The 60,775-nt window shown below is 46.5% G+C and overlaps 1 protein-coding gene across 2 annotated transcripts; it reads left to right on the top strand.

Annotated features, from left to right (window-relative positions):
* The first annotated feature begins 3,465 nt into the window (after window positions 1-3,465).
* BDH2 (3-hydroxybutyrate dehydrogenase 2) lies at window positions 3,466-57,631 on the top strand. Of its 2 annotated transcripts, none has more exons than XM_069743662.1 (10): window positions 3,466-3,576; window positions 6,043-6,119; window positions 18,603-18,681; window positions 21,548-21,644; window positions 35,722-35,830; window positions 37,870-37,930; window positions 49,795-49,908; window positions 55,729-55,787; window positions 55,870-55,962; window positions 56,520-57,631. In XM_069743662.1, the coding sequence occupies exons 2-10, from the start codon at window positions 6,048-6,050 to the stop codon at window positions 56,571-56,573; spliced, it is 738 nt and encodes a 245-aa protein (XP_069599763.1). In that variant the 5' UTR covers window positions 3,466-3,576; window positions 6,043-6,047; the 3' UTR covers window positions 56,574-57,631. The 2 variants fall into 2 exon arrangements, with proteins under 2 accessions (XP_069599763.1, XP_069599764.1); XM_069743663.1 differs by lacking the exon at window positions 3,466-3,576 and adding an exon at window positions 3,653-3,673.
* Window positions 57,632-60,775: the final 3,144 nt, after the last annotated feature.

Raw genomic sequence — 60,775 nt, 5'->3', positions numbered from 1 at the left:
GTCCACACTCTCTAAAAAGGGGGAATGTAGTCAAATTGGACCTATACAGCTCAAACTTTCCTTACCATTCATTTACTCAATCGTGAATCAAGACATACCCACTATATGGGCTGACCTAAAAATTCAAACTCTTGGCGATATTTTCAACGGGTTTAAATTCCTGGACTTTAGCTCACTAAAAAATAAATTTAATGCCCCTTCGTCTTCTTTCCTCGACTATATGATTCTGAGGGAGAATCTAAAACTATTCCTGGACCTCAAATTGAGATTCTCAGAATCTTCTCTAAAAATCCTAAATAACCCAAATCATTCAATTTTTTGGAGCCATAAATTCATATATAATAGCTTTAACAAATATACTTCTCTTGTTAAAAATGCGTTTCTTGTAACCTGGGAGAAATCCCTCAATTACTCTGCCACCACAGATAAATGGGAGGAGGCCTTTTCGGCATCCTACCAATCACAAATTTCCATGTCCCTACTGGAGTCACACTTTAAAGTGTGCTCCAGATGGTACCACACCCCAGCGAGATTGTCCCACATCAGTCCCTCCAATTCCTCCCTCTGTTGAAGAAACTGCGGCCATAGGGGTGACCTATTACACATTTTTTGGAACTGCCCCACTGTGGCCCTCTTTTGGTTGGAAATCTCAATTATTTCCAAATTGATAGGATCTCCCTTCACCCTCCCTCCACAACTAGCCCTTCTTTCCTCGGACACTAACCTCGTTGACAGATCTTTGTTACGCATAATCTTGCACCTTTGTATGGTAGCCAAAAAATCCATTGCCTACCACTGGAAAAAAAAACTACACTACCCAATGCAGCCTTTATTATCAAACTAATGATGCAACACAGAGAACTCGAGCTTAAATTTGCCTTATTCAAAAATGAGTTTGGTAAATTCTACCAAAAATGGCATAAATGGGAGCAATATTTTCCTCCTTGAATACTCAACAACCCAACCTACCCCTTTCCTCCAAGCTCACTCTCAAACCCGATCTGTTTCTGTCCCATCTGAACGACCTTGGTCGTATTGCTTTATTGCCTATTATGACATTTGCCCTCCTATAGGAGACTTGCCATAGAGATTTAGTTCCTAACTATGTTTGAGGTAAAAATGTTTATTCTCTCATCCCTAGATGTAGTCTGCTGGTGACCTAGTTTTCTACATCCACATTACCACTCTGCCTTCCTTCCCATCTAGTCAAGATTCTCTCTCCCTACCTTTCTCACGTTAACCTCTGGTTCTGGTTTTGTAGTTGCTAATTATAAATAAGCTTTCCACAAGGGTCAAATCCCTTGCTTTGTCAAGATACACTGTTGATGATTTGTATTCTGCCTATGTGCCTTTCAAGGGCTGCGTCCCTTGCATAATTTCACTTCGAAATGTTATTATTCTTCTCAATGTTTTATGTGTTATGTGTTGCACTTCCCCTCCCTTATTTCCCACTACTTTTATCCTCCCCCCCCCCCCCCCTACCCTTCCTCCCCCTCTACATACCCTCCCTGGTTGAAATACGAAAACCCAATAAGGCTCTTTGGAAAAAAAAAAACAGATGGTGAAGGGAGGAGTGCGCAGTCAATAAGCTAACATAGAAACGACAGAAAAAAGACTGGCACATCCAAGCTAGTGTGAATAGGTGCATACCAGGAGCAGCTACCTCCATATATAATATACAAAAAATATTTTAATGAGACCACCTTGACGATGGTTGATGGGCTCACACTATTTGGCCAAATTCTGTGCTAAGCGTCTCAAAAATTTTTTTCCTAGTGTTCAAAAACGCAATTTTGCAATTCATAGCCCTACTGAATAGACTGTTAGAATTTGTATTATGGCAAGAAAAAAGCAGCTAAGTAAAGAAAAACGAGTGGCCATCATTACTTTAAGAAATGAAGGTCAGTCATAGTCATGAAAATACAGAAAAATCTTTAAATGAGAAGGTGTGTCCAAACTTTTGGTCTGTACTGTATATACACTGCTCAAAAAAAAAAAAATAAAGGGAACACTTAAACAACAGAATATAACTCCAAGTAAATCAAGCTTCTGTGAAATCAAACGGTCCACTTAGGAAGCAACAGTGTTTGACAATCAATTTCACATGCTGTTGTGCAAATGGAATAGACAACAGATGGAAATTATTGGCAATTATCAAGACACATTCAATAAAGGAGTGGTTCTGCAGGTGGGGACCACAGACCACATCTCAGTACCAATGCTTTCTGGCTGGTGTTTTGGCCACTTTTGAATGTTGGTTGTGTTTTCACACTCGTGGTAGCATGAGACGGACTCTACAATCCACACAAGTGGCTCAGGTAGTGCAGCTCATCGAGGATGGCACATCAATGCGAGCTACTTTATATTATACCCTGATATTAGTGCATTTTACAGCACAATTGGTGATCTTGTATTTCTTTCTATCTTGCTACATTGTGGGCCCCAAGAATGATTTTCTCTGGTGGCGCCAAGGTGCTCCAGTCTGACGCTGATTGTAAGAAGCACCATCATTTTATTACAAAAAAGGGGGGTTTCCTATTTTTCTCCTCAAAATTTGGGGTGTGTGTCTTATAATCCACAAAATACGGTACATTTGTGGGGAAAAAAACAGAAATTTGTTGAAAATTTTCAAGGCAGCGGTGGGACGCCGGAAGGTTAGAGATTTGCGGCCTCCTGCCCAGCTGCCAGGTAGCACTGACCTGAATGAAGGATCGGAGTCCCCTGAACACAGTAGACAGTCCCAGATTTGAGCCTGCTGATTGTCCATCACTGCCAGACCCCCTCTGACAACTCCTCCTGCCAGGGAAGAAAGAACTGGTAAATGGGCATGGATTTGCATCATCGTGATTATTTGTCCCTCTTTTTATTCTTCAAAAATCCGGTGGTGCGTCATTGTAATGTTGCCGTGCTATCTTCTTTTTTTTTTTACTGCACGTCTGTAAAAAATGGCAGATTTTTTTTCTTTTCACCAAACTTGACATTTTTCAGCACCATGTTTGGAAATTTGGTACAGGAAATAAATATATCTTGGTACCGTGTTAGCCAGTGGATAGAAAAATATTTAGAATTGAGAGTCCTCAGTGGTTGATACCTTTTAATGGCTAACTGAACAGATGGTAACAAATTTGTTACCATCTTTTCAGTTAGCCATTAAAAGGTATCAACCATTGAGGACTCTCAATTCTAAATATTTTTGGAAATTTGGTGTCATTCAAAGTAACTAGTACGTGACTATGGTAATACAATAGGCTGAATATGATTATATATATTTTTTATTCATTGTTTTAAAGTTATGACTCCGGGGAGGATCCAATCGTCCTGATCACTAAAGGGTTGAATATAACACTGGTGCCATACTCTGTGCACTGTTGGCAGGGGCAATGATGCACCATCAAGCGGCTTTGGGCTTGAGATTATTTGCAGTAACAAATATTGAACACTAGATGGCGCCCGTCACTGACATGTAAGGAACGCTCTGGACATGCTGATTCAGCGAGGCCTGATCGCTTCGTGTCACGTGATTGCGCGCTGCAGGTTAAAGGTCGGCTGCTGGGTGCTCGTGGGTCGTGTACACAGGTCTGTGCTTCCTCTCTATATATCGCTGCTGTATACCGCTGCGGCTCAGAGCTTTCGGACATACGGAGACCAGTAGTCACACAGGAGTAAAAGCATGGTCTGTACTGGTCCTGTGCATTTTAGGGGGCTGCAGGGGTTTGTACATAGGATTAATAATACTGACCCCTCTAGTCACGTGTTAATTGCATCATATTATTTATTTGTAGCACAGAAGTGATTTATTTCACTCAATCATGTTCCACAGCTGCTGTACAGACTGATCCCTGCTGGCAGGTAGTGAAGGCACTCTGGGGGTCTTTCATGGGAATTTATCCCCCATCAATGATATTACAGGTTGATCGGATTTGTTTAAAGGCCCCTTTACAGAGAAGCCGCGATCTGCCGGTGAACAAGCGCCCCCCGCCTTGTTGGCTGATCTCGGGGCATGTTTGTATAGTCCTGTGACCGCCTTAGAGGGGGCTGGCCGTAGCATGGACACTAAGATCGGTGGGAATCAGCTCCAGTAATAATTGTTTGTCGGTCAGTGTCAGATCCCCACCGGTTTTATATTGCGGGCGTGTACAGTGATAAAGCATAAAGTGTTTGTTTCCAGATGAGACCCCCACGTCAGCCATACCCACTTGGGCCAATTCCATTGGTAAAACCAAAAAATGTGTCCACGCACTCATTTCATAGGTAGCGATTTAAAGTGGTTGCACCCAGTATATAAGCTAACAGTAGTAGAGGGAACGGAGCTCTGCTGAGCCGCATGCACCTCCGCCATATCCATTCTCTATTGGACTGCGGAGTACTGCACCTGGCTGTGTCCATCATCCCATAGAGAACGGTGTGCATGGTCTACCGTTACCAGATCATCACCGAATGTATGGAAGGGCCTCACTACTCGCCCCTGACGGCAGGTGACATAGGAAACCATGATTGGCCTGTTGGATTTCCACAAACCTCTATACAGAGAATCTGTCGCCAGGTTTTTACATCCTAATCTGAGAGCAGCATAATGTAGAGACAGAGAGCCTGATTCTAATCACTTATTGGGCTTCTTGCTGTAATTTTGATAACCTCTGTTTTGTCATCAGGAGATTATCACTAGTTACAGACTAATAAACCTACTGCCATGTAGTCCTCCATGTTCATGAGCTCTGATTGGCAGCTTTCTGCCTATGCACAGTGTACACAGAAAGATGCAAATCAATGATGTGGGTGGGGTTATATAGAGCACAACATTCAGAGATCTGGTAGATCTGCAGCAGATAAAATAGTGATTTAATCAAAACTGTAGCAGGCAGCTCAGTACGTGACACATCACTGGAATCGGGGCCTCTGCCCCAACATCATGCTACTTTCAGATGGGCATCAAAAACCCAATGATCAGTTCCCTTTAGTTGGCTGGGATCTCATGTCAGTGAATCAGGCTGATTATGCTAATGTCACCTTAGTGTGGCCCAATTCTGTCACATGAGAGAATCACAGAACAGGTATGGAGAAATGTTCTCCATCTTCTCCCTTCTGTGTCCACGGTAACCGGACTGCACTCTGGTGCAATCTGAGTGCAGTCAAATGGTTCACACCTGTATACCCCTAAAGTTAAGTCCAATCTTGGTGGATTTGTGTCCCATGCAGATTTTTTGGGGGATTCCACCCTTATACATTGAAGCTGTGAAGATCTGCAGCACGCTAATGTTTTCACACATGGGATTTTCCGAAACTCCATCCGCACGCATCGTGCTGTAATTTGCTGCACATGTGGTGTAGATTCCGCACACCACATCTTCACTCACCCTGCGGCCCCCTGATCAGAAGTCATAGGCATATAAATGGCTGTCGAGTTCGGGTCGGGAGAGCCGCGGAGAGTCTGTGCGCTGCAGTCCGTGCTCCGACCACGTTTTATGGACGTCTGCAGGTGAGCCAAGATGTGGCCATGTAGTTGTGTGGACTGTATACGACTCAGGCCAAGACTCATGAATGTCTGTAGAAGCCCCTGGGCTATGTTCACACAGAGGTTTTTGCCGAGGATTCTCTCCAAAACTTTGTATTCATTTCTAAAGTGAAATCCACTTTGCTGATCACATGAGAACTTGTTCTGAAAACAGAAGGTTCAGGAAAAAAAACTCTTCAAAACCGCTTCAGAAAATGATCTCATCCAAAAATGGCTAAAATCTCACTTAAAGCATGTCCGGTCAGGACATCGCTGTCCGCACTCCGATTGTTCCAAGAAGGTGTCCTAGAACTGTGCTTCTTGTAGGGAACCGGATATTAGATGATGCTGCCCGAACTACCAGCGGCATGACTCGGAGCCCGGCGCTGTGATTGCACCCTGACCTGCTGCGGGGACTGTAGGGAGAGGCCCCACTAGTCCGAAGCCCCCACTCAGACCAGTATATCCCTACTGGAACTACAAGGTTTTTATGTTGTGTCCATGTGGAAGTCTACCTGTAATCATTGACCTGTGCTATTGGTCTGTTTCAGGCAGTATGGGTCGCTTAGATGGAAAAGTCATCTTGCTGTCAGCAGCAGCACAGGGGATTGGACAGGCTGCTGCCATTGTAAGTCCGCCACTTCATAAGTTTCTCACCCTGTGGTTTGATCAGTGTGGTCACCTTTTGGTGAATCTAAGGAACTTCATAAATAATTTTCCCATGTATCCTTACTATAGGAATTCTCATGTTAAATATTTTTTTTTTTTACGTTTTTAGCAATTTTTTTTACATATCACACACTCTATTACAAATAAAAAATAGAAACTTGCAATTTTCACACTGTTTTAAACTCTAAACTTCTTGCTGTTTCAGGAAACAATACATGTACATAGCCTTATTGAACATACCCTGACCACATCTTTTATATTTGAAGTATCTACTGAGCGTGTGTAGAGGTAATTGTGAAAGAAGAGGGGGCAGGGGCAGGAGTAAAATCGCCTGTGTTGATTGGTGGATCCTGTTATTATCTGTGTATAGAGATGTTACCTGTCATTGCGAGCCTGCTGACAACTCTTCCTGAAAGGAAAGGAATTATGAGTCTAAAAACGCCCCAATCGCCAGTCTGAAAATTGGAAGATTACAATTATTTTTAAATGTTGCATACAAAGGTGACTTAAACGGTGGGTCATTTTCTGCTGATCGCTTCCCTCGAAGTCCAGAGTCTTTACAAATGAATACAGACTGCCATTTTCAGTGCAGTAGATTTCTCTATCGCCTTTCATTGGGGGACACAGGAACCATGGGTGTATGCTGCTGCCACTAGGAGGCTGACACTATGCAAATAAAAAAGTTAGCTCCTCCTCTGCAGTGTACACCCTACCGACAGGAAGTAGGATATCCAGTTTAGCTTAGTGTCAGTAGGAGGTGGACACGGGTCTTTCATTAGACCCTTATCTACCTCAATGTGCGTCGTTTCTTTTCAGGTTCCCGGAGGGATACAGGGTGAACAGTCACACCTGTAGTCCCACAATACGGACTATGAGTACGGTGTGTACTGCCACCCCGTATCCTCATAGATCCCTCTCCAGGACCAAGATCCTAGCACACAAGCGTGCTCAGAAGTCCGGTCCTGGCTCCGTCCCCCACCCACTCGCCCAACAGAGCCTGTCGGTTGCGGAGACGAGGACGTCCATCAGCTCCTGGACGTCTCATTCCTCTTCAGGTTAGTAACGGCGTGGGCTGTTTGAGGTGAGTATTTTCCCCATCCCAGCCCAGATCATTCAAGGGTAAGTATACAGATGAAGAAAGGTGAGTATTTTCTCCCCTGTCTAGCAATCTAAGAGTGGGGCTCAGGCATTGTTTTATGGGGAAGTCACTGTGTCCCACAGTTTGGGGTCCAGGGCTCTTACCTCACCCTGGATCTCTCTTCAGCTTCCCTTGTGCGGCATATGGGTCCACCAGAGAAGGGGTTCATCGTGGCGGTAGCGCCGGGGCCATATAAGGTTTCCACGGCGTCTCTCCCCCACAGCGGTCACCAGGCTCTAATCCAGGTCCCGGCTTCGGTCGGGGCCTGGTCCTTTTCTGCCGGCCACCGGGGGCTAATTTAGGCCCCGGCTTCTGTCGGGGCCTAGTGCGGCGTTACGGCTCCGCCCCCATTCTCTTTCCAGCGGGTCTTTCTCCCGCGTTTTCCCCCTTCTCTCCGGCGCTTAGCCCCGGCCACTCCTCCTGGCCTAGGCACAGACCGCGGCGCAGTGCCTCTAACCCCCGCTCTCTCCGTCGGGTGGGCTAGCCTTGCGGGGCCTCCACGCCGCGGCTTCCATTCCCGCCGGCCACCAGGGGCTAATTTAGGCCCCGGCTTCTCTCGGGGCCTAGTGCGGCGTTATGGCTCCGCCCCCGTCCTCTTTCCGGTGGGCTTTTCTCCCACGTCTTCCCCTCTCTTCTCTCCAGCGCTTACCTCCACCCACTCCTCTTGGCCTCAGCACAGACTGCGGCCGGCGCCATCTTTGTACTCTCAATCATGCAGCTTCAGCGCCGGCTGCTTTCGGCGCTTCTTGGCTCATGCTGCGGACTTCAGAGTGCGGGGCCTTACACCTCTCCTGGCGTGTCGACCCAGCTGTGATTTCTTACAGGACCTGCCTTCCCTGCCGACCTCCTCCTACAGCCGAAGCTATCCACAGGACATCTTCCGTGAGTAGCTCTGCACTGCAGACCGATACCCTTCCTCTGCTTTAGTCAGACACCTTTTGTGTTCTCCTGTAAGGGCAGGTTCCCCTTAGGTCAGTCCTCTCCCACCTGTCAGGACTGCAGCGATCCCACATCGTTCAGGGATTCCCCTGCCCCGAGTGAGAGTGAGGCCCCTATCCCAGGGTGGGCTTCCGCTCCGTCTCAATCTGTGGCGGATCTCACCAGGGTATCCCAGACCCCGGTGTCCGTTCTGGATAGGTTGTCCTTGCCGACCTCCGCGGTAGCCAGCGGGGTCACAAGTAGCCCTGTCTGAGCCTACCAGGATAGGCCTTAAAGAGGTCCAGACGGGAGCGCCGTTGCAACTCCTCTTCCCGTTCCATCTTGCCTCTCGGCCCATTTCAGCGGTCACTTTCTTCCCGGTCCTCTCCCCCGAGTCAGGCGAGGCGTTCTCGGACGCACCTTCAGAGGGACGTTTTGGAGCTGCATTCTGACCAAATCGCTAACATGAGGGATATGGTTCAGAGCCTCATTGGAGCAATCAACCAGACCCGTTGCATCAAAGTTTCCTCTACGGAACGCGCGGATCAGGCGGTTTCGTTTAGACGGTCGAAGCCACCTTCCAAGGTCTTCGCTTCTCCTGAATTCGAGGAGGTCCTGACGAGAGAAAAAGAGAATCCGACCAGCCGCTTTCAGAGAGGAAAGCGCCTTGGCGTTTTTATATCCCTTTTCTCTGGAGCTCACCGCTAATTGGTCTCTGTCTTCCAACAGTCCTCCCGCTATCTGGCGGAGCATCTCTGAAAGATTCTAACTATAGAGTCATAGAATCCTTTGCGAGCTCATCCTTCGAAACGGCTGCGTCTATTTTTGCCCGGCCATTGCTTACACTTGGGTTTCGATATCCACATCCAAATAGGTCACACAACTCCGTCGGAGCATTCTGGACGGGGCCCTCCTGGACAGCTGGCGGAGCTTGCCAACCAGTTTTCTCATGCGGGTGAATACTTGGTCTCCGCTTCCCCGGATGCCGCGTCTTTTGCGGCTCAGGTGTCCAGCAATGCCGTTGCCATCCGTCGGTCCGTTTGGCTCAAGCAGAGGCGTATCTAGCCTTTCCTGCACCCGGGGCAAAGTATCAGTTCGCAGCCCCCCCCCCCCCCCCCCCGACCACAGATCTGGACAGTATGGGGGCACAGAACCGGACAGTATGGGCCATAATGTCCAGATTTGTGCCCCCAAATGTCTAGATTTGTGCCCCCCATACTGTCCTGATTTGTGCCACAGTGCCCCCATACTGTCCTGATTTGTTGTGCCCCCTTAATGTCCTGATTCTGAAACCCATCCGCATCCATTCCCCTCGGCCCCCATATCATGATATGTTCCCTCAGTCAAAGCAGCAGTCTTTCATCCAGCTGAGCTGCCAGTGCCTGCCCCTAAAGGTACCTTCACACTGAGCAACTTTACAACGACAACGATCCGTGACGTTGCAGCGTCCTGGATAGCGATCTCGTTGTGTTTGACACGCAGCAGCGATCTGGATCCCGCTGTGCCATCGCTGGTCGGAGCTAGAAGTCCAGAACTTTATTTGGTCGTCAGGTCGGTGTGTATCGTCATGTTTGACATCAAAAGCAACGATGCCAGCAATGTTTTACATGGAGCTAACAACCAGCTACAACGATAAGTGAGTCGCCGATACGTCACTGGATCGCTCCTGCATCGTTCTGGAGCTGCTGTGTTTGACGTCTCTACAGTGACCTAAACAGCGACGCTCCAGCGATCGGCTCGTTGTCTATATCGCTGCAGCGTCGCTGAGTGTGACGGTACCTTTAGGTTTTGCCTTGCTTTGCTAAGCTTCACAGTCGTCAGACTCACATTCTCACAACAGCGAGTATGACAGACACACATACCCATTTTTTCCGTTGTTGCCCCTGCCCTGCAGGCTGCCCTGGCGCCGTCATCCAGACACAGTGGATCCCGAAAATATAAGGATCTGCTCCACCAAAGACTTAGGGCCCCCCTAATACAAGGATCCGCTCTCTCTTCCAGATATACAAGACCCCCATAATGTAGTCATATGCTCCACCAGAGATGCAGGGGACCACATAATACCAGGATCTATTCCTCCAGAGATTGCGGATCCCCTGTAATACAAGAATCTGCTCTCCATAGATCAGGACCCTCATATACGGGTTTGCTCTTCCAGAGACCCCCCATGATGTAAGGATCTTGTCCTCCAGAAAAACAATAATCCCCATAATATAAGGATCTGATCCTCCAGAAACACAGGACCCCCATAATACAGGGATCTACTTCTCTGCATACATAGGACCCCTATAATACAAGGCTCTGCTTTTCCATTGTCACAGGGCCCCATAGTACCAGGATCTGATCCTCCAGAGATATAGGGACCCCCATAATACAAGAGGATCTGCTCCTCCAGTCTGACACAGACACCCCCCTAGTACAAGGATCTGCTCCTCCAGAGATCAGATCACTGTAAATCTGCTCCTCCAGTCCTACACACCCTCCCCCTATGCAGCAGGCAGGGTTCGGTTACTCGGTCGGTGTCTGCAAAGTTACTAACTTAGTTCAGACTCTTCAGAGTCACACTTCAGCTCCACCCGGTCCCCGTGGCCACGGACTGGAGCACTTACCACTGGCATTGACGACGTCACCATCCAACTCTCCAACCACAAACAACACACAGCGAGTGCGAGTGAGTGACCCGAGTCACTGACCGGCACTTCGGCGCAACGACCGTGAGTGACGACGAATGAACTGAAGCAGCAGCGGTGTGGCAGCCTGTCACACGCTAAGTGACGTCAGCCGCTGCTGGCGCTTCCCTGATGCGGAAGTGCCAGCAGCGGTCAGCGCCTCTCAGCGGTTGTCAGGGGCGCACGCAGGGACAGGACTCCTCTTGTCACTGAGTGAGTGAGTCACAAGGCAAGCGAACCGGCGCCCGGCGGGCGGGTAGTAGCGCAGCAGCATGGGGTGGATTATCTCACTGGACTGTCTGTCTGGGGGCGGCAGAATGCCGCCGGCGCCGACGAGGAGCCTGGCTTTGAGACCATGCTGCATCATCAGGCGGCCCCGCTGACGCCCCCTGTCAGCTGCGCCCGGGGCAGATGCCCCGCCTGCCCCCCCCTGGATACGCCACTGGGCTCAAGGCCTGACAGGCGGATTTGTCTTCAAAAAGTCCCTTACCAGCCTGCCTTTTTCAGTGTTCACGTCGCTTTGGTTCTAAGTTGGGCCAAATCATTAAGGACGCTACCGGGGGCACAAGTCTACACCTCGTCGCCCTCCTCCTAGACGGCAATTTCGATCCTTTTGGCCTTTACGTCGCTTCGTGGCGTCAAACTCCTTTTCCCCGCAGCAGCAGAGGCCACAGGCACGTCAAGAGTAGAAGACTGTTTCCTTTAGACCCACGCCTTCCTGGCGCTCTCGCTACTCCCAGGGTAGATCCTCCAGGTCTAGGACTGGAGGATCCACCTCGGCATGACTCACAGCAAGACCCCAGCCCACTTCCCAGGATGGGCGGCTTTCTCTTCTTCAGGGATTTCTGGATCTCCTCAGCAGAGGACGCATGGGTCAGGGAAGTTGTATCCTCGGGATACAAAATAGAATTCGTTTCACAACCCAGGGATCGTTTCTTCGGATCCCGACCCCAAGAGTGCCCGTTCTAGTTCCGGGTTTCTTTGCAGCCACCGCTTCTCTCCTCAAAGCCGGAGTAATAGTTCCCGTCCCAGAAAATGAACGGTTCATTGGTTGCTATTCCAATCTTTTGTGGTACCGAAAGAAAGAGAGAAAAAAAAAAAAAAGCAAGTATCGTTCCATTCTGGATCTCAAATTGCTGAACTGGAGAGTTCGTCTGAGACTCTTAAGGATGGTATCCCGTCGTTCAGTAATTGCTTCCATGGAGGCTCGAGAACTTTTGTGTTCCATAGAAATTCAGGACGCCTACCTTCATGTCCCGATTTTCCCGGGACATCACAGATTCCTGCGCTTTGCGGTGCTCCAGGACCATTTTCAGTTCTTCACCCTGCCGTTCGTTCTCGCAACCACTTCCAGGGTTTGCACGAAGACCATGGCGGCGCTGATAGCCATCTTGATGGTCAGGGGCTTATTATTTTTTTCCGTACCTCGGCGACATCCTCTTCAAGGCTCCGTCCCCTTTTTCTCAGGCTCACCAGAGCCTGTCCATCGTCCTCTACACCCTAGTCCGCTTCGGGTGGCTTGTCAGCAAGAAGAAATCCTGTCTTGTTGTTTCCCAGTGCCTCGTTTTTCTGGGCATGCTCTTCGACACTCGTCAGACCAAAGTCTTCCTTCCCGAGGACAAGAGGTCCATCCTTCGTCGGGATGTACGCTTGCTTTAGGGTCCTCGACTTCCCTTCTGATCGGCCATGAAGGTTCTGGGGAGGATGGTAGTGACGTTCGAAGCAATTCCCTTTGCCAAATTTCGCTCTCGACCTCTTTAGCAGGCCATTCTGTCAGTGGGACAGGGCTGTCTTGTCCCTGGATCGTCCGATCCGACTCTCTCCCAGAGTCAAGGGTCCCTCACCTGGTGGCTGACGTCACCTCTCATGTCCCAGGGCATGTCCTTCCTTCCAGTTCTTTGGCAGGTGGTGACGACGGATGCCAGCCTGCTTGGCTGGGGCGCTGTGTTTCGCCACCTGACTGTTTGGGGTCGTTGGTCGGCGCAGGAGTCTCCTCCGCTGATCAACGTCCTCGAGCTTTGGGCCATCGTTCTCTTCCCTCGTCTCTAGGAAAGGATTCTCAGGGGTCTACAATGCAATGGCGGTGGCATATGTCAACCATAATGGGGGGCTCGGAGCTCCTTGGCCGAGGTAGCCAAGATCCTCCTCTGGGCAGAGGCAACGGTTCCGGTGATATCCACGGTGCATATCCCCGGCATGGACAATTGGGCCGCCGACTTCCGCAGCCGCGAGGGTCTCGCGGCAGGGTAATGGTCCTTGCATCAGGAGGTCTTCCATCAGATTTGTCTTCGATGGGGGACTCCGGACGTGGACCTCTCTGCATCCCAAAGGAACAGGAAGGTTCCTTTGGTTCGTCTCCAGATCCCGCGACCCTCCCGCAGTGGGCGTCTACGCTCTGGCCCCCAGGTTCCGATCTGCCACCCGAATTATCGGTCGCTCAGTTTAACGGCGTGGCTGTGGACTCCACAGTTCTAAGAGCGTCCGGCCTTTCGGCCCGGATGAGTCGCACTATAATCCAGGCTAGTAAGCCTTCGTCGTCTTCCAGGTTCTACTATCGTACCTGGAAGACTTACTTTCGTTGATGCGAGCCCAACCGTTTTTCACCTATGTCCTTTTCCCTGCCTTCCATTTGGTTTTCCTTCAGGCAGGACTGGATTCGGGCTTCGCTCTCAGATCCCTAAAGGGCCAGGTTCCTGCGCTCTTCTTCCCTTTTAAGAAGACGTTATCTTCTCAGCCACAGGTTAAGACCTTCCTTCTAGGAGTAGCCCACGCTGTCCCTCCGTTCAGGGCCTGTGTGGATTCATGGGATTTAAAGGTTGTATTGGTTGTTCTTAGGGGTTCCCCCCTTTGAGCCTCTCAGGGAGTTTTCCCTGCCAGTTCTATCTCGGAAGGTGGCTTTTCTCAGGTGCATCTCTTCGATCCGCCGCGTTTTCGAGTTGGCGGCCATTTCTTGCCGACCCCCTTTCTTGATTTCCGCCAGGACAAGGTGGTCCCAAGCCTCTGCCATCCTTCCTTTCTCGAGATGGTTTTCATCTTTCCACCTCAACGAGGACATCGTTCTACCTTCCTCTTGTCCAGCTCCGACTCATCCTCTGGAGCGATCGTTGAACAGGCTGGACCTCGTCAGGGCAGTGAGGATCTCCCTGGCTAGCACGGCCGCTTTCTGAAAGATGGATTCTCTTTTCGCCATCCCTGATAGCGTGCGTAGAGGCCTGCCGGCTTCCAAGGCGACTATTGCTCGCTCGATCAGAACGGCAATTTTGGAAGCTTACCGGGTCAAGAACAGAGTGCCCCCTCCTGAGATAAAGGCTCACTCTACCCGGGCAGTCGGCGTTTTCAGTGCGGTACGTCACAGGGCTTTCGCCGACGGCTTTGCAAAGCGGCAACCTGGTCTTCCATCCACACGTTTCGCCGAATTATGGCGGACTCCAGCCTGGGCAGAAGGATCCTGCAGGCGGCAGTGGTGAGTCCTCGGACCTGATGGAAGTATGTTTTTCCCACCCCAGGGACTGCTTTGGGACGTCCCATGGTTCCTGTGTCCCCCAATGAAAGGCAATAGAGAAAACAGGATTTTTGGTTGCTTACCGTAAAATCTGTTTCTCGGAGCCTTCATTGGGGGACACAGCTCCCTCCCAAGTTGAACAGCTCTGTTTACTGTATACGTTTGAGTTATTTGAACACTCTTTGAGTGTTTGAGACTGTTAATCTATGGAGCGCCGTGGAATTTGTTGGCGCTATGTAGATAAAGTTTATTATTATTATATTATTATTATTATTCTTTCTCTTTTGCACGTTGCTTCTCCTACTGCTTTCTCACTAACTGAATATCCTACTTCCTGTCGGTAGGGTGTACACTGCAGAGGAGGAGCTAACTTTTTTATTTGCATAGTGTCAGCCTCCTAGTGGCAGCAGCATACACCCCCATGGTTCCTGTGTCCCCCAATGAAGGCTCCGAGAAACAGATTTTACGGTAAGCAACCAAAAATCCTGTTTTTGTCTAAAAAGATCATTCACGAGCGGGCATGTAAGACAAGTAAATCTTGTCATTATGTGATTGTCCAAAAATGTTGTATTACTTCACCATATATCACGGGCTGAAAGTAGTTGATGTACAGTGTGTATTCATTTAGTTGATCATGTGGGAGGGAAACTGTCATCCGCTCGTGGACTTTGAAAGCATTAACCTCTTAATGTCTCATGGGCAGATAAATTCATCAATGAGTGGGTCGGAATTGTGTGAAACCTGCTCACGAAATGAGCTCTCTCCGCACACAGCCGTTTCTAGTTTCGCTATACAGCCGGCATCCGCCTGAGGTGCAGATGACGGTAGCGTTTCTCATCCGAGAGCATCTGGACGATTATGCAAATGACACTCTGATCAGAGTGTGATCTGATTCTTTTTTTTTTATGTTTACTTTCGGTCAGCTGGAAATCTGACTTGCAAGGCTAAAGGTACCGTCACACTAGACGATATCGCTAGCGATCCGTGACGTTGCAGCGTCCTCGCTAGCGATATCGTCCAGTGTGACAGGCAGCAGCGATCAGGCCCCTGCTGTGCTGTCGCTGGTCGGGGAAGAAAGTCCAGAACTTTATTTGGTCGCTGGACTCCCCGCAGACATCGCTGAATCGGCGTGTGTGACACCGATTCAGCGATGTCTTCACTGGTAACCAGGGTAAACATCGGGTAACTAAGCGCAGGGCCGCGCTTAGTAACCCGATGTTTACCCTGGTTACCATCCTAAAAGTAAAAAATACAAACAGTACATACTTACCTACAGCCGTCTGTCCTCCAGCGCTGTGCTCTGCTCTCCTCCTGAACTGGCTGTGAGCACAGCGGCCGGAAAGCAGAGCGGTGACGTCACCGCTCTGCTTTCCGGCCGCTGTGCTCACACAGACAGTACAGGAGGAGTGCAGAGCACAGCGCTGGAGGACAGACGGCTGTAGGTAAGTATGTACTGTTTGTTTTTTTTACTTTTAGGATGGTAACCAGGGTAAACATCGGGTTACTAAGCGCGGCCCTGCGCTTAGTTACCCGATGTTTACCCTGGTTACCGGCATCGTTGGTCGCTGGAGAGCGGTCTGTGTGACAGCTCTCCAGCGACCAAACAGCGACGCTGCAGCGATCCGGATCGTTGTCGGTATCGCTTAGTGTGACGGTACCTTAAGTTGAATCTGAATAACTGAGGCACGATATTAGAGGAAAAAATTGGTCATGTGCACGACCTCATAGACTAACATTGGTCCGAGTGCGAACGGATGTTTGTCGGATCGCACTCGGACAGAAAATATGATCGTCTGCTCAACCCCTACAGCAATCATTAGTGCTGAGCTCCAATTGCTGCTGTTAACCATTTACATGCTGCTGTCAATCACTTGCAGCAACATTTTAATGGAGAGGTCGCCCGTGCTCGTTGTCTCCTGGCGTTAAAGGGAACCTGTCACCCCCAAAATCAAAAATGAGCTAAGCCCACCGGCATCAGGGGCTTATCTACAGCATTCTGGAATGCTGTAGATAAGCCCCAGATGTATCCTGAAAGATGAGAAAAAGAGGTTATATTATACTCACCCAGGGGCCCTCCCATCTTCTTACGATGACGTCCTCTTGTCTTCACGCTCCGGCGCAGGCGTACTTTGTCCTGTTGAGGGCAGAGCAAAGTACTGCAGTGCGCAGGCGCCGGGCCCCTCTGACATTTCCTGGCGCCTGTGCACTGCAGTACTTTGCTTTGCCCTCAACAGGACAGACAAAGTACGCCTGCGCCGGAGCGTGAAGACAAAAAGAGGACGTCATCGTAAGAAGATGGGAGGCCCCGGACCGCAATGCCCATCGGACCGGACCGCAGCGGGAGCGCCCCTGGGTGAGTATAATCTAACCTCTTTTTCTCTCAGGATACATCGGGGGCTTATCTACAGCATTCCAGAATGCTGTAGATAAGCCCCGATGCCTGTGGGCTTGGCTCATCTTAGATTTTGGGGGTGACAGCTTCCCTTTAACATGGCATCTGGGGCCTACTGAAGGCCTACTTCCATGGCTGCCACATTGTTACTCAAGAGAAACCCAGCCTGAGCTGTATAGGCGACTGCGATTTGCACTTTTTCCAGCAATAATGTGTTATTGCAGTATATAATAGAACAATTGATGAAAAAGGATTGCAGTTTTTCACGTCCAGTAAGGGTTAAAAAAAATAGTTTAAAAATTAGTAAGTTATAAAAAATGTTATCACAATATTTCTAATAGAAATATCACATAAAGTGCTGAATAAAGAGAAGCTAAGCAAAATATAAGACATTAACAACAGGTAACATCCCCAGGATTTGGACTGCACCCACTGCTGCCAAACAGGGGTTCAAGAACCACCGAATACATAGAAATATATGAATAAAATAAGCACAAATTGCCTGTATGCACCAATCACGTATGCCACACTCGGCACTTTTCTCTACTAGGCTCGTCTGGAGTACATACTGTGCATTTCCAAAAAATCTATGGCAGAATTTTTTTTTCCCTGTTTTTCAGTACATTATATGGGAAAATGAATGGTGTCATTCCAAACTACAATTCGTTCTGCAGAAAAGCCCTTGTATCTCTACTATGTTTAAAATACCGTAATCTAAACATCTGTTTCTCACGCTCTCCTGCCCCAGCAATGCTTCTTGGCCGCTGCTCCGGTCTTTGATTACAAGCTGCAGCGGTATCATTATGGTTACAGTATATATCACCACTACAGTGGCTCTGCCGAGCTCAGTGATTGGCTGCAGCGGAGATGTAGCCTGTAAACAAAGACTGTAGCAGCAGTAGAGAGGGGTTGCTGGAGCAGCGACGGAGGAGTATGAGCTCTTTTTATTATTTAAACTTAACACGAGCCAATAAACTAAAGAAATGTAGTCCCAGAAGTCGCCTTTATAAGCACAATGCTCTTTTTTTTTTTTTTTCTTTAAACCCCAATGACATGATCTTGGCATTCATTTAGCTTTTGTTAATATCCGACAAAAAATATGTAAAAAAAAAATAAATAAATTTAAAAAAAAAATTCTAATGTATGTGCACCACAAAGAAAACAAAAACTGTAAATAGTGTATGTCTAAAATCCTATCAAATAAACATTGAAAAACTTACATTTACTACAAGTTGATGGAATGTGGGGAAGCAAAAAGCTGCTAATCACTGGCAGTCCGGCTGGGATTCTCACCAGTCACTGGAGTGAAGGAGCTGGGACAATGTGTGGAGCACTGTGGACTATTCTGGAATGTTCCCTGCAGAGCAGCAATTTCCAACCAGCGCCATTCAGATGGACAGTGCTTCTGTGTAACTGCGGGAACAAATCAAAGCTGAAGGGCATTGTCACTCATAATGGCATGAACTAATAAGAACTCTTCCCCGGCCTGGGGAAAACCTTCTAAGAGCTAAAAGTAGCTAGGCCCTAAAAGGGTAAGACTAAGATGCTTACATTGTTTGGATGCCTTCATACCTATAAGGCCATGTTCACATTAGGAGATTCTGCTGCCTTTTTTGTTATGATTTTGAAAATTTCAAAAAAATCCTAGCAACAAAATGCAATGCGATCACATCATGTGAACATGGATAAATAGGCATCAAGTTGATCATGTCCAACTACTGAGAATCTGAATTGCACAAGATGGAGATATGTCTTCTGGTCATTGTTGGTAATTGATACTATGGAAATGACAGTACTACAATATTTCTTTTTGTTGTTTTTAGGCTTTTGCTAAAGAAGGAGCAAAGGTGATTGCAACAGATGTCAATGAAGAGAAGCTGAAGGCTCTAGAATCCTACAAAGGTTGTTACCGCCACTTCATTGTGAATTACACCCCCAAATTGATATCATAGGGTTTCCCAAATGAAGGGGATGCCAAATGATCATTTATCTGTTGCTGGGGTCGGCTTTGCAATTCATTGTATTTGGTCCTGTAGATGTGACCTCAGACATTGGGGCATATTTATCAAGCTAAATGTGCCAGGATCCTGAATATGCAAATTGTCGTTTCAGAGAGGAAGAGGACTTGAACTCTAGTGCCACCTGTTGGCGTTTAAGCCTCCTCATACTGGGATGCCAGTCTCCACAAGGAGACACCTTACCCCTTAGATCCCAGAATCCTGGAGTAATTTGTGCCAAAAAACTGTCTTATGTGACTTGAAACCCATATTTGTGTTTTAGACACTTTTTCGACTTTTCTGACCTCACTGAAAGGGGCTTAGCTTAGTATGCACCAGCAGCTATGCCAAGATTGGGGCACTCATTTCTGGCACAAAATAAGCCAACTAATAGGTGGTGTAAACCTACACTAGACACATTTATCAAACCGTATGAACCACTGTGATAGATCTGGGGCATTTTAAGATTGGCTCATCTGTTTGCACTGGCTAAGAATTAAGGTCCATTTTTACCTAAACTGACCGACAGCACCAAATGCCGGTTGATTGGTAACACGATTGTCTTAATAGCCTGTGTACACAGGCAGACCGCGTTAATCAATGTGCACCGAACAACCTGTAATAGATGATTGTTCTCGGTAGCATGAGTCCTGATTACACAGAATGAGCTCTGTGAAAACCACAAGATCATTTCAGCTGATGAACAAGCGGTTTCCTCCTTCATCGGGTGATCAACTGCCTGTTTATACTGAAAGATTACTATAAAACAGCATCCCTAGGAACTGTTGTTCATGATAACCTTGCAGTGTAAATGCATATTTAGACAGTCTGGCTAATTATGTCCCATTGTTTACAAGTACTGCGCAGTAAAACATGGGCTACAGGGGGAACTGTGCTTATTTTTCCATTTGCAGTGTACAGGGTGGGCTATTTATATGGATACACCTACATAAATGGGAATGGTTGGTGATATCAGCTTCCTGTTTATGGCACATTAGTATATGGGAGTGGGGAAACTTTTCAAGACGGGTGGTGACCGTGGCGGCCATTTTGAAGTCGGCCATTTTGGATCCAACTTTATTTTTTACAATGGGAAGAGGGTCATGTGACACATCAAACTTATTGAGAATTTCACAAGAAAAACAATGGTGTGCTTGGTTTTAACGTAACTTTATTCTTTCATGACTTATTTACAAGTTTATGACCACTTATACAATGTGTTCAAAGTGCTGCCCATTGTGTTGGATTGTCAATGCAACCCTCTTGTCCCACTCTTGACACACTGATAGCAACACCACAGAGGAAATTCTAGCACAGGCTTCCAGTATCCATTGTTTCAAATGCTGCACATCTCGTATTGTAAGGCAATTGTCTATGCTGTGAAGACCCGGCAGTGAGCTTGACCATACATCACATCATTAAAGGGGTTGTCTGGTCTTAAACTACAAGTCTGCAGTGACTGTGAGAGTTCTCCAGTGCTGGCGTCGCAAGAGGGGGCTTGACCGTAAGTATGCGATTTGCATACATACAGTCACATGCCAACTAGACTGTATCTGGCCTCACTCAATGAAAGTATATTGAGTGAGGCCAGATACAGTCTAGTCTGAATGTCTAGTGAAGTATGCAAATATCTTAAATGCAGTCAAATTATAGCTCGGTGCCAGCATTGGAGAATCCTCACAGTGCGCAGTGGGTACGATATGAAGATTTACAAATCTGCAGTCGCATAGTGACTGCAGACTTGTAGTTTAAGACCGGACAACCCCTCTAGCACATGGAGCAGCAGTTATGTACAGGGATAGTAAATGTCTTCTATGGCTCACTGGGTCGACATTTTAAGTTAATGATGGACTACCACAACCAGTCTGGTTCCAATGATGGCACTTATCATCTTCATCCTACACCTCCTCCCCATCATCCTCAATGTATATGGCCGCATCCCCAAGAACAACAGGGCAGATAGTTGCATCCACTTTTCTCCCTTTACTTTTTTTCTTTCTTATAAGCTGAAGCACTGCTAAGCTGTTTTACAGTATAAGAGCATGGGCAACAAAAGCCATGCAGCGGATGAGTTACTCCTCTTTATCAAGGAGCAAATCTCGTCCTCGATGGCTCCTCTTCAGTTGTAACTGGGCATTTTTGTAAGCAACAATGTGATGGAATTCAACACTGCGTACGATGGAGCATCTGTACGAACAGCGTAAAGCTGTGACTGATTATAACATGCAGCAGCAAACTGGAGCATGAATTACTTTGAAATCGGCCATTGGCAGCTGATCAGGGACCCTTGTCGCCTACTGAGGCTCTTCAAAGAGGCAACTAAATTTGTCAGTAGAGAGAACTGTATGGAGAAAAATATTTAAAGAGACACATCAAAGAACAGCTATGTGCACACCGAAATACATAAAATAATGCATCAGCTTTCTTGTACTTTTTATCTTAGGACAAATATTACAAACACTTAAGCTGATAAACAACAACAAGCAAATAAATAATGCATTCCTGTATTCACACTTCTGAAAGATATTGGGGTATACTGATGCCCATCTCCATATGCCTATTTTATTTCGTAGGGAGAACTATAGCATTGACTATGCCACAACCCTCATATTTTGGAAAAAACGAATACTTTTACTTTATGTTCACTGCTGTCCTGGGGCTGTTATGGACCCTCAGGGACAATGTTATATGCAGCAGTATGACGAAGAGCAGCAGCTGATGATTGGAGACTACTAAATCACTAAAAAGAATTTGTATACAATTTCCTCTAGGTATTCAGACAAGAGTGTTAGATGTCACCAAGAAGGAGGAGATTGAAAAACTGTGCCGGGAAATGGACAGAATTGATGTTCTGTTCAATGTAGCTGGGTAAGTACATTGAACCCTCTATATGTTCAGCATCCTTTATCTCCCTGTGTACTGTATATGTCCTGGGAAGCATTGACCCATATATAATTCCGTCACAATGTAGGCCTTTTATGTGTGAAGTTGACAAATATTCCAATCTACAATTCCTATATGTCAACCTGTAGGCTTTCAAAATGTCACACGAGTTTTAAAGGGATATATCTGCCAATAATCATTTGTCCACTGGATGGGTGGTAATAATTATGTCACCCCTATTTTTTCCATCTGGCCTGGAGTAGTTAATTGGAGCGCAACTCAAGCCTTCAGCTATCTTTGAAATGTCTGGGAACGTACTCAACTGGATCTTCATACAACTTTTTCGGACCATATTCTGGCAGCTCGGGACAGCCCAGGGCCGCGTGTTCTGAGAATCCGTTGAAGTCTGACTGTTGGGAGCTAGCATTTATCCAGAGGATAAATCATAATTGGGTGTAGCCAGAATATGCCTTTAAAAGGAGTGTTCTAAACGTATCTCCTCTGCCTCCCGCTCTTAGTTGCGCTCCTCAGTTCGGACTAGTGGCATTTTTCACCCCTGGACAGAATTGAGCTCTCTTCCATGATGCTTGCAAAGGCAGCTTTGCCATAAGAATCACTTTAAAGTTCTTACACATTGGCATGTTATGCCTGTAAGTGCTGCGAAGTTGCAAAAAACAGAGTGCAATTCCACAATTGTTTTTGCTTTTTTATTATGTTCACTAAATGTTAAAACTGACCTGCATTTTTTTATATATACATTTTTAATTGTTTTATTTTGAATGGGGGGGTGGTTTGAACATTTTTTTTTTTACTTTACACTTGCTTCAATAGTCTCCATGGGAGTAATTAGGAAAACACGGCACTTCAGGAAATCTGGTGGTGCACAAGTAGGAGAACCAAATCCGTCAGCTGCGATGTAGAAATATTTGGTTCTCATATAGGTGTATTCAAGAACTTATTAATTGAATGAAGAAATTCCAGAAAATTAAGAGACGTTTCAGTCAGTACCCGACCTTCATCAGTCGTCTGGATAGAGGAGATCTGTGTGGAAGCATTCTGTGTGAGAATCTACAGTGTCAGGAAGCGCTCAAAGGGGTTAAAAAAAATTGTCAGAAAACAATGCAGGAAGCCTCCAGCACAATCCTAATTTTCTCTATCGCTTCATTGGGGGACACAGGAATCATGGGGTGTATGCTGCGGCCACTAGGAGGCTGACACTATGCACAAAAAAAGTTAGCGCCGCCTCAGCAGTATACACTGAAGGTATAAACAATTACAGAAAGAGGTGCAACAGAAGCCAATGGCACCGTATGCAAAGTATGCACCAGAAGGGTAAAGGAAATCTGTTTTTTGACCCGAAAATAATACAATCTATGTAAAGCATCTAAAATGTTGATGATGATACTTTTGTATAATATGTCCGTTATTTCCATTTTCTAGTTATTCATTGCTGAATGTTTATGCAAATGAGCGTGCAAAGTGCAGGGAGCATGGCCAGCACTTCTGTCCATCTGCATCCCGCACGTGTAATAACATGGCCTCAACTTATTCTAGCCAGAAAGGGGAAACCACATCTGTAGTATTTGCAGAAAATAATGCAAAAGCACAAAGAAATGCATATAGGTGTGAGTCGCCCGTCAGTGCCTTGGGGTACTCGGTACCGGGTCCGTTACTTAAAGGGACGTGTCACGGCGGCAGCGGCGACCCGGTCCGTTGCCTTGGGTGCCCATGTTAAAGGAAAGGTCTTTAAAGGTGTTGTGGAAATAAGGAAAGTTCATGACACCACCTGTGGTTCTCTGTCAGAGGTGACCTACGCTGCTTTAAGGGGTTCTCTGGGGCAATGGTGCTGCACCAAAGATGGTGTCGCTTCCCACAGGTGAAGCGGTGTCCCCAGGGTTCCCGGTGTATTTGGCAGGGATGGTGAATGCCGCAAATAATTGGAGGACACAGGGTTGCAGTTTTTACCTTGTTTACTGAGATGGTATTCAGCCTCAGTCCAGGGTACCGGTAACAGGTGTAGCTGGAGTCCAGGCAGCCTGAAGACAGGTGGAAATCCCCTTGACAGGTCAGTTTGGGAGCCTTCCACTATGCGCTCATCTGTGGTCCCTTGCTGCCTGTAGCTCTCTAACAAGGCCCTCTTTCTTCCCTGTCCAGGAACAGTACCTGCACGGTAGGCAACTCGAGCCGTCTCTTTTGGATCTCTGTTTACGGTGACTCTGATTGCTGCTGTACCTCAGGTATTATGTGGGCAAGTCCCTTTTAGTTTCCTGCCCTCCAGTTCTGCCGTGGGGCTTACAGTCCCCCTTGGCCTCGGGCTCTCGGCACCCGGTTTCTGCGCTCAGCTTAGAGAGGCCCAGTAGCAGTCTTTCTCTAGCTCCTAAGTACCTCTGTGCTCCTTCACTGTCTGCTACCAACTGTCAACTCTCTGCTTGTCTGCTTAGCAACTACGTAGCAACTGACTCATCCTGACCAGAGAGAGCAGCTCCCCTCAAGTCGGGTGTAGAGCTCCCCCCTCTGGCCTGGAGTCAAAATGTGTTGCATGTAAGGTTACCTGCCAAAGGGATTCCCCCTGTCTCCAGCATGGCTTTACCCTCCCCGAGAGGAAGGCAATACCACTGTGGTACCTGAACTCCTGGGGTGCCACATTCCCCCCTGTTAAATCCAGTACTCCCGGACTGGGAAAAGGAAACATTAACTACAGGTTACAAAGGTGTAAAACATTTTGAAATACATAAAAAAGGTTTCAACTTGTTCTTCCCTTACGGGAGGCATTTTTGGCTTAAACGTTGCAAACATATTTACAAAAGTACAACTGGTCTTATACCAGGGTGTCCTTGTTCATTAACAACAGTACCGATGCGGGGGATCCGTCATAAACCCCAAATGTAGGACTTGGGCGGGCTACATGGCGTATCCAGACCCGATGTTCGCCACACCCAAACGGTTTTAGCTTCAGGTCAGTGAAGTAACAAGGCTCTACTCACGCCGGCAATGTGGGCAGAACCAGGGTGCCAACTATGTACAATAACAGTTTTTGGGCAATTCACTGTCCATTACCGTATTGTCCATTTTAAACTTGCAACAAGCATAAGCAAACATTTTTAAAACAGATAACAATTATTGACAGCAGTCCCTGTAACAGGCTGGGATCTGACCTCTGGTACTACGGGTGGATCTGCGTAGTTCCTGGTCTAACGTGTCTGCTGTTGTGAACCCACTAGTGTCTGTGCTACTTGTAGGCCAGCATCGTATTGGTAAAGTGGGCAAACGTCTGCGACTTCTTAGATTCACCATGGGTCTGACACATTCACCGATAGCAGAGGGTGGATTCTCTTGTTCCACTGCTGGGGTGACGTTTGCTGCTTGAGCCCGCTGGTGCAAAGTCTCTTCTGTCTCAGGATGGTCTTGAATCACATTTTGTTCTGGTATTTCTAGCTGGGGAAAAGTCAAGACCGGTATCACTATGGCCTGATGTACTTGAGTCCAAGACTGGGGAAAATCTCCAAGAACGGTATGGATCCTGTTTTCTTCTTCTACCATTGGTTGAGTAGTACTTGGATCTTTTTCTTTGTCTCTAAATTTGTCAGGGCATACTTTGAGATGATCTCTAGATACTGTAGTGATGTTTCTCCTCCATCTTTGCTGATTAGATAGACTTTAGTATTGTCAAAGTTGGATGGTAAGATAGTATATGCTTCTGCTTCCCACTGATCGAGTTTGTGCATTCTCCTTTTTCGCTTTAACACTTGTTCACCTGGTGACAAGGGAATTGCAGGGACACGTTGGTTATAGTCTCTCTGGTTTTTGTCTTGCCCGAGACAAGCTTCTTTCTACACACTCTTGTACTTGGCGGTATTTCTCTTGTCACTCGGTATCCCAATCTGTATCTGGTGAGGTTGTTTCTGGGGTTAGGACTCCCATGTCTAGATCAACAGGTAATTTGCTTGATCTTCCTCTCATCAGGTATGCTGGAGTATAGTTGGTTGAATTCACTGGGATGTGATTGTACAAATCTACCAAATCAGGCAACTTCTCTGGCCACAAGTTTCTTTCGTGTAAAGGCAAGGTCTTCAGTAAGTCAATCACTACTTGGTTCATCTTTTCACACATTCCGTTGCTTTGTTGGTGGTACGGTGGTGTTCTGATCTTTTTGCATCCATACAGGTTGCAGAATTCTTGAAACACTACTTCTTCAAAGGCTGGACCTTGATCAGTGAGTACCTTCTCTGGGTATCCATGTGGTTGGCAAAAGTGTTGCTGGAAGGCTTTGGCTGCTGTCTGGTCCTTGACAGGTACGACTACCAGGAATCTGGAGTAATGGTCCATAATGGTCAGAGCATAGACATAGCCTGACCGGCTTGGAGTTAGCTTCACGTGGTCTAAAGCTACCAGTTCAAGTGGCTGTTTGGTGACTATGGGCTGTGGGGAGCCCTCTGGCTGACACGGTCCTTTCTGCGCAGGTTGCATGGGCCACACTCTCGGCACCACTTTTCAATGGCTTTTCTCATGCTAATCCAGTAAAACCTTGCACGAAGTAGGATCTCTAACTTCTTCCATCCGAAGTGTCCTGCTTCATTGTGGTACGCTTCCAGAACCATTGGCGCTTCTTGTCTTGGGACCACTATCTGCCAGACCAGGTCATGAGTGCGTGGGTCAATATTCCTCAGACACAGCTTACCGTCGTACATAAATAGTTTGCCTTTCTCTTTCCACAGCTGTTGCGTCTCTTGTGGAGCATCTGGACTAGGGTGCGAATCGGCTTGCGTCAGCAGCTCCTTGACCAGACGGACTGCTGGGTCACTGTCCTGTGTCTTGGCCCATCCATGATGAGGCAATGGGTTCAGCGTAGCTTCTTGCTTGTTCCTCACATAAAGGGAATACTGAGTCACCCTGGGGCGATGGAAAGCTGGTAACTCTATTTTTTCGAGTTCTTCTGAATCTTCTCCCATCTCTGGTAAGTTAGGCATTCTGGACAGCGCATCGGCATTGGCATTCTTATGCCTTGCCCGGTACTTGATGATGAATTCATAATTGGACAATCGGACCATCCATCGCTGCTCAAAGCACCTAGTTTTGCCATCTCCAGGTGTGTCAGCGGATTGTTGTCCGTGAAAACTGAATCTTGCGGAGGCCAGGTAGTGTTTGAACCGCTCTGTTACCTCACAGACTATGGCGAGGAACTCCAGCTTGAAGGAACTGTAGTTCTCGGGGTTCCTTTCGGTGGGACTAAGTTTCCTGCTGGCATAGGCAATTACCCTTTCTTTGCCTTTCTGTACCTGGGACAACACGGCTCCCAGTCCCACATTGCTGGTGTCCGTGTACAGCACGAACGGTTGGTCATATTCTGGGTAGGCCAGTACCTCCTCTCATGTGAGAGCCAACTTCAACCGAGCGCAGGATCCCTCCAGTCTGTCGTTCCAGTCAAATGGGGTGTTCTTTCCCCTGGTTTTCTTAGATTGGCCCACTAACAGGTCTTGTAGTGGTGCGGCTATCTTGGTGAAGTCTGTAATAAATCTTCTGTAGTAGCCTACCAACCCTGAGGAACTGTCGGACTTCATGGATGTTGCTGGGCTTCGGCCAGTCTCTGATCACGGCGACCTTCTCAGGGTCTGGTGCCACTCCTTCGGCGCTTACCACATGGCCCAGGTACTGCACTTTGGGCTTTAACAGATGACATTTGGATGGTTTTACCTTTAGGCCAAAGTTGGACAGAGCATCGAACACCTCGGCCAGGTGCTTCAGGTGGTCCTCATATGTCTTGGAGAAGACAATGACATCGTCCAGGTACAGCAAGACGGTTTCGAAATTCTCCATCATCCTCTGGAATGTTCCTGGTGCGTTGCACAGTCCGAATGACATGTAGTTAAATTGAGAGACCCATCGGTGTTGTGAAGGCCGTCTTTTCCTTATCCGCCTCTGCTACGGGAACCTGCCAATACCCACTAGTGAGATCCAAGGTAGAGAAATAGTTAGCAGATTTTAAAGCAGCTAATGACTCTTCAATTCTGGGTAATGGGTAGGCATCCTTATGTGTAATGCGGTTTATCTGCCTGTAATCAACACACATCCTCATTGTACCATCCTTCTTCCTGACGAGGACTAATGGAGCTGCCCAGGGGCTACAACTATCTCTGATTACCCCAGCCTCCTTCATCTCTCGTGACATACTTTTGGCACATTGGTAGTGAGCTGGAGGTACAGGCCAGTACCTCTCTTTTATGGGCGGATGATTTCCCGTGGGGATATGATTTTGAACCCCTTTTACCTGCCCAAAATCTAGTGGGTATTTGCTGAATACCCGCTCATACTTATGGACCACCCGGTAAGCCCCTTGTTTTTGGTGTGATGGGGTAGAGTCAGTGCCCACGTGTCATTTCTGACACCAATCTTCCAATTGTCCTGCAGAGCCATTGTCCTCCGCCTGGTTATTATTTACAGTAAACAGTGTAGCAAGTGTAGCATATCTGGTTAGGTGGACTTCTTCCTCTCCGCAGTTAAGGACACGTACTGGTACCCTCCCCTTGCGGACATCAACCACCCCTCTGGCTGTCAGGATTGTGGGCCTACTGTCTGAATACACAGGTTCTACCAGGGCCTGGTAGTCTTTACCTCTGAGGCCTAGTGATGCCCGACACCATATTAACATTTCACTCCTGGGGGGTATTGTAATGGGGATCAGGTCACTCACTGTGACACGGCCAATCTCTCCACCAGATAATTCTACCTGTTGTCTCTGCACCAGAGCTCTGATTTCTTTCTGCAGGATACGTTGTTCACTGGAACCAGCAGTTTCGACCACCTGTTGTAACAAGACAATAACCTCGGCAAGACCATTTTCAATAATATTAGTAGCAATGGTCAACATAGGGTTACATTCACGTCGATCAATATCAACAATCACCATTCCTTGGGCCTTCAATTCTACCCACCCCACCTTATTGGTGACCTCTTTGTACCCCACCTGTGGCAAATGCTGGCCATTACTGGCAACTATTGTTAAATCACTATCTGGGCCACAGGTAATGTCTGTGTCAGCCCAATAATGTTTATAGAGAATGTAAGGCATAGTTGTAACCTGGGAGCCGGTGTCCAATAAAGCATTTATCGGGATGCCGTCGATCACAACGGGGAGGACTGGTCGTCCTCCAATGTATTTGGCTCGCCAACTTTGTGGGCCTGGTCGTCTTATTCCTTGGGGTTGGCCCTCTGCCCCAGGGGTCGCTCGTTTAAATGACAGTACCTTGCAATGTCCTGCCTGGTTGCAGCGGCGGCAGATGGGTCGTCCGTCCTGATGATAGTTGTCATTATCTCTTCCTCTGGTCGGCGGAATCCTCTTCAGTCTTCGCCAAGGGACGTTCTCTGTGCTGGCAGCCAGCTTGATCTTTTCTTTCGGAGATTCCTGCGGGGACTGCACAGTCCTGGCTAGTGCAGCTACGCTTTTCGTCAGTTCCTTGACCTGGAGGCGTAGTCCTGTGGAAGGATCATCATCCAGGGTCTGTGCATCGGCCTCAACGGGAACCTGAGGATATGATGCCACCTCCTGGTGGTACGTGAGGGCTGAATACCTAGGGGGCACTGTGCGGCTGGGCTGAGGTTCGTGCAGCACCCGGATGGCCCTGTCTTTAAATTGCGCAAAGTCCAGGTCAGGGATTTGCAAGGCCAGGATGTGTCGCTGGGTCCTGTGGGTGCTGGACAGTACAGTCATGGCCAAAATTTTTGAGAATGACACCAAAATTATATTTTCACATGATCTGCTGCCCTCTGGTTTTTATTAGTGTTTGTCTGATGTTTATATCACATACAGAAATATAATTGCAATCATATAATGAGTACCAATAGGTTATATTGACAGTTAGATTGAGTTAATGCAGCAAGTCAATATTTGCAGTGTTGACCCTTCTTCTTCAAGACCTCTGCAATTTTCCCTGGCATGCTCTCAATCAACTTCTGGGCCAAATCCTGGCTGATAGCAGTCCATTCTTGCATAATCAATGCTTGCATTTTGCCAGAATTTGTTGGTTTTTGTTTGTCCACCTGTTTTTTGATGATTGACCACAAGTTCTCAATGGGATTAAGATCTGGGGAGTTTCCAGGCCATGGACCCAAAATCTCTGTTTTGTTCCATGAGCCATTTAGTTATCTCCTTTGCTTTATGGCAAGGTGCTCCATCATGCTGGAAAAGGCATTGTTGGGTGCCAAACTGCTCTTCCACGGTTGGGAGAAGTTGCTCTTGGAGGACATTCTGGTACTATTCTTTATTCATGGCTGTGTTTTTAGGCAAGACTGTGAGTGAGCCGATTCCCTTGGCTGAGAAGCAACCCCACACATGAATGGTTTCAGGATGCTTTACAGTTGGCATGAGACAAGACTGGTGGTAGCGCTCACCTCTTCTTCTCCGAATAAGCTGTTTTCCAGATGTCCCAAACAATCGAAAAGGGGATTCATCAGAGAAAATGACTTTGCCCCAGTCCTCAGCAGTCCACTCCCTGTACCTTTTGCAGAATATCAGTCGGTCCCTGATGTTTTTTCTGGAGAGAAGTGGCTTCTTTGCTGCCCTCCTTGAAACCAGGCCTTGCTCAAAGAGTCTCCGCCTCACAGTGCGTCCAGAAGCACTCACACCAGCCTGCTGCCATTCCTGAGCAAGCTCGGCACTGCTGGTAGTCCGATCCCACAGCTGAAACAGTTTTAAGATACGGTCCTGGCGCTTGCTGGTCTTTCTTGGGCGCCCTGGAGCCTTTTTGACAACAATGGAAGCTCTCTCCTTGAAGTTCTTGATGATGCGATAGATTGTTGACTGAGGTGCAATCTTTGTAGCTGCGATACTCTTCCCTGTTAGGCCATTTTTGTGCAGTGCAATGATGGCTGCACGTGTTTCTTTAGAGATAACCATGGTTAACTGAATAGAAACAATGATACCAAGCACCAGCCTCCTTTTAAAGTGTCCAGTGATGTCATTCTTACTTAATCATGACTGAATGATCGCCAGCCCTGTCCTCATCCACACCCACACCTGTGTTAATGGATCAATCACTAAAACAATGTTAGCTGCTCCTTTTAAGGCAGGACTGCAATGATGTTGAAATGTGTTTTGGAGGTTAAAGTTCATTTTCTGGGCAAATATTGACTTTGCAAGTACAGTAATTGCTGTTAAGCTGATCACTCTGACATTCAGGAGTATATGCAAACTGCCATTAGAAAAAATGAAGCAGTAGACTTTGGAAAAATTAATATTTGTCTCATTCTCAAAATTTTTGTCCATGACTGTAGTCCCTCAATGAACTGCTCCTTTAAGAGCTTGTCTCCATCCTGTACGCTGTTAGGGTCAACTTGTTTGATGGCCCGCACTGCCTCTTGTAGATTAAGGGCATAGTCCCGTATGCTATCCTGTGTTCTCTGCTTGCACCCAAAAAACTTCATTTTGATTTCTGCAAAGGTGCGGGTGTCAAAGGTGATTTTAAGTTTGGCAAAGATTTGCTGCACAGTCCCTTTTTCTATATCTGGCTAGGATTTTACCTCGCTTGGGGCTGCGCCAATTAGTTGGCCAATTAGAATGCTGACCTTTTGATGCTCTGTCAGAGGATATACTTCAAATAGGCTGCAGAGCCTTTCCTTAAAGTCACTGAGTGTATGGGACTCCCCAGAATATTGTGGAAGCCAGGCCGCTCCTGGTATATAGGGCATGGATAGCGGCATTATGGGAGCAGTTACTGCTGTGGGGGCCGGCCGGCTGGCAGGAGCTGCGGGCACTGCGGGGCCTGGTGGCATTATGGGACCTGCGGCTGCGTCCACCGTAAGGTCTGGGGGCATCATGGGGCCTGCGGCTGCGATCGCCGCCAATTTTTCTCCCGGGTCAGACATGTCCCCTTGCTAACTTTATAGAGGCCCGATGTGTTCTTTTCCGGAGACTGTAGTGGTTCCTCCAGTGCGCGGTCTGCAGCGGTTCCTCTTGTCAGCGGTCGGGCTCTTCTCCCGACCCTCCGTCCAGGGCTGTGCAGCACCTTCACTTGCTGTGTTGCTGCACGGCAACCTCACTTGTGGCTCTCACTTCAGGCTCCACCCACTATGGCACACCCCTCTTTTTCTGCGCTCCTCACGTCGCTCCTTCTGGTAGCTGTTGGCGGTTATTTTTAAAACAAAGTGCGCGCACCATGTGACGCAGTGATGGTGTCAGTTATGGCATGACGCAGTTATGGCGATGTTTTGATGGCGATGTTTTAGAAACCCTTTAAAGTCTCTGGCATACAACTTATTAAAGTCTCTCTTTTAAGTACAGTCGCACAAGACCCACTTCAAAGGGTCAGTCCATCCTGTTCGTGACGCCAAAATGAAGCGCCCGTCAGGGCCGTGGGGTACTCTGTACAGGGTCCGTTACTTAAAGGGATGTGTCACGGCGGCGGCGGCCTGGTCCGTACCCTGGGTGCCCATGTTAAAGGAAAGGTCTTTAAAGGGGTTGTGGAAATAAGGAAAGTTCGTGACGCCACCTGTGGTTCTTGGTCAGAGGTGACCGACACTGCTTAAAGGGATTCTCTGGGGGCGATGGTGCTAGAGCAAAGATGGTGTCGCTTCCTATAGGTGAAGCGGTGTCCCCAGGGTTCCCGGTGTATTTGGCAGGGATGGTGAATGCTGCAAATAATTGGAGGACACAGGGTTGCAGTTTTTACCTTGTTTACTGAGATGGTATTCAGCCTCAGCCCAGGGTACCGGTAACAGGTGTAGCTGAGTCCAGGCAGCCTGAAGACAGGTGGAAATCCCCTTGACAGGTCAGTTTGGGAGCCTTCCAGTATGCGATCATCTGTGGTCCCTTGCTGCCTGTAGCTCTCTAACAAGGCCCTCTTTCTTCCCTGTCCAGGGACAGTACCTGCACGGTAGGCAGCTTGAGCCGTCTCTTTTGGGTCTCTGTTTACATGACTCTGGATTCTGATTGCTGCTGTACCTCAGGTATTATGTGGGCAAGTCCCTTTTAGTTTCCTGCCCTCCGGTTCTGCTGTGGGGCTTGCAGTCCCCCTCGGCCTCTTGGTACCCGGTTTCTGCGCTCTGCTTAGAGAGGCCCAGTAGCAGTCTTTCTCTAGCTCCTAAGTACCTCTGTGCTCCTTCACTGTCTGCTACCAACTGTCAACTCTCTGCTTGTCTGCTTAGCAACTACGTAGCAACTGACTCATCCTCCCGATCAGAGAGAGCAGCTCCCCTCAAGTCGGGTGTAGAGCTCCCCCCTCTGGCCTGGAGTCAAAATGTGTTGCATGTAAGGTTACCTGCCATATGGATTCCCTCTGTCTCCAGGCATGGCTTTACCCTCCCCGAGAGGAAGGCAATATCACTGGTACCTGAACTCCTGGGGTGCCACAGGTGCATAATCAGACAGGTTATAAACTAGTAGTGGACATTTAGTGGGGTACAAAATTGCCGACAGGCTGCAGTCATTGGAAGAATCATCCTTATTTATTAATGAACTGTACAATGTCACAAGCTCCTTAGGCAGAGATATTAAACCCTTTATGACGGAGCCTTTTTGCGTTTTCGTTTTTCGCTCCCCTCCTTCCCAGAGTCATAACTTTTTTATTTTTCCACCAATATGGCTATGTGAGGGCTTTGTTTTTTGTGGGGCGAGTTGTACTTTTGAACGACACCATTGGTTTTACCATGTCTTGTACTAGAAAACGGGGAAAAAAATTCCAAGTGTGGTGAAATTGCAAAAAAAAGTGCAACCCCACACTTCTTTTTGGTTTGGCTTTTTTGCTAGGTTCACTAACTGCTAAAAGTGACCTACCATTATGATTCTCCAGGTCATTACAAGTTCATAGACACCAAACATGTCTAGGTTCTTTTTTATCTAAGTGGTGAAAAAAAAATTCCAAACTTTGCTAAAAAACATTGCGCAGTTTTCCGATACCCGTAGCGTCTCCATTTTTCGGGATCTCGGGTCGGGTGAGGGCTTATTTTTTGCGTTCTGAGCTGATGCTTTTAATATTACCACTTTTGTGCAGATACGTTCTTTTAATTGCTCGTTATTGCATTTTAATGCAATGTCGCAGCGACCACAAAAACGTAATTCTGGCGTTTTGATTTTTTTTTCTCGCTACGCCGTTTAGCGATCAGGTTAATCCTTTTTTTTATTGAAAGATCGGGCGATTCTGAACATGTCGATACCAAATATGTGTATGTTTGATTTTTTTTATTATTGTTTTTTAATATTGTTTTATTTTGAATGGGGCAATAGGGGGGTGATTTAAACTTTTATTTTTTTTATTTTTTTTCATATTTTTTAAACCATTTTTTTTTTAACTTTTGCCATGCTTCAATAGCCTCCATGGGAGGCAAGAAGCTGGCACAACTTGATCGACTCCGTTATTAGCGCTGACCACAGGGTGGCGCTCACAGCAATCTGGCACCAGCAACCATAGAGGTCTCAAGGAGACCTCTGGTTGTCATGCCGACACATCGCTGACCCCCGATCACGTGACGGGGGTCAGCGATGCACTCATTTCCTGCCTGATGCGCTAGTTAAATGCCGCTGTCAGCGTTTGACACCGGCATTTAACTAGTTAATAGCGGCGGGTGGATCGCGATTCCACTCGCCACTATTGCGGGCACATGTCAGCTGTTCAAAACGGCTGACATGTCGCGGATTTGATGTGGGCTCACCACCGGATCTCACATCAAAGGGGGAGACACGAAATGTGCAGTACTAGTTGTGACGGGGTTAAAATGCTTACACAAAGCTTAAAAACAAGAAAAAACCAAACACAAGTAACAAACCCCCCCAACCTTTTAATAGGAGATCATTCAAAAACCAATACTTGCCATTTGTACATTCTCTCCAAGGTCTTCCTTCAGTTGGTCCCTTTCTGACTGCAGACTCTGAATTGTGACCCTCAGCTCATTGCTTTCATTTGTCATCATTTCCATGTGTTGCTGAAGATGGAGAAGCTTTTCTTCAATCTTTGATTTCTCATTACTCAAGGATGCAAACTGCGCTTCCATGTCTTGCAAGTTGCCATCTTCAGTGTTCTGCAACATTTTTTTTTTTAATAAAACGGTATAAAAAGGGAAATGGACATCTTGGGGATATCCTTGATGTATTGCTCCGCTTATTTAAACATTTTGTTTTCAGAGTCTTCGCTCTTGGATTCTGATGATTTTTTACCCCCAGTTCTATAATATAGCTTCTTCCTCTTTCTCCTCCTGCCGCCGGCCTCCTGTCATGACTTACAGGTCACTTATCTCTGTGACCGGCTCCCCTGTCCGAGATCTCGCGTAGATGCCATAGTTTCCAGAGGTGGCACAAATCGATAATCCGCCTCTTGCCCCTGGGAATGATAGCACTTTGGTGAGATCTTGGGCGAGGGAACAGGTCACAGAACAGCGTGAACGGTCAGTTACAGACAGGAGGCCGGCAGCGGAAGGAGAAAGAGGAGAGGGGCCAAAGAGCTGCGAGCCAAGCTTCATGCACTTGCAAGCTCATTTGTACAAACATTCACTGATTGCTTTCTAGAAAACAGAAAAACAGACTTCTAATAAAAAGGTATGGATGTCATTAACATTTCAGATGCATTACATAGATGACGTTAGTCTAGGGTGATTAAACCTGCTAACAGGTAATAGAATGTTTCATAAGTTGCACTTAACTCTAAATTGGTTACCTACCAGAGCAGGGCAAACCACACAAGCACCTCTACGCCCGTTTCGCCACTTCGTCAGGAGCCATGCTTGTGAAGATGGGATTTCTTGTATATGTATTAAGTGCATAATTTGTTATATTGAGGTTAATCCTGCTGTAGCTTCTTCCCAGTTTTATGTGTAGTGCAGGGTCTATGGGGTTAGTGTATGGCACAAGGCTTTACTCTTTGATATTTCTGAATAACTGTGCCATACACTCTCCGCCCTGGCATTGAATGTGGCATAACGCTATATTATGGCTGGAGTGTTTCTCTAATAGCCATGCCCTTTAGTATGTGCCCATTGTGGGATCCTGCTATACTGGTTTCTTTTTGTTTTAAAGTGGTGTACTGTTATTAATCCTAAATCTTGTTTCTTTACACTGTAATCTGTTGTATATGTGTTACAGTTTTGTTCACCATGGATCCATATTGGATTGTGAGGAGGCAGATTGGGATTTCACTATGAATCTCAACGTGCGAAGCATGTATCTCATGATCAAAGCATTCCTGCCCAAAGTAAGGGCACAATGTTCTCATTCATCAATGACGTGTATTGTTTAGTGCTGCGATCTGTAGTAGTTACTATATATAATATGTCCTGTGCATTGTCAACAAAAATGTAGAAAAAATGTATTTTTCAGCTTTGTAAAAAAAAAAAAAAATGCAGTGAATGAATGGTGCACTACTACAACCATTTTTCACCTCTGTTTTACTATTTCATACTGCTTACAACTCAGATCCCAGGGCAGGCCACGGCCTTTTTTATAATGGCTACATCTGTCTGGTTTGCACTTCTGGAGAAGTTTGTTCTACTGCTAATCTATGTTAAAATGAACCTGACAATGGATTCATGCTGCTCGATCCACGGGTAGCATGCATCAGACATTGGCTATACGATTTCCGTCAGGCATGTTTGACTCTTTCTCTTGACACTACAGCGTTTCAGAGTAAAACTTACTTTAAAAGCCACCAGGGACCGAACCACACAGGAGACTTGTCAGACAGATTCTCCCCACCAGCTGCTAGTGACTGACAGGTCTCTATACACGCACACATGGAGAGATCTGTCAGTCAATGGCAGCCGGCGAGGAGAAGCCACCAGGTGCCTACCTGTCCGACCAGTCACCCGCGCATCTTGATGCCTGAAGGCTTTGAAAGACTGTTTTTCTCTGAAATGGAGTCAGACAAACCTGGCTGAAATCATACAGCCAGTGCCTGTGGATTGGGAAGCATTTATCAGTTGTCAGATTCCCTTTAGTTTGGTCTTATTGTATTCTTGACCTTTTTTTTCAAATTATTAAAAATTGCCTACAGCTCCTATGCCAACCTATGTGATCCCATGGTAACAGACTACAAATAATTCTTCTGTAGTCTGATTTAGTAGTCATACTCCCCGGTTTCTGTCCCCACTTTTGGTACCCAACAGGACGGTAGTAGGGGACATAAAGAAATTAGTTTGATTACAAGATCATGCCACAAATGGTTTTTGTAGTCTGTTTCTATGGAGACACGCAGATTTGAAGAGTAGTCTCACAATGGTACTAAATCTGTAGTAATATTTTTTTACAAATAAAAGAAACCATATATATATAAATCAGAGGAGATGGCAGCTTTCTTCCAGACTTAGGGTAGCATCTGTCTGCAGATGCGTGATACGGCACCTTTGCTCTGTTCACTTTAGGGAAGCGGAGCTGCAATATTAGCGCCACTCTTGTACAGGTATTGGGCTGTTTCTGGAAGAAAGCCGCCATGTGTCTTACCAACTCAATTTATACTTACAGCTCGCTCACTAACATGCAAGTTAGGCCCAACTGAGAACAGTTCTTGTGGTAAAACAAAGTATTTTATACAAATAGCAATTTTAAGCATGAATTAAAGGATATATAGTGACTATCAGAGTCATGTCATAAACATACAACAAATTACATAGGAGTGAATAAGCATCAATACATCACCGGATATTGTAGCATCACTCCTCAATCGGAGGGACCTCGGTTTAGTGAGGAGGAAAATTGCAGGAAAGCATCAAGGCGGCCAGCACGTCTGCTTCACCTGTCTGAAGAAAGTCCCTACCTCACTGAATCAGCCCCATTCTTTTATATTCTTTTCTTGTCTTACTATATCCACTTCTGTGCAGTACATTCTACAAAATCATCTTTATATAATTCATCACGCAGTCATGTGCAATGAAGACTTCCAGAACATTCTAGCGCGTGATTACCTTTTAAGATCATGCGCAGTTAGTTGTTTTTCCAAGGGTCTAATGAGCTAATTTTGTTCTTTTCAATGTTTTTATACTCCTGTTTTGTGAGTGATAAGAGCTAGTGTTAACTAGACTAGTCTCCTTCTGCAGCCATATTTTGTCCTATAATAACCTTGTACGCATACTCTAAAGCAAGAAACCATATTGATCACTATATATGTCTGGATACAGATTACATCCATACAATCAATCTTGTCCCATTTGTATCACACCATGTTTTACTAAACCTGTATAATCTCTATTCATAAGAGCATTGGACATTGGTGTCACTTTAATTCCTAATGTTTTCCAGATGCTTGCTCAAAAATCAGGCAACATTATCAACATGTCTTCAGTAGCTTCCAGTATTAAAGGTATGCATTACTAACCGCGCTGTACTCATCTGCTCCGGGTTCACTGATTAGTCTCTGCCGCTACTCCTGATGTCTAGCGTTGGATGCGACGCTGACGTTAGGACAAGGTGCGGCAGCCAATCAGCGACTGTGAATGGGGTGGTTTGTCTAATTTGGCACAGCCGCTCAGCTCAGTGATTGGGTGTCACGCTCTTGATGTGATGTCAGCACTTTAACCAATATCTGACGCCGGTAGCAGCAGTGGAGACTCATTGTTCGAGCCAGGGCAGGTAAGGGCAGCATTGTTTGTGTTCTAACTACCTGCACCCGGGACCGAACATTATCTGAAAGGGAATAACCCCTTTAATTATATAAATGTTTTAGTGTTTTACATTTTTGTTGCTTTCTCTTGAGTGTGCATTTTACTACATTGGTCACGTTATCTTGATTGGTTAGGCAGGAGTAGAAATAACAACTTATAATTTTTTTTTTCCTGAACACTCTGGTGTTTTGTAGAAAACCTAGTTTGAATAGCTGGCCAGTGATTATAGGATGAAGCCTGATTAGTCTACCACCGTTCCCCAGCTAGCTTCTCACCACCCCCCACAGTTGACTGTCAGGACTCTCCCTATTTACTTACATGAGTGAGACCTGTCACTCAACTGGAGTGGTGCAAAGATAAGCCACTGAGAGCCATACCGGATTAGTGAAGCCTCTCCATATATTCCCATCTGGATAAGCCACTGAGAGCCATACCGGATTAGTGAAGCCTCTCCATATATTCCCCATCTGGATAAGCCACTGAGAGCCATACCGGATTAGTGAAGCCTCTCCATATATTCCCCATCTGGATAAGCCACTGAGAACCATACCGGATTAGTGAAGCCTCTCCATATATTCCCCATCTGGATAAGCCACTGAGAGTTATACCGGATTAGTGAAGCCTCTCCATATATTCCCCATCTGGATAAGCCACTGAGAGCCATACCGGATTAGTGAAGCCTCTCCATATATTCCCCATCTGGATAAGCCACTGAGAGCCATACCGGATTAGTGAAGCCTCTCCATATATTCCCCATCTGGATAAGCCACTGAGAACCATACCGGATTAGTGAAGCCTCTCCATATATTCCCCATCTGGATAAGCCACTGAGAACCATACCGGATTAGTGAAGCCTCTCCATATATTCCCCATCTGGATAAGCCACTGAGAGTTATACCGGATTAGTGAAGCCTCTCCATATATTCCCCATCTGGATAAGCCACTGAGAGCCATACCGGATTAGTGAAGCCTCTCCATACATTCCCCATCTGGATAAGCCACTGAGAGTTATACCGGATTAGTGAAGCCTCTCCATATATTCCCCATCTGGATAAGCCACTGAGAGCCATACCGGATTAGTGAAGCCTCTCCATATATTCCCCATCTGGATAAGCCCCTGAGAGTTATACCGGATTAGTGAAGCCTCTCCATACATTCCCCATCTGGATAAGCCACTGAGAGCCATACCGGATTAGTGAAGCCTCTCCATACATTCCCCATCTGGATAAGCCACTGAGAGTTATACCGGATTAGTGAAGCCTCTCCATATATTCCCCATCTGGATAAGCCACTGAGAGCCATACCGGATTAGTGAAGCCTCTCCATACATTCCCCATCTGGATAAGCCACTGAGAGTTATACCGGATTAGTGAAGCCTCTCCATATATTCCCCATCTGGATAAGCCACTGAGAGCCATACCGGATTAGTGAAGCCTCTCCATATATTCCCCATCTGGATAAGCCACTGAGAGTTATACCGGATTAGTGAAGCCTCTCCATATATTCCCCATCTGGATAAGCCACTGAGAGCCATACCGGATTAGTGAAGCCTCTCCATATATTCCCCATCTGGATAAGCCACTGAGAGTTATACCGGATTAGTGAAGCCTCTCCATATATTCCCCATCTGGATAAGCCACTGAGAGCCATACCGGATTAGTGAAGCCTCTCCATATATTCCCCATCTGGATAAGCCACTGAGAGCCATACCGGATTAGTGAAGCCTCTCCATATATTCCCCATCTGGATAAGCCACTGAGAGCCATACCGGATTAGTGAAGCCTCTCCATACATTCCCCATCTGGATAAGCCACTGAGAGTTATACCGGATTAGTGAAGCCTCTCCATATATTCCCCATCTAGATAAGCCGCTGAGAGTTATACCGGATTAGTGAAGCCTCTCCATATATTCCCCATCTGGATAAGCCGCTGAGAGCCATACCGGATTAGTGAAGCCTCTCCATACATTCCCCATCTGGATAAGCCACTGAGAGTTATACCGGATTAGTGAAGCCTCTCCATATATTCCCCATCTGGATAAGCCACTGAGAGCCATACCGGATTAGTGAAGCCTCTCCATACATTCCCCATCTGGATAAGCCACTGAGAGTTATACCGGATTAGTGAAGCCTCTCCATATATTCCCCATCTGGATAAGCCCCTGAGAGTTATACCGGATTAGTGAAGCCTCTCCATATATTCCCCATCTGGATAAGCCCCTGAGAGTTATACCGGATTAGTGAAGCCTCTCCATATATTCCCCATCTGGATAAGCCACTGAGAGCCATACCGAATTAGTGAAGCCTCTCCATATATTCCCATCTGGATAAGCCACTGAGAGCCATACCGGATTAGTGAAGCCTCTCCATATATTCCCCATCTGGATAAGCCACTGAGAGTTATACCGGATTAGTGAAGCCTCTCCATATATTCCCATCTGGATAAGCCACTGAGAGTTATACCGGATTAGTGAAGCCTCTCCATATATTCCCATCTGGATAAGCCACTGAGAGCCATACCGGATTAGTGAAGTCTCTCCATACATTCCCCATCTGGATAAGCCACTGAGAACCATACCGGATTAGTGAAGCCTCTCCATATATTCCCCATCTGGATAAGCCACTGAGAACCATACCAGATTAGTGAAGCCTCTCCATATATTCCCCATCTGGATAAGCCACTGAGAGCCATACCGGATTAGTGAAGCCTCTCCATATATTCCCATCTGGATAAGCCACTGAGAACCATACCGGATTAGTGAAGCCTCTCCATATATTCCCCATCTGGATAAGCCACTGAGAGTTATGCCGGATTAGTGAAGCCTCTCCATATATTCCCATCTGGATAAGCCACTGAGAGTTATACCGGATTAGTGAAGTCTCTCCATACATTCCCCATCTGGATAAGCCACTGAGAGTTATACCGGATTAGTGAAGTCTCTCCATATATTCCCATCTGGATAAGCCACTGAGAGTTATACCGGATTAGTGAAGTCTCTCCATACATTCCCCATCTGGATAAGCCACTGAGAGTTATACCGGATTAGTGAAGTCTCTCCATACATTCCCCATCTGGATAAGCCACTGAGAGTTATACCGGATTAGTGAAGCCTCTCCATATATTCCCATCTGGATAAGCCACTGAGAGTTATGCCGGATTAGTGAAGCCTCTCCATATATTCCCATCTGGATAAGCCACTGAGAGCCATACCGGATTAGTGAAGCCTCTCCATATATTCCCCATCTGGATAAGCCACTGAGAGTTATACCGGATTAGTGAAGCCTCTCCATATATTCCCATCTGGATAAGCCACTGAGAGTTATACCGGATTAGTGAAGCCTCTCCATATATTCCCCATCTGGATAAGCCACTGAGAGCCATACCGGATTAGTGAAGTCTCTCCATACATTCCCCATCTGGATAAGCCACTGAGAACCATACCGGATTAGTGAAGCCTCTCCATATATTCCCCATCTGGATAAGCCACTGAGAGTTATACCGGATTAGTGAAGCCTCTCCATATATTCCCCATCTGGATAAGCCACTGAGAACCATACCAGATTAGTGAAGCCTCTCCATATATTCCCCATCTGGATAAGCCACTGAGAGCCATACCGGATTAGTGAAGCCTCTCCATATATTCCCATCTGGATAAGCCACTGAGAACCATACCGGATTAGTGAAGCCTCTCCATATATTCCCCATCTGGATAAGCCACTGAGAGTTATGCCGGATTAGTGAAGCCTCTCCATATATTCCCATCTGGATAAGCCACTGAGAGTTATACCGGATTAGTGAAGTCTCTCCATACATTCCCCATCTGGATAAGCCACTGAGAGTTATACCGGATTAGTGAAGTCTCTCCATACATTCCCCATCTGGATAAGCCACTGAGAGTTATACCGGATTAGTGAAGCCTCTCCATATATTCCCATCTGGATAAGCCACTGAGAGTTATGCCGGATTAGTGAAGCCTCTCCATATATTCCCATCTGGATAAACCACTGAGAGCCATACCGGATTAGTGAAGTCTCTCCATACATTCCCCATCTGGCTTCTTAAACTGTTTTCTTGAATCATCGCAACATTTTGAGAAACACATACTTGTCTTGTGCAGCCCGGCTCTGGTGTGGACAGCATGAATTGAGTGACAGGTTCCCTTCAGTGTATATTCTGTATAGATACAGTGGCATGTAAAGCCATTGCTTAACGGGGTTGTCCCCTACTTCCTCATGTTTGGCCTCATTAAAATAAAAACACTTATACTCCCCTCCGGTGCCAGTGCCATTCCAGCGGTGTCGACACTTGCATTCCCGGGGTTCATTTGAGGTTTTTACGTCATGTGAGCTCTACGCCCTATTAGCGCCGGCGTCAGTCCCAGCCTTTAACCCCTTCATGACCCAGCCTATTTTGACCTTAATGACCTGGCCGTTTTTTGCAATTCTGACCAGTGTCCCTTTATGAGGTAATAACTCAGGAACGCTTCAACGGATCCTAGCGATTCTGAGATTGTTTTTTCGTGACATATTGGGCTTCATGTTAGTGGTAAATTTAGGTCAATAAATTATGCGTTTATTTGTGATAAAAATGGAAACTTGGCGAAAATTTTGAAAATTTCGCAATTTTCACAATTTGTATTTTTATTCTGTTAAACCAGAGAGTTATGTGACACAAAATAGTTAATAAATAACATTTCCCACATGTCTACTTTACATCAGCACAATTTTGGAAACAAAATTTTTTTTGCTAGGAAGTTATAAGGGTTAAAATTTGACCAGCGATTTCTCATTTTTACAACGAAATTTACAAAACCATTTTTTTTAGGGACCACCTCACATTTGAAGTCAGTTTACGGGGTCTATATGGCTGAAAATACCCAAAAGTGACACCATTCTAAAAACTGCACCCCTCAAGGTGCACAAAACCACATTCAAGAAGTTTATTAACCCTTCAGGTGCTTCACAGCAGCAGAAGCAACATGGAAGGAAAAAATGAACATTTAACTTTTTAGTCACAAAAATTATCTTTTAGCAACAATTTTTTTTATTTCACAATGGTAAAAAAAGAAACTGAACCACGAAAGTTGTTGTACAATTTGTCCTGAGTACGCTGATACCTCATATGTAGGGGTAAACCACTGTTTGGGCGCACGGCAGGGCTTGGAAGGGAAGGAGCTCCATTTGACTTTTTGAATGAAAAATTGGCTCCACTCTTTAGCGGACACCATGTCACGTTTGGAGAGCCCCCGTGTGCCTAAAAATTGGAGCTCCCCCACAAGTGACCCCATTTTGGAAACTAGACCCCCAAGGAACTTATCTAGATGCATAGTGAGCACTTTGAACCCCCAGGTGCTTCACAAATTGATCCGCAAAAATGAAAAAGTACTTTTTTTTCACAAAAAAATTCTTTTAGCCTCATTTTTTTTATTTTCACATGGGCAATAGGATAAAATCGATCCTAAAATTTGTTGAGCAATTTCTCCCGAGTACGCCGATACCTCATATGTGGGGGTAAACCACTGTTTGGGCACATGGCAGGGCTCGGAAGGGAAGGCGCGCCATTTGACTTTTTGAATGGAAAATTAGCTCCAATTGTTAGCGGACACCATGTCGCGTTTGGAGAGCCCCTGTGTGCCTAAACATTGGAGCTCCCCCACAAGTGACCCCATTTTGGAAACTAGACCCCCAAGGAACTTATCTAGATGCATATTGAGCACTTTAAACCCCCAGGTGCTTCACAGAAGTTTATAGCGCAGAGCCATGAAAATAAAAAATAACTTTTCTTTCCTCAAAAATGATTTTTTAGCCTGGAATTTCCTATTTTGCCAAGGGTAATAGGAGAAATTGGACCCCAAATTTTGTTGTCCAGTTTGTCCTGAGTACGCTGATACCCCATATGTGGGGGTAAACCACTGTTTGGGTGCACGGCAGGGCTCGGAAGGGAAGGCACGCCATTTGGCTTTTTTAATGGAAAATTAGCTCCAATCATTAGCGGACACCATGTCACGTTTGGAGAGCCCCTGTGTGCCTAAACATTGGAGATCCCCCACAAGTGACCCCATTTTGGAAACTAGACCCCCAAGGAACTTATCTAGATGCATATTGAGCACTTTAAACCCCCAGGTGCTTCACAGAAGTTTATAGCGCAGAGCCATGAAAATAAAAAATAACTTTTCTTTCCTCAAAAATGATTTTTTAGCCTGGAATTTCCTATTTTGCCAAGGGTAATAGGAGAAATTGGACCCCAAATTTTGTTGTCCAGTTTGTCCTGAGTACGCTGATACCCCATATGTGGGGGTAAACCACTGTTTGGGTGCACGGCAGGGCTCGGAAGGGAAGGCACGCCATTTGGCTTTTTTAATGGAAAATTAGCTCCAATCATTAGCGGACACCATGTCACGTTTGGAGAGCCCCTGTGTGCCTAAACATTGGAGATCCCCCAACAAATGACCCCATTTTGGAAACTAGACCCCCAAAGAAACTAATCTAGATGTGTGGTGAGGACTTTGAACCCCCAAGTGCTTCACAGAAGTTTATAACGCAGAGCCATGAAAATAAAAAAAATAATTATTTTCTCAAAAATGATCTTTTAGCCTGCAATTTTTTATTTTCCCAAGGGTAACAGGAGAAATTTTACCCCGAAAGATGTTGTCCAGTTTCTCCTGAGTACGGTGATACCCCATATGTGGGGGTAAACTACTGTTTGGGCACATGCCGGGGCTCGGAAGTGAAGTAGTGACGTTTTGAAATGCAGACTTTGATGGAATGCTCTGCGGGCGTCACGTTGCGTTTGCAGAGCCCTTGATGTGGCTAAACAGTAGAAACCCCCCACAAGTGATCCCATTTTGGAAACTAGACCCCGAAAGAAACTTATCTAGATGTGTGGTGAGCACTTTGAACCCCCAAGTGCTTCACAGAAGTTTATAATGCAGAGCCGTGAAAATAATAAATATGTTTTCTTTCCTCAAAAATAATTATTTAGCCCAGAATTTTTTATTTTCCCAAGGGTTACAGGAGAAATTGGACCCCAAAAGTTGTTGTCCAGTTTCTCCTGAGTACGCTGATACCCCATGTGTGGGGGTAAACCACTGTTTGGGCACACGTCGGGGCTCAGAAGGGAAGTAGTGACTTTTGAAATGTAGACTTTGATGGAATGGTCTGCGGGTGTCACGTTGCGTTTGCAGAGCCCCTGGTGTGCCTAAACAGTAGAAACCCCCCACAAGTGACCATTTTAGAAACTAGACCCCGAAAGGAACTTATCTAGATATGTGGTGAGCACTTTGAACCCCCAAGTGCTTCACAGACGTTTAGAACGCAGAGCCGTGAAAATAAAAAATCATCTTATTTTCCTCAAAAATGATGTTTTAGCAAGCATTTTTTTTATTTTCACAAGGGTAACAGGAGAAATTGGACCCCAGTAATTGTTGCGCAGTTTGTGCTGAGTATGCTGCTACCACATATGTGGGGGTAAACCACTGTTTGGGCGCACGTCGGGGCTCGGAAGTGAGGGAGCACCATTTGACTTTTTGAATACAAGATTGGCTGGAATCAATGGTGGTGCCATGTTACGTTTGGAGACCCCTGATGTGCCTAAACAGTGGAAACCCCTCAATTCTACCTCCAACACTAACCGCAACACACCCCTAACCCTAATCCCAACTGTAGCCATAACCCTAATCACAACCCTAATTCCAACCCAAACCCTAAGGCTATGTGCCCACGTTGCGGATTCGTGTGAGATTTTTCAGCATCATTTTTGAAAAATCCTTGGGTAAAAGGCACTGCGTTTTACCTGCAGATTTACTGCGGATTTCCAGTGTTTTTTGTGCGGATTTCACCTGCGGATTCCTATTGAGAAACAGGTGTAAAACGCTGCGGAATCCGCACAAAAAATTGACATGCTGCGGAAAATACAACGCAGCGTTTCCGCGTGGTATTTTCCGCACCATGGGCACAGCGGATTTGGTTTTCCATACGTTTACATGGTACTGTAAACCTGATGGAACACTGCAGCGAATCCGCAGCGGCCAATCCGCTGCGGATCCGCAGCCAAATCCTCACAGTGTGCACATAGCCTAATTCTAAAGGTATGTGCACACACTGCGGAAAACACTGCGGATCCGCAGCAGTTTCCCATGAGTTTACAGTTCAATGTAAACCTATGGAAAACAAAAATCACTGTACACATGCTGCAGAAAAACTGCACGGAAACGCAGCGGTTTACATTCTGCAGCATGTCTCTTCTTTCTGCGGATTCCGCAGCGGTTTTACAACTGCTCCAATAGAAAATCGCAGTTGTAAAACCGCAGCGAAATGCGCAGAAAAACCGCGGTAAATCTGCCATAAATCCGCAGCGGTTTAGCACTGTGGATTTATCAAATCCGCAGCGGAAAAATCCGCAGAGGACCAGAATATGTGTGCACATACCGAAACCCTAACCCTAACCCTAGTTCTTACCCCAACCTTAGTGGAAGAAAAAAAAAACAAATCTTTATTTTTTTTTTTAAATTGTCCCTACCTATGGGGGTGGCAAAGGGGGGGGGGGGGTCATTCAGTATTTTTTTTATTTTGATCACTGTGATAGGTTTTATCGCAGTGATCAAAATGCACTTGAAACAAATCTGCCGGCCGGCAGATTCGGCGGGCGCACTGCGCATGCGCCCGCCATTTTGGAAGATGGCGGCGCCCAGGAAAGAAGACGGATGGACCACGGGAGGCTCGGTAAGTATGATGGGGGGGGGGTAAATCGGAGCACGGGGGGGGGTGGATCGGAGCACGGGGGGGTGGATTGGAGCACTGGGGGGTGGATCGGACTGCAGGGGGGGTGGATCGGACTGCAGGGGGTGTGGTTGGAGCACGGGGGTGGGATTGGAGTACGGGGGTGAGCGGACAAGAGCACGGGGGGGAGCGGACAGGAGGACGGAGGGGAGCGGAGCAGTGTAAAGGACAGATCGGAGGGCTGGGGCGGCGATCGGTGGGGTGGGGGCACATCAGTGTTTCCAGCCATGGCCGATGATATTGCAGCATCGGCCATGGCTGGATTGTAATATTTCACCAGTTATAATAGGTGAAATATTACAAATCGCTCTGATTGGCAGTTTCACTTTCAACAGCCAATCAGAGCTATCGTAGCCACGGGGGGGTGAAGTCACCCCCCCTGGGCTAAACTACCACTCCCCCTGTCCCTGCAGATCGGGTGAAATGGGAGTTAACCCTTTCACCCGATCTGCAGGGAAGCGATCATTCTGTGACACAGCATATGCGTCACAGGTCGGATTGGCACCGACTTTCATGACGCATACGCTGTGTCACAGGTCGGGAAGGGGTTAAACGTATTAAACATCAATAGGAAGTCAGACATGCAGGTCCACTGACTTCCTTTTGATGTCTGATTTTCCCAACTGCAGGGACAGTGATGTCAGCCCTGATTTTGGGCTCATGGCTCATTTGACATTTCACCCTTATAAGAGCCCAGGAAATGCGAGTGCTGTCACTGCTGAACAGCATCGGCACCGGGGCCAAACATGTGGAATGTCAAGGGGCTGTCCGAGTAATGGACAACCGCTTTACGTAGAGGGCCCAAGAATACATATTCGCACCAGAGCCCAGACATCCAATATGTTCTATTGCTTACAGTGATTATCCACCTGTTTTTGGCAGCACTACACGACTTGCTCTAGCTACGTAATTCATTTGCCCATTTTTTTTCTTTGTGATCAGGTATGTTTAGTCTACCCATGATAATAACCACTTTCTGATCCATCTGGAGATATTGTACAAGAATTCTATTTTTACAGATTGGCACCATTGACGTCTTACAAAACTTTTTTAATATATATGTGTGTTTGATAAATTTTTTGACTCAATATGCAACCCTAGAAATATCCATTTGCAGACACTTTATTTGACACGGTCTTACCATGTGATGTGGCTAAATTGTTTTATTATCCAGTTCAGTACAAAGTGACATTTGTCTGGTGCAGTAAATTGATTTAATGACCAAAATGCCACAAGACTACCTTTGATTCCAGTCTTTAAACAGTACGAGCCAGCATGGGCGTGTATGAGCCAGCATGGGCGTGTATGAGCCAGCAGGAGCGTGTATGAGCCAGCAGGGGCGTGTATGAGCCAGCAGGGGCGTGTATGAGCCAGCAGGGGCGTGTATGAGCCAGCAGGGGCGTGTATGAGCCAGCAGGGGCGTGTATGAGCCAGCATGGGCGTGTATGAGCCAGCATGGGCGTGTATGAGCCAGCATGGGCGTGTATGAGCCAGCATGGGCGTGTATGAGCCAGCATGGGCGTGTATGAGCCAGCATGGGCGTGTATGAGCCAGCATGGGCGTGTATGAGCCAGCATGGGCGTGTATGAGCCAGCATGGGCGTGTATGAGCCAGCATGGGCGTGTATGAGCCAGCATGGGCGTGTATGAGCCAGCATGGGCGTGTATGAGCCAGCAGGGGCGTGTATGAACCAGCAGGGGCGTGTATGAGCCAGCAGGGGCGTGTATGAGCCAGCAGGGGCGTGTATGAGCCAGCAGGGGCGTGTATGAGCCAGCAGGGGCGTGTATGAGCCAGCAGGGGCGTGTATGAGCCAGCAGGGGCGTGGTCGAGCCAGCAGGGGCGTGGTCGAGCCAGCAGGGGCGTGGTCGAGCCAGCAGGGGCGTGGTCGAGCCAGCAGGGGCGTGGTCGAGCCAGCAGGGGCGTGGTCGAGCCAGCAGGGGCGTGGTCGAGCCAGCAGGGGCGTGGTCGAGCCAGCAGGGGCGTGGTCGAGCCAGCAGGGGCGTGGTCGAGCCAGCAGGGGCGTGGTCGAGCCAGCAGGGGCGTGTACGGGCCAGCAGGGGCGTATACGATCCCGCCTGCAAACTACTCTCACAAGCTTCACACATCTTCTTACAACTGATCGGAGAAGGTGCCCATGGTTTTGACTCTCACTTAACCTGTAGAACAGCCATTAGTTTCAAGAGACTGGATATTCCCTTTAGCAGCCACAGTGTTGTCTCATTTTATGCTCAATACAATGATGAGGTGCAATAACACAATGTAACATTTCTTATACTTGTGACTAATCTGATTCTCTACTCTCTTTGTGTTTCATTGTCTCATGTCACCAGGCTCATTCGTCTCTTGGTCTTGTGATCTCAGAGATCCACCACTAGACATCTCTGGTGGTGTGGTCTCTGTAGAGTACTCAAGGATCCGGAGTCTGAAATCAGACCTGCCGGATCCTTATATTCCCCGACAATCTTCTGTCGGGAGCCCCCATACACATTGGACTGTCGGGGGAACCAATTGATATCTGCTAGTTCAGCCGTTAGTCTAATGTGAAATTCTTGTATCCTTTGCTTTGTGAAATGTCTGAATGTTTGGCTGAAATTATTGATCACTCCCTTTTATATTTCTGCTGTGGATTCATACAATGCTGAACATTGCGCAGCTGCAGGCTGACATCAGGAATACTGATCAGCTGGGTAACCCATAGACAGTTCATTCACTAGCACTGTACTCTCTGTATACTGGAGGTTATGCTGTGCCTAAGGTTCTTATATTTCTGTTTTTTTCCCTTCCAGGAGTTGTAAACAGATGTGTATATAGCACATCAAAGGCTGCAGTCATTGGTCTAACCAAGTCTGTCGCTGCAGATTTTATTGAGCAAGGGATCCGGTGTAACTGCGTATGTCCAGGTAAGTGACTTTCTGTGAAACGTAAAGGGTTAACAATAGCATCTCTTCCAATTCATCCCTCTGCATTATTTCCCTTTCACATGTGGTATACTGAAGCCTGAGTTGTAGGATCAGCTGTAATGTCTTGCATCCCAAATGCGTTGTAGTGTCTGGATTGTTTGCACAGCCATTGTAGGTCATGACAGCAGGAAAGCAAAGATCCAGGGTTAATGACATTTCTGCAACTTTCTAATATGCTTTGTGAATGAATTCTTCACCTTTTTCAAGATCTCTGCTTGTTGTCTGTAAGTGTAAATCTTGAAGCTCGATTTTATGATCCAGTCTAATATATGTACAGAATAAACTTAAACTAGACAGTCTGAAAATATGCAAAATTGTTCACAGTGGCTCCTACTAGGTGATTGCCCTGGCACTGGCTCATACTGGGTGATTGCCCTGGCACTGGCTCATACTGGGTGATTGCCCTGGCACTGGCTCATACTGGGTGATTGCCCTGGCACTGGCTCATACTGGGTGACTGCCCTGGCACTGGCTCATACTGGGTGATTGCCCTGGCACTGGCTCATACTGGGTGATAGCCCTGGTTCATACTGGGTGACTGCCCTGGCACTGGCTCATACTGGGTGACTGCCCTGGCACTGGCTCATACTCGGTGATTGCCCTGGCACTGGCTCATACTAAGTGATTGCCCTGGCACTGGCTCATACTGGGTGATTTCCCTGGCACTGGCTCATACTGGGTGACTGCCCTGACACTGGCTCATACTGGGTGATTGCCCTGGTTCATACTGGATGACTGCCCTGGCACTGGCTCATACTGGGTGATTGCACTGACTCATACTGGGTGATTGCCCTGGCACTGGCTCATACTGGGTGACTGCCCTGACACTGGCTCATACTGGGTGACTGCCCTGGAACTGGCTCATACTGGATGACTGCCTTGACACTGACTCATACTGGGTGATTGCCCTGGCACTGGCTCATACTGGGTGACTGCCCTGGCAGTGGCTCATACTGGGTGATTGCCTTGGCAGTGGCTCATACTGGGTGATTTCCCTGGTACTGGCTCATACTGGGTGATTGCCCTGGCACTGGCTCATACTGGGTGACTGCCCTGGCCCTGGCTCATACTAGGTGATTGCCCTGGTTTATACTGGATGACTGCCCTGGCTCATATTGGGTGATTGCACTGGCTCATACTGGGTGATTGCACCGACTCATACTGGGTGATTGCCCTGGCACTGGCTCATACTGGGTGACTGCCCTGACACTGGCTCATACTGGGTGATTGCCCTGGCACTGGCTCATACTGGGTGACTGCCCTGACACTGGCTCATACTGGGTGACTGCCCTGGCAGTGGCTCATACTGGGTGATTGCCTTGGCAGTGGCTCATACTGGGTGATTTCCCTGGCACTGGCTCATACTGGGTGATTGCCCTGGCACTGGCTCATACTGGGTGACTGCCCTGGCACTGGCTCATACTAGGTGATTGCCCTGGTTTATACTGGATGACTGCCCTGGCTCATATTGGGTGATTGCACTGGCTCATACTGGGTGATTGCACCGACTCATACTGGGTGATTGCCCTGGCACTGGCTCATACTGGGTGATTGCACCGACTCATACTGGGTGATTGCCCTGGCACTGGCTCATACTGGGTGACTGCCCTGACACTGGCTCATACTGGATGACTGCCTTGACACTGACTCATACTGGGTGATTGCCCTGGCACTGGCTCATACTGGGTGACTGCCCTGGCAGTGGCTCATACTGGGTGATTGCCTTGGCAGTGGCTCATACTGGGTGATTTCCCTGGTACTGGCTCATACTGGGTGATTGCCCTGGCACTGGCTCATACTGGGTGACTGCCCTGGCCCTGGCTCATACTAGGTGATTGCCCTGGTTTATACTGGATGACTGCCCTGGCTCATATTGGGTGATTGCACTGGCTCATACTGGGTGATTGCACCGACTCATACTGGGTGATTGCCCTGGCACTGGCTCATACTGGGTGACTGCCCTGACACTGGCTCATACTGGGTGATTGCCCTGGCACTGGCTCATACTGGGTGACTGCCCTGACACTGGCTCATACTGGGTGACTGCCCTGGCAGTGGCTCATACTGGGTGATTGCCTTGGCAGTGGCTCATACTGGGTGATTTCCCTGGCACTGGCTCATACTGGGTGATTGCCCTGGCACTGGCTCATACTGGGTGACTGCCCTGGCACTGGCTCATACTAGGTGATTGCCCTGGTTTATACTGGATGACTGCCCTGGCTCATATTGGGTGATTGCACTGGCTCATACTGGGTGATTGCACCGACTCATACTGGGTGATTGCCCTGGCACTGGCTCATACTGGGTGATTGCACCGACTCATACTGGGTGATTGCCCTGGCACTGGCTCATACTGGGTGATTGCCCTGGCACTGGCTCATACTGGATGACTGCCTTGACACTGACTCATACTGGGTGATTGCCCTGGCACTGGCTCATACTGGGTGACTGCCCTGACAGTGGCTCATACTGGGTGATTGCCCTGGCACTGGCTCATACTGGGTGACTGCCCTGACACTGGCTCATACTGGGTGATTGCCTTGGCAGTGGCTCATACTGGGTGATTTCCCTGGCACTGGCTCATACTGGGTGACTGCCCTGGCACTGGCTCATACTAGGTGATTGCCCTGGTTTATACTGGATGACTGCCCTGGCTCATATTGGGTGATTGCACTGGCTCATACTGGGTGATTGCACCGACTCATACTGGGTGATTGCCCTGGCACTGGCTCATACTGGGTGACTGCCCTGGCACTGGCTCATACTGGGTGACTGCCCTGACACTGGCTCATACTGGGTGACTGCCCTGGAACTGGCTCATACTGGATGACTGCCTTGACACTGACTCATACTGGGTGACTGCCTTGGCAGTGGCTCATACTGGGTGATTGCCTTGGCAGTGGCTCATACTGGGTGATTGCCCTGGCACTGGCTCATACTGGGTGATTGCCCTGGCACTGGCTCATACTGGGTGACTGCCCTGGCACTGGCTCATACTGGGTGATTGCCCTGGTTAATACTGGATGACTGCCCTGGCTCATATTGGGTGATTGCACTAGCTCATACTGGGTGATTGCCCTGACACTGGCTCATACTGGGAGACTGCCCTGACACTGGCTCATACTAGGTGATTGCCCTGGTTCATACTGGATAACTGCCCTGGCACTGGCTCATACTGGGTGATTGACCTGGCACTGGCTCACACTGGGTGATTGCCCTGACACTGGCTCATACTGGGTGATTGCTCTGGCAGTGGCTCATACTGGGTGATTGCCCTGGCTCATACTGGGTGACTTCCCTGGCATTGGCTCATTCTGGGTGATTGCTCTGGCACTGGCTCATACTGGGTGATTACCCTGGCAGTAGCCCATACTAGTTGAATGCAATGGCACATCACTAGACACTGTTAAGTTCACACCTCCTATTGGTTGACTTGCTTTATGGCAAAATTTGGAATCCGATTGATACAACTGTTATACGGTAAGTCCTAAAATTGAACACATATATTTCTATTCACTACCTGCAAGCAGAGGTATTTGAGACAGAGAAATCCAAGTAGATTTTAAAAAAAATACAGCTTTTTAAGGAGTTGTCCCAGGAAAGATGTTTATGCCACACCTACCTCCAGGGCTGGGGTACCCCAATCCCCCATTCCTATGACGTCTGACCACCAGTGAGCGGAGAGGAGGTACATGCGCCAACTCTCTCCATTCACTGGTATAGTTGTTCAGATTTCAATTAATTTATGTATGGGTGTCCTGAAGGAGTTGTCTGAAACGCATTGACAATAAACCTACAATTTTAGTTTATTACTAATTATGTCGTTTTCTGGAGGATGCAGAAACACTTCCTGCTACTTAAATCTAGATTACAGCTGAAAGGCTGATCATAGTGGCAGCACGGTGGCTCCATGTTTGCATGGGTTTTCCCCGTGTTCTCCAATTTCCTCCCACACTCTTAAGACACATCTAGATTGTGAGCCCCACTAGGACAGTGATCATCACGGCTGTATATATATAAGTGAGTAAAATAAAGATTTGGGACTCCCATAGGAGTTAATGGAGAGAGACCAAGCATCCGACATTTTTCCACTCACTGGTGACCGGATTTAGGCTGGAACAGAGGATTGGTGACCACCATTTTGGAGATGTGTACCTATCAGACATTAATGGCATAATATATAGCTTGGCCATGAATATCTTTCTTGAGACCACCCATTTAACAATTATGTTTTATATACATAACACTAATAGATGTCTTAGAAAGGCATTTAGTGGGTACAAATTGGGCATCCCCTAAGTTTCCTGTTTGAAATGAAATGCTCTGTTTTCACTTATTTATGGGGGCAAATAAAATTCATAGGAGCGAATATATGAGCAGTGTACAGTGGGGTAAAAAAGTATTTAGTCAGCCACCAATTGTGCAAGTTCTCCCACTTAAAAAGATGAGGCCTGTAATATTGACATCATAGGTAGACCACAACTATGAGAGTCAAAATGAGAAAACAAATTCAGAAAATCACCTTGTCTGATTTTGCAAGATTTATTTTGCAAATTATGGTGGAAAATAAGTATTTGGTCATTAACAAAAGTTAATCTCAATGAAACAAAGGCTACCATCAGTAACACGCTGCCAGGGACTCAGATCCTTCAGTGCCAGACATGTCCCCCTGCTTAAGCTAGTACATGTCCGAGCCCGTCTGAAGTTTGCTAGAGAGCATTTGAATTATCCAGAACAGAATTGGAAGAATGTCATATGGTCTGATGAAACCAAAGTAGAACTGTTTGGTAGAAACAAAACTCGTCGTGTCTGGAGGAGATAGAATGCTGAGTTGCATCCAAAGAACACCATACCTACTGTGAAACATGGGGGTGACAACATCATGCTTTGGGGCTGTTTCTCTGCAAAGGGAACAGGATGACTGATCCGTGTACATGAAATAATGAATGGGGCCATGTATCGTGAGATTTTGAGTGCAAACCTCCTTCCATCCGCAAGGGCATTGAAGATGAAACGTGGATGGGTCTTTCAGCATGATAATGATCCCAAGCACACTGCCAGGGCAATGAAGCAGTGGCTTTGTAAGAGGCATATGAAGGTCCTGGAGTGGCCTAGCCAGTCTCCAGATGTCAACCACATAGAAAACCTTTGGAGGGAGTTGAAATCCGTGTTGCCCAGCGACAGGCCTCAAACATCACTGCTCTAGAGGACATCTGCATGGAGGAATGGGCCAACATACCACCAACAGTGTGTGCCAACCTTGTGAAGACTTACAGAAAACGTTTGACCTCTGTCACTGCCAAAAAAGGATATATAACAAAATATTGAGATTAACGTTTGTTAATGACCAAATACTTATTTTCCACCATAATTTGCAAAATACATTTTTCAAAATCAGACAAGATGATTTTCTGGATTTGTTTTCTCATTTTGACTCTCATAGCAGTGGTCTACCTATGATGTCAATTACAGGCCTCTCTCATCTTTTTAACTGGGAGAGCTTGCACAATGGGTGGCTGACTAAATACTTTTTTCCCCACTGTACATCACCTGGAGCGTCTACAGAAAAATCCACCATTCACTTTAGGCTAGTACTTAATGTTTAGCTTCCATTGATCCTTTTGCTGTATAGAGATGCTACAGATTACTGTAGGGTAATGTAAGCTAATAGAGCCTAATATGGCGGTTTTCTTGTTATTTCTCTTGCCTACATTACATTGACAAGGTTCAAACATGCTGTAAAATCTAAGTTATATTTAGGAACTGTGGATACACCGTCTTTGAGAGAAAGGATCCAGGCCAGGCCGAACCCTGAACAGGTACGAATGTGGAATATGCTAGTATTTCTCTCTGAATTGATTGTATTTGTAGATATTTATCATCTTCCTGTGAATTGTCTAGGCTTTAAAGGACTTCCTTGCAAGACAACAGACTGGCAGAATGGCCACAGCAGAAGAAGTTGCCCATCTGTGTGTGTACCTGGCATCTGATGAAGTAAGTTGTCTAGTGATGGTTCCAAACCTAAACTGTTTAGTCGTATCATCATGAAAAGCAGCTGAAATCCTTATTCCTATGGGCTCGTCTGCCCTACCCTGATCAATAAATGGTTGGAGGTGGCTTAAAGCGATTTCCTGCTTGTGTCCAGAATGGGTGGTATGTGAGGTGGAGAGTACTAGTCTCTAGCACTGGGAATACTGGGCTACATCTCTCAGTTGCGTCTGTGTCCTGTAGTACTTTGCTGGTTTTGAGAGACATAAAAACCGCTTTTTCTTGGGGAAAGCTTGGCTCTGCACTACGGTAGTATTGGAGGGGCAATGGACTAGTCTTTCTGGGGGTATTGGACCCATGTTGTTTTAGGGTCGTATGTGGATGTGACACTGGATTGTATGTTATGTACAGTTGAGGTGTATGCAGCTCCCTGATCCTTGACTTCATCACCAGAATTCTATATTTTAAAGTAGTGCTGTAAAAAATATTGATATTTCCTATGTTTTGCATTCTTACGTTATATTTTTCTTCGTATCTCATTTTTTTCTCCTTGTCTTTCATAGTCTGCTTATGTTACTGGTAACGCACACATCATCGATGGTGGTTGGAGTCTGTAAATCGGGTGACTTAAATTTGCTGACAGATGAACCACTTCACCAAAAATCAATGGAAATCGAGCACAACAGTTGGTGTTGTACAGGGGCACTTTTCATGAGCCCAAATAGTTTTGATGTCTTTGTTTCACAAGTGATGTTCTTTTTTTACTTGGATTAGCTTGTACAGTATTGCTGAAAAGCTCCAATGCAGTAGAAATCTGAATAGGGGCAATGAGGTGACATTTTTGCAGGTGTAGTATGGACTTAAATCCTTGGACTAAAGCGGTTTTCATATAGCGTTTGCTACTACTTTCAGTGACTCTTCGGGCTTACGTCTGAACACACATTGATAGAATGATGCAGACGGAGTCACTATGTGGTCTTGTGTCATTTTCGGCTGTGTACATCTGTTGGAGGCGAACAGCAAAACATAGTTGACTATGTCTTGCTGCCCACCTGAACTAGGCGTATACAGCCGAAAATGAGGCTCGACAGAGTACATTGATGCAAACGGAGTCACTATCTAGTCAATGGCCCTGTTGGCACATACGTCCAAATCCTGTTTTGTGGGGTTCTGAAAGGGGTAATTGAACGTAGTGGCGAACACTATGTGAGCCCAGCCTTACACCTGTGTCTTCTCACAGAACACTTACTGCTAGTATCTCATTTCTGAATAAATACCCTATGGAGGGGGAATAGGAGAGTTCTGGTTACGTTCACCTGGAGGAGTGGTGACGGGTACAGCTCCTATGGCGGCATCAAGAAAAACAGCTGCCGCCCCATGGCGGGTGGATAAATCCTCCAGGAGATGTTGGATCCAACACGTGAGGTGGGCTGCGCTGCTGAAGTTAATCGAGTCTTCAAGAATGATGATGATGAAATGCATTGTGAATAAAAAAATATATTTTCAACAATGTACCGGCTTCTTTATCAAGTGAAAAAATATCATTTTGTACTATAAAGTTCACATTTTGTTGATAAGGTCGTTTGGAGATTTAGTTAATATTATTTTACAAAAATAATGTAACAAGACCAAGTAATGTAATGTGATTAGAGACAAAATAAAACAATTACTTTTATATTGGACTCTACTTAATGAGATGGAAAGAAATCAGTCAGCCCAAACAGACCGAGTAAGATCACAAAAACATTGTTTTTTGCCTTTGTTGGGCAGAAACTGGAGTTTAATCAAATGTGTTGATTAGGGGTCTGGCAGCACCCTTGGTGGGGCCAAGAGGCTCAGTGCACAATTTTTCCCACTGGTTTTACATGCTCCTGCCCTGTCAGTTTGGACCAACATACTTTCCAATTACAGAGCAATTATTGTGTTACGATGTTTCCCATGACATAATAGTATACTAAATAAACTTTGTAATCTCTTATTCAGTCCTATAATTGAGTGATGTCGTCAGTTCACGATACCGGGGAGAGGTTATGGAACAAGTGGAGTGTTACCTATCTAAACATCCCCATCCCTGTATCTTGCACTGACTGTCTCTCAGTTATAGGATAAAATCTGAATACAGAAGTCCCTACTGAGAGATCATGTTACATTCTCCAACCCATGGATGTCTATGGCCTGGAAATCGAAAGCTACTAGAGGGAGACAGATGTGGCTGCAGCTTCTTCTAAGTGTTGTATGTTACAAAAGCTTCCAACAGCACCAATATTAGTGTATATATACCGATTAACAGCCATAATGTCCAGATTCCGCTCCAGAGGTAAATCACAGGAGTAAAATGAAGTTTGCCAAAATTTCAAGTTTCTTTCTCTGTGTATGCCATTTTTGGAAATGCTGACTAATTATTTTTTTCTCCCCAGAACCATATTGACAGCTACACTAGTACTGTTATATAAAGTCCTCCATGTTATATGTGAGTGTGCAACAGAGATATAGAGGTCTAAGATCTTCTCTTATCTGTGCAATGTATTGGAGAAATCCCAGCAGCTATATCCACTTTGTCGCTGAGCTCAGGGAAAACTGACAGTAGTAAAGTCTATCAAAATAGTATTATTACTTATATACACATGACTGTCACAAAATATTACATACCTTGCTTATTTCATCTCAGAAGATAAGCTATCCAATGCAGCATGGATTTCTATGAAAATCTACAGCATGTCCTCAAGATCACAGAGGAAAAGTCAGTTACATGTAATTGGGTACACATCCATTGTACTTTGGAATCCATGCTCAAAACGCAGATCTGAATTTGACCTTTGAATGCTGCAGTCCAACAAGCTAAGGCTAGTTTTAGACTTGCGTTTTGCTGAGCTGCAAACTTCATCTGTGAAGCCACACCCACGGCCACTCAGCTCCGCCCACTTCCGCATGCGGCCTGCGTACCAATCTTTAACATTAGATAACCAGGTCATATGGATGTATGCGGATGCCTCCACATGCGTCGTTTTGATAATGCGGCGACCCGCGTAAAACGAAGCTGGTTGGAATTTCTTTTTTTCTCTGCACCATCAAAACGACGCATGCGGAGGCATCTGCATACATCCGCACGACCTGCGTAGCTAATGTTAAAGATACCAAATAGAAAAAAGAAGGCAGAATTCCAAGTCCTTTTCAAGGTGAAAAAGTGTGTAGTTTATTCAAACCCACATCTCGGTGCGACGTTTCGGCTCACACTGAGCCTTTCTCAAGCAGTGGGTGTAAGAAACAATTGTGTTTTTATAGGTATAATCTACAGTCATTTGCATATTATAATAAATAGCCATTAATATATATTTACATAATTTTTCTAAACTTACATCATATACAAAGATCCTTAGTGCAATCCCTTTACATATAAACCATGAGTCTTCACAATTATATTTCTCATTAATGACGTGCTATTGTAATTCCCTTTTTAAGCAAATATCACGTGCTGTTTATACAGTGGGGCAAAAAAGTATTTAGTCAGTCAGCAATAGTGCAAGTTCCACCACTTAAAAAGATGAGAGGCGTCCGTAATTTACATCATAGGTAGACCTCAACTATGGGAGACAAACTGAGAAAAAAAAATCCAGAAAATCACATTGTCTGTTTTTTTAACATTTTCTTTGCATATTATGGTGGAAAATAAGTATTTGGTCAGAAACAAAATTTCATCTCAATACTTTGTAATATATCCTTTGTTGGCAATGACAGAGGTCAAACGTTTTCTGTAAGTCTTCACAAGGTTGCCACACACTGTTGTTGGTATGTTGGCCCATTCCTCCATGCAGATCTCCTCTAGAGCAGTGATGTTTTTGGCTTTTCGCTTGGCAACACGGACTTTCAACTCCCTCCAAAGGTTTTCTATAGGGTTGAGATCTGGAGACTGGCTAGGCCACTCCAGGACCTTGAAATGCTTCTTACGAAGCCACTCCTTCGTTGCCCTGGCGGTGTGCTTTGGATCATTGTCATGTTGAAAGACCCAGCCACGTTTCATCTTCAATGCCCTTGCTGATGGAAGGAGGTTTGCACTCAAAATCTCACGATACATGGCCCCATTCATTCTTTCATGTACCCGGATCAGTCGTCCTGGCCCCTTTGCAGAGAAACAGCCCCAAAGCATGATGTTTCCACCACCATGCTTTACAGTAGGTATGGTGTTTGATGGATGCAACTCAGTATTCTTTTTCCTCCAAACACTACAAGTTGTGTTTCTACCAAACAGTTCCAGTTTGGTTTCATCAGACCATAGGACATTCTCCCAAAACTCCTCTGGATCATCCAAATGCTCTCTAGCAAACTTCAGACGGGCCCGGACATGTACTGGCTTAAGCAGTGGGACACGTCTGGCACTGCAGGATCTGAGTCCATGGTGGCGTAGTGTGTTACTTATGGTAGGCCTTGTTACATTGGTCCCAGCTCTCTGCAGTTCATTCACTAGGTCCCCCCGCGTGGTTCTGGGATTTTTGCTCACCGTTCTTGTGATCATTCTGACCCCACGGGGTGGGATTTTGCGTGGAGCCCCAGATCGAGAGAGATTATCAGTGGTCTTGTATGTCTTCCATTTTTCTAATTATTGCTCCCACTGTTGATTTGTTCACTCCAAGCTGGTTGGCTATTGCAGATTCAGTCTTCCCAGCCTGGTGCAGGGCTACAATTTTGTTTCTGGTGTCCTTTGACAGCTCTTTGGTCTTCACCATAGTGGAGTTTGGAGTCAGACTGTTTGAGGGTGTGCACAGGTGTCTTTTTATACTGATAACAAGTTTAAACAGGTGCCATTACTACAGGTAATGAGTGG

This window comes from Ranitomeya imitator, chromosome 1 (genome assembly GCF_032444005.1).
Source record: "Ranitomeya imitator isolate aRanImi1 chromosome 1, aRanImi1.pri, whole genome shotgun sequence".
In the NCBI taxonomy this organism is placed as follows: domain Eukaryota; kingdom Metazoa; phylum Chordata; class Amphibia; order Anura; family Dendrobatidae; genus Ranitomeya; species Ranitomeya imitator.
This window is presented reverse-complemented; position numbering and strand designations above follow the sequence as displayed.

Excerpts from the sequence above, each read along its gene's own strand:
- BDH2 (XM_069743662.1), top strand. The coding sequence starts at position 6,048 with ATGGGTCGCTTAGATGGAAAAGTCATCTTGCTGTCAGCAGCAGCACAG. Across the intron at positions 37,931-49,794 it reads AGTAGCTTCCAGTATTAAAG|GAGTTGTAAACAGATGTGTA; the intron begins GTATGCATTACT and ends TTTCCCTTCCAG. Across the intron at positions 55,963-56,519 it reads TGTACCTGGCATCTGATGAA|TCTGCTTATGTTACTGGTAA; the intron begins GTAAGTTGTCTA and ends TGTCTTTCATAG.